Consider the following 72,089-nt stretch of genomic DNA (forward strand, 5'->3'; position numbering starts at 1 on the left):
GAGGACACCGACACCACTCGTGTAGTTTCGTTATGTTTGGACACTAATGGTGGTACCTTGTTTCAAATTTTTTAAAATTAAGGGTGCGTTTGATAAAACTGAATGATTTAGTACTGAATGATTCAGAATCTGAATGGTCCAGAGCCTCTGAATAAGGTTTGCTCTGAATGAAAATAAGCTGTTTGATAATTATTTAGAATGAACGATATGAACTGACTAAAACTACCTTATTAATGTGTGACATGAATAAAAAATTCAATATACTTGTTAGTTAGGTGATCAGGATATGATTTGAAAAAAATATTATAGATAATTTAGGCTCTTAATGGTTAAGAGAGTGTTTCATCTCTGAATGGTTCAGAGCTGAATTCTGAACCATTCAGCACCATATGTCATTCAGATGTCAGAAACAAACACACTGAATGCTGAATGGTTCAGCATTCAGTGCTGAACCATTCCATTAAGAGGCAAACAAACGCACCCTAAGTCTTCCTATATCATGATAGTTATCATCATAATTAGATAGGCATTTACATACTAGTAGATCAATGACACTTTTATTACGTGTGCTTTTCTTACATAGGATCCTTTCCATTATCTAAATCTAAATATAACTGAATTGTAACGTAAATAGAGTGATACAATCATACCATAAATTAAGCCAATTACAACCCAAAATAATAAAAAGAAACCCGTTGAGCCAAAACATGGTAGAATCAAATATATACAATCCAATCACCTCCGTACTTGGAATAAACAGGCGAGAAAGTATTTAGAGAAGCAGGATACCTTTCGGCGTGTGAAGTTACTGTGCAAACTCGAGTGAAACAGGCCGAAACCAAATGTTTAAGCCATCGGTTACAATATCAACTAGTTCACGTTTCAAAATTGGTCGACTATAAATTATATATGGAGTTCATGAAACTTAATTATTGTTTTTTATTATTTATCGGAAACGGGTTTTTATTTATCAATTTTAAAATTTAAAATTTAATAATAATATAATTTAATTACTATTATTTAATATTTTATAAATTATATGGGTTTAGCTATTGGTCAAAATCCAAAAAAACCCTTTTACACGAACCTAGAAAAACTACTGAGGTAATGAAATGAAATCACATTTAACGCCAGTTTTCATTTTTAAACCCTAAAAAGCTCCTTTGATTGTAAAATAAAATAAAATAAAATAAAAAAAAAACCTCATGGCAATGGCGACAATGCCACCGGAGGTTTGTGCAGAAACTTAATTAAAGATAGTGCAATATTTAACGTTGGTTTAAATGGATGTTTATCAAATCCTGGTTTTATAGATAGAACAGTGAAAAAATCGCCGAACTTACTTTTTGAAAAAATAGAAATTACCCTGTATTTTATATTGAATGACCTTCGGTAATTGTCATGACCCGAATTTTTCCATGATTATATATTGAACAATATTAATATTTACATGATTAAATGTTTCCAACATATGAAGCAATCGAACTTTTTAAGACTTAATTAACTGAAACGAATTTTATGTAAACGTGTGACCACCCAACTTGTCCAATGATTCACGAACGTTATAACTTGTAAATAACATGATAATATATATATGAACTTATATATATATTTAACATGATGAAATGATAATTAAGTATCTCATCAAGTATATTAACAATGAACTATATACATAAAATGAGACTACTAACTTAAGGATTTCGAAACGATATATAAACGTAACGATTATCGTTGTAATAACGTCTTAATATTTATATATCGTATTAAGATATATTAACACACTATGTTATCATGATAATATAACAATTTAACATCCCATTAGATATAATAACAATGGGATTAATTACATTTAACAAGGTCGTTAACTTAAAGATTTCGAAACAACACTTACATGTAACGACTAACGATGATTTAACGACTCAGTTAAAATGTATATATATATAGTGTATTAAGATGTATTAATACATATTTGAAAGACTTCAATACATATATCAAAACACTCTTACTTAACAAAAATAATCACAATTGTATTCCCATTTGTTTTCATCAAGAATTCTACTAGTATTCGCTCGGTATTTGCACTCGTATTATACCCAGCTTCTAGATGTATTTGCTATTGATATATACCAATAAAAATCTGCTCCTTAGCAGCCTTAAATGATTAAGGAACATGTGGAACCAACCATTTGTCAAGTAGCATGAATTATTTAGCAAGAAAACAAAATTAGGAATCTTTTCTTTCTTTATGCATACACACCATTTCTTCATTCCATTTTCTCATACTTACACTCCCAATTCTCTCTCAAAATACTTCTAACTTCATACTTGATCATCTCCAAGTATTTTCCCCATCATTTAGCTTCAATTACAAGCTTTAATCAATATAAAAACAACCTAGAATCAAGAAGTTGCAAGATTACTTTCAATCTTTTTAATCCAATCAAACAACTCATCAAAGATCAAGAACTTCCATCTAATCTCAGTAACTTTTCATTCTTAATCAAGGTAATAATCATATCTGTAACGACCCAGAATTTTCCAACTTTTATTTATTAATATTTATTATTAATACTTGTGCTTTAATAAATGTATTTATATACATTTACTTGTTATCGTATTTGACTTACAATGCCCGACTTGTCTTTGTGACACGCGTACTTTTCACGAATAATATTTTTGAATATCATTTACATTCATGATTATTTATTATTAATCATTTTATATTAACTAGTGTTAGTGGTTAATTACTTAGGCCTTTTATTTAATTGTTGATTACTTGGGCTTGGACTTTTATTACATGGACTAGTAAGCCCACCCTACACCCATAATGGACTTGTAAGCCCATGGATTATGCTACTATTACATTAAACATAAGCTTGGATTAATTAGCTTAATGAAGAGACAAAGTACTACAAGCATGCAAGACCATTTCTCCATACACTTTAACTTGTACCTCATTCTAGCTAACACCATTATCCCACACTAGAAAGCAAGTTTTGACTTCCCCTTTTTACCACCCAATACCGTCGGTTTTGAGAGCTAGGAGGAGAGATCCATTTTCATTTTTACTTGTTACATATTTGATAGTTTACCTCACTTTTATACACACATTCAAACACCACTTCAATTTTCTCTCTTATTCTCTCTAAAACTTAGTAAGTAACAACATTATTCCTCTTCCTTTTCTCCTCTAAAAACCGTAGCATATAGCTACATCATCATCATTTGCTTGTTGATTACTTGTTACTTGTGTTTGTTGGTTGTTATTCAAGATCAAACTTCCTAGTTTGCATCTCCATGAATCTTGCTTTCTTCAATCTTTTGTTTGATGAAGAAACAAGAACAAGAACCTAAAACTTGTTAGTTTGTGGTTCTATACCTAAGTGTTTTCAAGATCTAGAGTTCATAAACTTGATGATTTTCTTTATGTTCATGTTTTGTAGACTTGAATTCTTAAGATCTAAACTTTGGTTTGAATCTTCTCAAGTATGAAGCAAATATGAACATAATACTTGTAGCTTTAATTTATTTCTTCATTTCATTTATTTAAAGTTGTGATGTTGATTTGGTCAAGTATTACTTGATCTCATATTTCTTGAAACTACTTTGTAAGTTCAAGAACATGTAAGTAAAACTTTTGATTATAACTTTGTACACTTATGATAGATCTAGACTTTTGGGTCTAGGATCTTCAAGATCTAACTAAGAATTATGTTCTACAAACTTAAGATCTTGTTTATATAAGTTTACTTTCAAGTTTATAGCTTAATATTACTTTTATAACTCATGTATGTGTTGGATCTAAGATCTTGATGCAACTGTGGTTCATCGAACTTCATACAACTCTTAAGTGAGTTGTGCTACATGTCTTAGACTTGCACTTGTGTTATGATGGTCAAAACTTGGTTAAGATGATGCAACCCCATCAACGAGTTGTACACTTGAAGCTATACGCATCAAGGATGAGAACCGTGATGAGCATCAAGAACCCACCGGAACACCATTCTTACTGTTTCTGGAACTGACCAGACTACCTGGGCTACTGGAAAGTTGATTTTCAGTTAGTTCGGTTCGAGTAGATAATTTTCCGTTTAGACCTCGTCATAATCCGAGTTACGGTTTAGGATCTATGGCCTCCCGAAACTCACTACACCCTGTTAACGTTGTGCTGAAATTTCTGACCTACTCGCACTTAAACCGTCACCACGGTCAAACGAAGACGAGTTTGGTTCTGGAAATTGGTCAGTACCTAGGGGACTAATATACGGAGCCATGGCCACTGGTCTCACCTCATTTCAGTTTGTATAGAGGTCGTGGCGACTGAACGAAGTCAGCCTTTGTTTCAAACCCTAGTCTTTACTTGGAACTTACTTTACACTTTTTGTTAAATGATGAATGATGATGATATTTAAAACCTAATTTACATACTTATAAACCTATTGGGACGATTTACTGACTTAGTAACTTTTGACTTAGGTTGAGGACCTTTTCGGACAAACATACTTGCTTACCTTTCCCGTGTCAACTTTACTACTACTTTCCACTGTGAGTTATATCATCCCTTTTTACTTTAGCTATTTTGGGAACTGAGAATACATGCGCATTTTACGTTTTACATACTAGGCACGAGTACTTAAACTTTATATATGTGTGGGTTATACAACGGCATAAACTTTCCCCTTAGCTCGGTAACGTTTAGTCATTGGTCTTTGAACCGATGAACGCGAATCTTAGATATGGATTCATAGGGTTTGACATCCCCACTCGGGCTAGTAGCGATAGCATTTAACGGGTGTTTAATACTTCGTAAACATACGCACTCGCCAAGTGTACTTTTAGGGGGTGATAAACGTTAAGTTAGTTACCAAGTGCCCACGGTTAAACATATACTTTTCATACTGTTTTGAAACGCTGTTGAAGCACTGAAATCTCGTGGCCTACCTTACATTACTGTTATACTTAAACTATAGCTCACCAACATTCGTGTTGACGTTTTTAAGCATGTTTTTCTCATGTGCTTAAGGTTTGCTTGCTTCCGCTGTTGTACTAGTCATGCCTTGTAGACTCCGCTGCGCTTTAATAGAGATGTCACCGCATGAAACATTTTGTCTTACATTCAAACTTTGTTACTTTTGAAACGATGTATTTGTAACGACCTATGGGTCACGTACTATTACTGCTTGCTATTCGTAGAAGCATACTTTTGGTTGTTAAACATTTGACGTTGGTTAAAACGTCACCTTTATTCATGAATGCAAACTTGTTTTGAAACAGCATATAGTATTTGACCTTGTAATGATCCTATTGTTGATGATTCGTACACGATGGTTTTGTACGGGGCATCACATTTGATATCAGAGCCAGGTTGTAGGGAATTAGGTTGCATTAGTGGGTCTGGACCGACCTGAGTAGGATTCACTAATAGGACTAATCTACAACTTGCTAGTTTACTTGTTTCTGCGGGACTTACAGCATGCTGCTGCCTACTTTTACTGCTATATGCCGTGTACTGTTACTTGGTTTTCACTACTGCATGATATTATTTGCTTTCGATTGCATGCTACTTCTGTAGGATTCATTGTTATTGCCATGCCATACATGATTTAGACTGTCGTAGTTAATTTGCCTAATACGTGCTTGCTTTATGACTTACTGACATGGAAAAAGTTATTTTTCCTTGTTCAGATGTCGGATGCCCCGCCCACTATCATTCACTTAGAGAGCGACTCGGACTCATCGGCCACCTCACCTACCGTTGTTGCTGACTCGATCCCGTCATCTACACCTTCCAGTGATTCTGGCGCTTCATCCTCCGGAGCTAGTAGCCATGCACCCGGCCCAGTGATTACCTCAGACGGAGCCGAGGACTTACAGGAGATTCCAGCTCCACTTGTCCCAGGAGCCTCGGAGCCACAGCACCATTCCGGTGGTGCTGTGATTTCCACGAAAGTTGGGGAAGGTCCAGTCCGTAATGAGCGTAACCATTGGTGCCGACGCCTTCCTGATGGACGTCTCGTGCCGATCGGGCTCGCCAGATATCGACAGATGATGGCCGCCCGAGGAGAACCACCCGTGCAGCCACCCCCAGCCGATCTAGACGACCCATCATCCGCCGATTCTTCATCCGACGACTCATCCTCTGACGACTCTAGTGACGAGGATTCAGATGAGGACCCTGATGATCCACCTGTACAGCTGATAATGCTAAAAACGAACATATATTTCATAGCATTATTCCTCAAGAAAGACAAGATTTTAGTTGGTATTGTTCGATTTACAAGCGATATTCGTTTAAATTTTAAAAAGAGAAGATAAAAAGCAGATTCGACAAATTGAAGACAAAAAGGTCCAAAAAGCTCAAAAGTACAAAAGACAACTAAAAAGGTTCAAAATATTGATGGGGAACGTCTCAAAATGACAAAAGTACAAGTTACAAGACGCAAAGTACACGATATAAAATAATACGCGAAGACGTCCGAAAATCCGGAACCGGGACCTGAGCCAAGAAGAAACGCCCGACGCAACGGACCAAAAATATCTAGTCTACTATGCACAAGAATATATATAATATATATATAATTATATATAATTATATTATATATTATATATTATTATTATATTACGTCGGCAAGAAGAAAACAAACCAATTTGGCTGGATCCAGGGTGGCCATGCGACTCGCATAGCCAGAGGCACAAAATCCATGCGAGTCGCATGGTGTGAAAATGCTGGTCAGGTCCTATATAAAGCCAGTTTTCTGCCGAGTTTTACACACATAATTTCAATCTCTCTCAATATATACGTAATATATATATATAAAATTTATATTTTAATTTTAATTTTAATTTTAAATCCTAATAATAAGGTTATGTTAGCGAATGTTGTAAGGGTGTAAGTCGAAATTCTGTCCGTGTAACGCTACGCTATTTTTAATCATTGTAAGTTATGTTCAACCTTTTTATATTAATGTCTCGTAGCTAAGTTATTATTATGCTTATTTAAAACGAAGTAATCATGATGTTGGGCTAATTACTAAAATTGGGTAATTGGGCTTTGTACCATAATTGGGGTTTGGATAAAAGAACGACACTTGTGGAAATTAGACTATGGGCTATTAATGGGCTTTATATTTGTTTAACTAAATGAAAGTTTGTTAATGTTAAAATAAAGATTTACAATTGGACGTCCCTATAATTTACCATATACACTCGATCGGACACGATGGGCGGGGTATTTATATGTACGAATAATCGTTCATTTAACCGGACACGGGAATGGATTAATCGCCACTAGAATAATTAAAACAGGGGTGAAATTACATTCAAGGGTAATTGGTGTAATTGTTAACAAAGTAGTAAAACCTTGGTTTACACGAAGTCGATAACCTGGTGTATTCATTAAACAAAGTATTAAAACCTTGTTACAATTCGAATCCCCAATTAGTTGGAATATTTAACTTCGGGTATAATAATAATTTGACAAGGACACTTGCAATTTATATTTATGACTGATGGACTGTTATGGACAAAAACCAGACGGACATATTAAATAATCCAGGACAAAGGACAATTAACCCATGGGCATAAAACTAAAATCAACACGTCGAACATCATGATTACGGAAGTTTAAATAAGCATAATTCTTTTATTTCATATTTAATTTCCTTTATTTTATATTTAATTGCACTTCTAATTATCGCACTTTTATTTATTGTTATTTAATCGCACTTTTAATTATCGTACTTTTTAATTATCGCAATTTTATTTTATCGCATTTTTATTATTCGCAATTTTAATTATCGTTATTTACTTTACGCTTTAATTTAAGTCTTGTATTTATTTTATATTTTACATTAGGTTTTAACTGCGACTAAAGTTTTAAAATCGACAAACCGGTCATTAAACGGTAAAAACCCCCCTTTATAATAATAATAATATTACTTATATATATATTTGTATTTTTATAAAAGTAAATTAATAAAGCGTTGAGCTTTGTTTAAAGATTTCCCTGTGGAACGAACCGGACTTACTAAAAACTACACTACTGTACGATTAGGTACACTGCCTATAAGTGTTGTAGCAAGGTTTAAGTATATCCATTCTATAAATAAATAAATATCTTGTGTAAAATTGTATCGTATTTAATAGTATTTTCCTAGTAAAATATAAACTATTTTGTATACACCTCGCATAACATCAAGTATTTTTGGCGCCGCTGCCGGGGAACGCCGAAGCGAAACGCCATATTTTTAAATTTTAAGTTATAATTTGTTTTTGTAAAATTTATATTTTTGTTTAAAAAATTAAAAAAAGTAAAAAAAAAAAATCTTTTAAAATCGAAAAAAAAAAAACATATTTTAAAGTGTATTTTAAGTTTTTCTTTATTATTTACAAAATATTAAAGTATTTGTATTTTATTTTAGTATTTTATTAAGTTTTTATTTAAATTATATATTTATATCTTATATTATATATAAAACAGAAATTAAAAATAAATATTAAATAATTACGTGACCTGTCATTTGAACCAGTCCAATTGAACCAGTTCAGGGTGTCCATGCGACTCGCATGACCCACCCCCTTATTCCATGCGACTCGCATGAAGGGGTTGACCAGGCCACATCCAAACCCTAATCACGCATTTATTACGGATATTATTTAATTATTATTACTTAAACCCTAAAACTATTATTATTATTATAATTAAGTTTTTAATTTATTTAGTTATTTTTACTTTTGTTTAGTTTTATTATTTATTTACTTAATACTATAATATAAAAAAATATAAAAATAATATTTTTATAAAATCTAATATTTTTATAACTTTTTATAACTTTTATATTTTGTTCCTTTTTAATCGTTGTAGCGTAATATTTGTATCTTTTAGCTCATATTTAATTTTAAACTTAGTTTTTGCTATAGTAATTTTTACTCCTAGATTTTTAGGCTTTGCCGTAGAATTCCTTAAGTGCTTTTTCTTTAGACTAAGATTTAGGTGCTTTAGAATTTTGCGACGCCTTTTTAAGTTTTAGTTTCTTTTTAAGTTATTTCCATTTGGGATTTAGTTTCTCCTGTAAGCCTTAATATTTTTAGACACCTTTTACTATGTATCAATTATCATTCCAATTAGTAATTTCAATTTGCGATTATAATTTTAAGTTAGTTGTAGTAATAAGGTTAGGTTAGTAAAGTATTTTTTAAGTTTTTATAAGTTTCTTTTATTTTTCCGTCACCTTTTATTTTTCAACCATTTTTTCTTTTTCAACCTTTTGCGACGAACTCTTTTTCTCTCTTATTTCTCGCCATTCTAGTTTTTAGGACTTAGAATTTTTTCTACTTCTTATCTAAATTTCTTAAAATAACGAAAATTTATTTTAAGTGGTTAAATTGATAGACATCAAAATTTTCTGGTTCGTAGTAATAGTTGGATTTGTACGTGGACCGGGTTATTGGAGCCAAACAGTCCTCAATTATATTGAGACCAAACGAATCCTGCCCCTCTGCTGCATCTTTTGGCTATTCGAAACGTGGGCAAAATCAGAAAAGTCTATTGATTGGATAACTTATTATAATTTTTCTTTCCTTTTAAAAACTAATAGGATATTCAGTGAATGCACCGAGCAAGACGTTCATCACCTTTTGTACGTTCACCACCTGTAACTAGATCAAGACATCGTTTAACAAATATAACCGCCGTTGATTTTTCTTTAGAATCGTCATCCAGTCAACCAAGTACTTCAGTTCAAATTTCCGATAATCCATTTTTTGAACCCAACCTCACAATTGAGAATCCGGAGAATATTCAGGAACGGTTCGTAGATCCTGAACCATTAAACTTTTCTCCGGAACCACCAATCATTCAAACAGAGATTGTTGAGGAACGAACCATTAAAACAGAATCATCTAGTGATACAGATTCAACAAATTCAATTATGGAGAATCTGGAACCTTTAAGTATGGAAGACCGAATGAGAGCTAAACGCACTGGCCAAGGTCACGCAATTACTCATCCAGACATTAATGCGCCAGATTATGAAATCAAAGGACAAATTCTACACATGGTGACTAATCAATGCCAATTTAGTGGTGCGCCGAAGGAAGATCCAAATGAACATCTACGTACCTTTAATAGGATCTGCACACTATTTAAAATCCGAGAAGTGGAGGATGAACAGATATATCTCATGTTATTTCCCTGGACTTTAAAGGGAGAAGCCAAAGATTGGTTGGAATCGTTACCTGAAGGGGCGATCGATACATGGGACGTTTTAATTGACAAATTTCTTAAACAATTTTTTCCTGCATCTAAAGCCGTAAGACTTCAAGCAGAAATTGTTACGTTCACACAGAAGCCAAATGAAACTCTATATGAGGCGTGGACAAGATATGGAAAGTTATTAAGAGGATGTCCGCAACATGGTTTAGACACCTGTCAAATAGTACAAATATTCTACCGAGGATGCGACATCACTACAAGAAAAGACATAGATATAGCAGCTGGTGGTTCTATTATGAAGAAAACCGAAACTGATGCTTACAAAATTATTGATAACACTGCTTCCCACTCACATGAGTGGCACCAAAAAAAAGATATCATTAGATCATCTAAAGCAGCTAGAGCCGATTCTAGCCATGACTTAGATTCCATTTCGGCAAAGATAGATGCTTTCGAGAGACGAATGGAAAAGATGACTAAAGATATTCATGCTATACGAATTAGTTGTGAGCAGTGTGGAGGACCACATTTGACAAAAGATTGTCTCAGTATTGAATTAACAATGGAACAAAGAGAGAATATTTCATACATAAACCAAAGGCCTGGAAATAATTATCAGAATAATTATCAACCGCCAAGACCGATTTACAATCAAAACCAGAATTATAACCGAAATATTCCATACAACAACCAACAAGGTCCTAGCAATCAACAAGTATCCAATAATACTTACAATCAGCAAAGACCTAATTTTCAAAACAAACCACCACAACAAACCGATGATAAAAAGCCGAATTTAGAAGATATGATGACGAAGCTAGTTGAAACTCAAACGCAGTTTTTCACATCTCAGAAACAAACCAATGAACAAAATGCTCAAGCATTTAGAAATCAACAAGCTTCTATTCAAAATCTGGAACAAGAAGTAAGTAACCTAGCAAGATTAATAGGTGAAAGAAAACCGGGAAGTCTACCTAGCGATACAAATGCTAACCCCCGGAATGAAACAGCTAAAGCTATTACCACAAGAAGTGGTACAACACTTAAACCACCGGAAATACCTGTAACTTCTGATGAAACTATTCCTACTCCACAAGAACCACAACCTGATCAAGAAAAGGAAAAAGAACCGGTAGTTGAAAAGGTTAATGAAGATAACACAGTTAAGGATAAACCTTATGTTAAACCATACCAACCACCACTTCCTTACCCGAGTAAAATGAAGAAAGAAAAACTTGAAGCCGAGCAATCCAAATTCTTGGATATGTTTAAACAGATAAATGTAAATCTTCCTTTCATTGATGTGATTTCAGGAATGCCAAGATATGCTAAATTCTTGAAAGATCTAATCACGAATAGAAAGAAAATGGAAGAACTCTCGGCTGTTACTATGAATGCTAATTGTTCAGCAGTGCTGTTGAATAAGATACCAGAAAAACTATCTGATCCAGGAAGTTTCACAATTCCATGTTTTCTGGGTAGTCTTAGTTCAATAGAAGCATTGGCAGACTTAGGTGCTAGTATAAATCTAATGCCGTATTCACTATACGCTAAACTAGACCTTGAAGAATTGAAACCAACCAGAATAAGCATACAACTAGCCGATAGATCAATAAAATATCCTAGAGGGATAATGGAGAACATGCTAGTTAAAGTTGGTAATTTAGTATTTCCAGTAGATTTTGTTGTTTTGGACATGGAAGAAGATTCTCAAGTTCCTCTCATATTAGGAAGACCATTCTTAAACACGGCTAAAACAATGATAGACGTGTTCGGTAAGAAACTGACCCTAAGTATAGAGGATGAGAGTGTTACCTTTTCAGTGGATAGAGCCATGCAACAACCACAATCTGCAGATGATACATGTTATTATATTCAAACTATAGATGCACATGCGGAATTATTAGAAGAATTTCCAGAATTACAAGGAACAGGAGAATGTTCTTTAGGAGAAGGTAATGAACCAATTGATGAAGCTGAAATGTTAGCTACACTTATAGCTAATGGATATGAACCAACAACAGAAGAAATTCAAATGCTAAAAGAAGAAGACAGATATCGATATAAATCATCGATAGAAGAACCTCCGAAATTAGAGTTAAAGCAACTTCCAAACCATTTGGAATAAGCTTATTTACATGGTGAATCTGAATTACCTGTAATAATATCGTCTTCTCTTACTGAAAATGAGAAATCACAACTCATTTCTGTGTTGAAAGCTCATAAACCAGCCATTGCATGGAAGATTCATGATATTAAAGGAATAAGTCCTTCGTATTGCACACATAAAATCCTTATGGAAGAAGGTCATAAAACGTATGTGCAACGCCAACGAAGACTAAATCCTAATATGCAAGATGTAGTTAAGAAAGAGATTATTAAACTGCTAGATGCAGGTTTAATTTATCCAATCTCTGATAGTCCATGGGTAAGCCCAGTTCAATGCGTGCCTAAGAAGGGTGGCATGACTGTCATCACAAATGAGAAAAATGAGCTTATTCCTACTAGGACTGTAACAGGATGGCGTGTATGTATTGATTATAGAAAATTAAATGACGCCACCAGAAAAGATCACTTTCCCTTACCTTTCATAGATCAAATGTTGGAAAGATTAGCCGGAAATAGTTACTATTGTTTTCTAGATGGATTTTTCGGATATTTTCAAATTCCAATAGCACCCGAAGATCAAGAGAAAACCACATTCACGTGCCCTTATGGTACTTTTGCTTACAAACGCATGCCATTTGGACTTTGTAACGCCCCTGCAACCTTTCAAAGGTGTATGATGGCGATTTTTCATGACATGATAGAAGAATGCATGGAAGTTTTCATGGATGACTTTTCAGTCTTCGGTGATACATTTAAATCATGTCTAGTTAATCTGGAACGAATGCTAATTAGATGCGAAAAATCAAATCTAGTACTTAATTGGGAGAAATGCCATTTCATGGTTAAAGAAGGCATCGTTCTTGGACATAAAATTTCAAAAGAAGGAATTGAAGTGGATAGAGCTAAAGTAGATGTAATTGCTAAACTTCCACATCCCACCAATGTTAGAGGAGTTAGGAGTTTTCTAGGGCATGCCGGTTTTTACCGACGTTTCATAAAAGATTTTTCTAAAATTGCCACTCCTATGAATAAACTCCTAGAAAAGGATGCGCCATTCATCTTTTCAGATGAGTGTATCAAATCTTTTAATATTCTTAAAGAAAAACTCACTAATGCACCGATCATGATAACACCAAATTGGAATCTACCATTTGAACTAATGTGCGATGCAAGTGATTTTGCAATGGGAGCCGTTTTAGGACAAAGGATTGAAAAACGATTTCAACCTATATATTATGCTAGTAAGACGTTACAAGGAGCACAAACGAACTATACAACTACTGAAAAAGAACTCCTTGCTATTGTCTTTGCTTTTGACAAATTTCGATCATATCTCGTTCTAGCAAAAACGGTGGTCTATACCGACCATTCTGCTCTTAGATACCTATTTTCAAAACAAGATGCTAAACCAAGATTAATCCGTTGGATCTTACTCTTACAAGAGTTTGATATTGAAATCCGAGATAAAAGAGGAGCAGAAAATCTCGCCGCTGATCATCTTTCTCGTCTTGAAAATCCCGAATTAGAAGTTCTGAATGAATCGGCCATACAAGACAACTTTCCTGATGAATATCTATTGAAGATAGATTATAAAGAAATCCCATGGTTTGCAGGCTATGCAAACTACTTAGTTTGTGGATTCCTTGAAAAAGGATTATCGTACCAAAGACGAAAGAAATTCTTCAGTGATATAAAACACTATTTCTGGGAAGATCCACATCTGTTTAAAAGTTGTCCCGATGGAATAATACGCCGATGTGTATTTGGAGATGAAGCTAGTAAAATTTTAAACCATTGTCACACAGGACCAACAGGAGGGCATTATGGGCCTCAACTAACAGCAAGAAAAGTTTATGAAGCTGGATTCTATTGGCCTACAATTTACAAAGACGCACACCTTCTTTGCAAATCCTGTGATGAATGTCAAAGGGCCGGAAAAATAAGTCAACGTGATGAAATGCCACAAAATGTCATCCAAGTATGTGAAGTATTTGACATTTGGGGTATTGACTTTATGGGTCCATTTCCAAAATCTCATAATAATCTATATATACTCGTAGCCATTGATTATGTATCTAAATGGGCGGAAGCACAAGCTCTCCCAACTAACGATGCACGAGTTGTAGTCAACTTTTTAAAACGTCTTTTTGCAAGGTTTGGAACACCGAAAGCTTTAATAAGTGATCGGGGTACTCATTTCTGTAATAATCAACTTGAGAAAGTTCTGAAAAGATATGGAGTAACTCATAAAATCTCCACCGCATATCATCCGCAAACAAGTGGACAAGTTGAAAATACCAACCGAGCTTTAAAACGTATTCTAGAGAAAACCGTAGGATCAAATTCGAAGGAATGGTCCATTAAATTGGAGGATGCACTCTGGGCTTTTAGAACAGCCTACAAAACTCCAATTGGAACCACACCTTTTAGACTTGTTTATGGAAAAGCATGTCATCTTCCAGTAGAAATTGAACACAAAGCATTTTGGGCTTTGAAGACATGTAATCTTGATTTACATGAAGCCGGACGTCTACGATTAAGTCAACTAAATGAATTAGAAGAATTAAGACATGAAGCATACGAAAATTCGTTAATCTATAAAGAAAGAACGAAGAAATGGCATGATAAAAGAATCAGAAGTTCAAAAGAATTTAAGGAAGGAGACAGAGTTCTTCTTTTCAATTCACGATTCAAGCTATTTCCTGGAAAATTGAAATCAAGATGGTCTGGACCATTCATAGTCAAAAGAGTTTTCCCATACGGAACGATAGAATTGATAAATTCAAATGGGATTGAATTTAAAGTTAATGGTCACAGAGTTAAACATTACATACATGGTCCGATGGAAGTCGACAACGAAGTTAAACACAATTTCGACACCACAACTAACTAAGTGTGGGGAGAATCAAGTCTTTAAAGGATAATATGTATTTCTGTTAGAGTTAGATTGTCTGTTTTCGTGTAGTTCTCGAAAATGGAACACGTATGGTCTTTCCCTAGCAGACCCTAAAGAACTAGTCTTCTCCCCCCATTCTGAATTTTTATTTTTTTTAGGTTTTTACAAAATGAAGACTGCCTGTGAACTAAACCATGGTCTAATGCTACACGCTTTGATCACTAAACGTAATAATGACATACTACCGAGCGAATTAGTATCAGTAATCAGAGAAAGAATGGACGGAGTTAGAAAAGGATCCAGATGCGAAGATAATAAGTTACAATTTGGTAAAGAAAAATCAAAATCCGCAGCGAAAAGAAGAGCACGACACCTAGAACGATGTCACAAATGCGGAAAATGGTCACATGGAGGTAAATGTTCAAATAATCAAACCTATTCAAATACTGAATTTGTTACTTTATGCAGAGACGGACCGTTCATATGTTTAGAAGAAAAAACACTGAATGTTCGAGGTTATGCCTATGCAGCCATGGAAAACCAATTAAACCGACTATCTTATGAATGGAATAGATCATATAACTAAGAAATCTATTTCACAGGTATGTCTGTACAGTTTTTATTTTTATTTTTATTTTTAACCTTTTGAAAATAAACGCTAATTTGTTCGCTAAAAAGTATTAAATTGGTATTAAATAAAATTAGGTTTGGCGACCGAAATTATTGATATCATTCAAAAATTTATTACATCACTGCGAAATTTAACGTTTATTCTTAAGGTATAAATATCTTTAATCAATCAACCCAAAATATTTCAAAAATTCGTCATAGGTCAAATTAGGTCTTGGAACCGAAATTACTTTACCGAAAAGAGGGGCGCATATTTTTGATAATATTTGATTGATTAAAGTGGGATAAAAAGATAAAAAGATTTTTAATTTTATTTTTACCATGTTTTTAAAAATTAATATAAATCTTAAATTAATTTTGTAAACTTTGTAAAAACAATATATTGTAAATATTTGAAAAAATTAATATAAGTTTGATATAAATTTATAAATTTTTAAATTAAAGTTGGTGTGAATTTTTAATTTTTAAAATATGAATTTTTAAACAAATTTTGAGTTTGGTGTGAATTTTTAATATTAATTTTGAATTTTATATTTAAGTTGTGTGAATTTAAAAACAAAAAAATTTACTTTATCTCATTAAGTTAAGAATATGATTTTTAAAATTCGTCGTAAGTTGAAGACTAGGTCTTTGAACCGAAATTGCTTTACCCGAGGGAGGGACGAGAACTTTTATTATCATTATTTTTAATCTTTTTGATTTAAAGTATGCCAAAAAATTAAAAAATCCAAAAATCTAAGCTTTTAAAACAATCGCTTGAAAATGACAAAATTTTAAAATTTTGTCGAGGGACGGACTAGGGCATCGTCCCGAAACGACCTCGTCTTAAAAAGAAACAAGATTTTTAAAATTTTATTAATTTTATGTTTTAAAAGTATAAGGTTTATTAAAAAAAAAAAATAATAAAAAAAAAATACCAGAAATTACACCCCATGCGAGTCGCATGGGGATAGGCACAAAGTCATGCGACTCGCATGGCTACAAAAAACTGGACAGGATCAATTTATTCAGTCGCTGCTCTGTCTCTCACAAACAAACACACATACACGAACTTACTCCAAAACCCTCTCAAAAATTCATCACTTTTCACCAAATTTCTTGCAAAACTTCACAACAATTATGCCTAGATTCAGTAGTCTCAACCCCTTCAGGAGAACGGTAAAGATTTCACCCCTAATCTCTTTAAATTCGAATTTTTGTGTTCTTGAGCTAGAAATTTTATATTTTGATTTTGTTAAATTTAGGTGTAATTAGAGATAAATTGTTGTTATATTATGCATGTATATCCTAGATAGAAGCTATTTAACATGAATTGAAGCTAAAAACTTCAAATTTTGAATAATCTAGGGTTTGTGTTCTTGAGCAATTTGGGGCTTTTTGATATAAACAGGTTATGGCCGATTTTTGTCATGAATTGTTGCTAAATTAAGTAGTGTAACATGTTTAGGTAGTTAATTGATCCAAACTTTGAGCCTAAACATGTTTTTGAGAATTAAAGTGGACTTTTTAAGTCTAAAAATTCATGAACTTGGATAATTTGATATAAAGGCCATTTGAAACTTGTTTCATTGCTAGTAGTGATTATTTTGGCATGTTATTTGAGATAAATGCTTATGAACTTGATGTACATTTTTCGTATATGCTTATTTGACAAAGTGTAGACTTGACAAAAATATGAAAATGAGCACTAGTTTGATTTGAATGCCATGTAACAAGTGTTTAATTGCTATAATGATTATTGTTGACATGGTTAAGAGTTTAAATGTGATAAAACATTGTACACATTTTCGTATGTAAAAGTGTAGAATTGTTATTGTTAAGAAAATGTGTATAAAATGTGTTATGAATTGAACATGTCATCATAATTGTTTCAAGTTATTATTTTGCTAACACTAATGCATATTTGGATGCACAAATTTTGTGTTTAATGTGTTTTGCAGAGAAATACAGATACGGACGGTGCATCATCGTCCAGACAACCAGAGCCCGAACCGGAAATGTTTTATGAACAAGAACATATGCAACAAGAAGAAGAAGAACATGAGGAGCAACATATTCCATATCACGATCAAGATCAATTATTCATGAATCAGTTTCGTCAATTCGCTCCACATCAAATGATTCTGAGTTTAGACATTAATGAAGATCAGTTACACCCAAATCTGAGATTTGATCGATGTTGGATAGAGTATCCAGATTATCAAAAGAACATGCACATTCTCTACTTTAAGGTTGTTGAAATGCCAAGGGCAATTGACTGGGTACCTTTGGAAACAGTTGACCTTGCCGAACCGATTCGGGAATTATTGGTGCAAAGGTATGGTAATTCTCAGTTTAACGATTGGATGCGCCTATTTTCCATTCGTAGAACCATATATAGGGAATGGTGTATAGAATTACTTAGTACTATTAAGTTAAACAGTGATATTAGGAGGATAGATGATAGAAGCTTTATTAGATTTCTGTTAGGTGGACGCATGTACAGAATGTCCATGATAGATTTAGCCAGGGCCTTACAGATTTACACCCCTGCTGAACTTTTGAGCCCCGACTGTAATAGCCTGATTGCCCAAGGAGAAAGGATAGATAGGGAATTTGATATTAACGCCGTCTGGAGGCGTATGTCCCACTTTAATGAATTTCACGCCAGTGGAAATCATACATACTTAGATATAGACAGAGCTGAACTCCGGGTGATTCATAGATTCTTAGCAAACACAATTACACAAAGGGGTAAGAATAAGGAGAAATTGACCGTAAACGATTTGTTCTACCTCAAGTGTATTAGAGACCCGAGGAGTTTCGTTAACATTCCCTATTGTGTTGGTTATTATCTCGCTAATGTAGTTTCGGGGATGAAATCGGGGAGTATTATAGGTGGTGGTATTTTCATTACTCTCATTGGAGAGTATTTAGGTGTGGATAAGCACCAAGGGGGTCCAATGAACGAAATAGAGGACGAAGGTGAAACTATAAGTTCAAACCTTTATCACGGTGCAAGGGTATTATTGATGAGACGTGGTCGGGTATATCGATACGAGGGACCTCAGCGACAGGTAGAAAGAGGTTCGGATGACGAAATGGAGGAGGCGAACAACATTATAGGAGTTGTTCGGGAGACTGCTCTTGATTTAGGCGTTCGTATGGAGGATGAATACATGACGAACTATGATAGGCATATGCAGTACGAGGCATGGCAACGTCGGAATGACTACGAGCATTCCCGGCAACGAGAGCATGGCCGATGGGATTATCATCAGCGCCAAATTATAAGCCAGTTGCAGCCTGGCGAGATGTATTATCCGACCCGACCGGCATACTATCCCGCACATCAGCCAGAAATGAGACCACCCTATGATTCATATGATTATGACGCAGCATACCAGTTCTCCTATAATCAGCCATGGAACCCGGACGCGAACATGAATTGGGATCCATATCCTAATTTTCCTCCTAACCCACCTCCTGATCAGTAGAGATAAGTTGGTAATTTATATTTTTATTATTTTAAACACTTAACATTTTAATTACATTTATGTAATGTTTGATATTTCTATTATTATTGTGTACTAATATTTTTCTTATAATTTGAAAGTGGGATGCCAAAGTTCCATTTCAAATTGCATGTATGATTATATTTGTATTGTATGTATTTTATGTTATGCACAAAACAGGATAAAACAACGCATTTTCAAAGACTGGCATTAAGTACAGCAAAAGCAACTAATTTTGACGACAAGATGCAAAATATATGTGAAATAACAACAAGACGGAATGAACAAATGACGTGCACCATTTATCATTCAGCAAACAAACGCCAATATATTTGGAAACTTTGGTAAAAAATTTAATCATTTTCACGCAAATCACCCTCAATAATTTAAATTGTTACTAATTTCTTGCAAATGAGGGCATTGCAAGATCTTAAGTGTGGGAAGGGATTAAATTCTTTCGGATTTTAAAAATTTTTACTTTATACACTTGGTTACCATTAAAAATACTAGTAAAGCAGTAGTTGTATTAGAATCTAGTGCTCTCTGATAAAAAAGAACAGCCCTAGTCTTATATACTGACTACCCAATTCTAGTAAAATTTTTCAAAATTTTCAATTAAATGAATTAAAATCATGTTTATACATATTTATGAACGATAAAACTAGGTTTTAACACCGAAATTATTGTTACCTCGGAAAGGACATAAATTGAGAAACAAACTAAAATGTTAAAATTCATTTAAAATGGAATAGAGGACGATAAAAAGGAAAATAAAAACCAAGTGTGGGAAAATTTACCAAGTTATTTTAAACATATGTCACATATATCTGTAACAAATAACTGAAAATACTTTTGCTTTGGACTAAACTAAACTGTTTTACCCAATGAAAGAAAAGAAAAGATCGATCTACACGATGAATCAATTCCATTGCCTTAACAATGTTAAGGCAATGTTAAGGCAATGTCCTGTGACATGCTTTTGATTATGGTCTATAACGTGTCGGACGCAATTACTATCCTTAGTAGGAGCAATAGTAAAGCTCACCCTTATAATTTGTCGGTTTGGCACAAAGTCCTGTCTTTGACCATGTTATGCAACCACCGTTCTTACGGTTGACACCCGATTTAGTTCAGGTGACCTAATGAATTCCAGGTGAATTCCTAGGATTTTACGTTCAATGGTAATGAACGCATTGAAAATAGGGTTTTCAGAAAACAAATCGGTTTGTAATTTTGATCAAAATATTTTCTCGTTTAAGCTCGATTTTAGATATCATCGAATTCCATGAGTTTGAATTCTCAATCTTTAAGGTCAATCTCAAGGATTGAGTGATATCAGTCTTAAAAGCTGATTTTTAATCTTTAAGGAGATTATCCTTTCTGGGGATCTGATTCATTAGTCTTATCCAGCTAATTTGCATGGTGCCCCCCATTGTACGAGATAAATCCTTCTCATGGTTAGGATAAATCTGACCACTTGGCGACCCTGTTTGATGCTGAGGTCCGTGGATTTCTTGCTGATTTTAGTGATGACTTTTCTAGATTTTTCGTCAACCTACAGCTGGTCTGGACGACAACTTCATGACCTAAATCAAGAAGCGCGTTTCTTTTTAGGAAGACTTTACTTCCTTTTAATGATGGAATTGATTCATCGTGTAGATCGATCTTTTCTTTTCTTTCATTGGGTAAAACAGTTTAGTTTAGTCCAAAGCAAAAGTATTTTCAGTTATTTGTTACAGATATATGTGACATATGTTTAAAATAACTTGGTAAATTTTCCCACACTTTGCTTTTATTTTCCTTTTTATCGTCCTCTATTCCATTTTAAATGAATTTTAACATTTTAGTTTGTTTCTCAATTTATGTCCTTTCCGAGGTAACAATAATTTCGGTGTTAAAACCTAGTTTTATCGTTCATAAATATGTATAAACATGATTTTAATTCATTTAATTGAAAATTTTGAAAAATTTTACTAGAATTGGGTAGTCAGTATATAAGACTAGGGCTGTTCTTTTTTATCAGAGAGCACTAGATTCTAATACAACTACTGCTTTACTAGTATTTTTAATGGTAACCAAGTGTATAAAGTAAAAATTTTTAAAATCCGAAAGAATTTAATCCCTTCCCACACTTAAGATCTTGCAATGCCCTCATTTGCAAGAAATTAGTAACAATTTAAATTATTGAGGGTGATTTGCGTGAAAATGATTAAATTTTTTACCAAAGTTTCCAAATATATTGGCGTTTGTTTGCTGAATGATAAATGGTGCACGTCATTTGTTCATTCCGTCTTGTTGTTATTTCACATATATTTTGCATCTTGTCGTCAAAATTAGTTGCTTTTGCTGTACTTAATGCCAGTCTTTGAAAATGCGTTGTTTTATCCTGTTTTGTGCATAACATAAAATACATACAATACAAATATAATCATACATGCAATTTGAAATGGAACTTTGGCATCCCACTTTCAAATTATAAGAAAAATATTAGTACACAATAATAATAGAAATATCAAACATTACATAAATGTAATTAAAATGTTAAGTGTTTAAAATAATAAAAATATAAATTACCAACTTATCTCTACTGATCAGGAGGTGGGTTAGGAGGAAAATTAGGATATGGATCCCAATTCATGTTCGCGTCCGGGTTCCATGGCTGATTATAGGTGAACTGGTATGCTGCGTCATAATCATATGAATCATAGGGTGGTCTCATTTCTGGCTGATGTGCGGGATAGTATGCGGGTCGGGTCGGATAATACATCTCGCCAGGCTGCAACTGGCTTATAATTTGGCGCTGATGATAATCCCATCGGCCATGCTCTCGTTGCCGGGAATGCTCGTAGTCATTCCGACGTTGCCATGCCTCGTACTGCATATGCCTATCATAGTTCGTCATGTATTCATCCTCCATACGAACGCCTAAATCAAGAGCAGTCTCCCGAACAACTCCTATAATGTTGTTCGCCTCCTCCATTTCGTCATCCGAACCTCTTTCTACCTGTCGCTGAGGTCCCTCGTATCGATATACCCGACCACGTCTCATCAATAATACCCTTGCACCGTGATAAAGGTTTGAACTTATAGTTTCACCTTCGTCCTCTATTTCGTTCATTGGACCCCCTTGGTGCTTATCCACACCTAAATACTCTCCAATGAGAGTAATGAAAATACCACCACCTATAATACTCCCCGATTTCATCCCCGAAACTACATTAGCGAGATAATAACCAACACAATAGGGAATGTTAACGAAACTCCTCGGGTCTCTAATACACTTGAGGTAGAACAAATCGTTTACGGTCAATTTCTCCTTATTCTTACCCCTTTGTGTAATTGTGTTTGCTAAGAATCTATGAATCACCCGGAGTTCAGCTCTGTCTATATCTAAGTATGTATGATTTCCACTGGCGTGAAATTCATTAAAGTGGGACATACGCCTCCAGACGGCGTTAATATCAAATTCCCTATCTATCCTTTCTCCTTGGGCAATCAGGCTATTACAGTCGGGGCTCAAAAGTTCAGCAGGGGTGTAAATCTGTAAGGCCCTGGCTAAATCTATCATGGACATTCTGTACATGCGTCCACCTAACAGAAATCTAATAAAGCTTCTATCATCTATCCTCCTAATATCACTGTTTAACTTAATAGTACTAAGTAATTCTATACACCATTCCCTATATATGGTTCTACGAATGGAAAATAGGCGCATCCAATCGTTAAACTGAGAATTACCATACCTTTGCACCAATAATTCTCGAATCGGTTCGGCAAGGTCAACTGTTTCCAAAGGTACCCAGTCAATTGCCCTTGGCATTTCAACAACCTTAAAGTAGAGAATGTGCATGTTCTTTTGATAATCTGGATACTCTATCCAACATCGATCAAATCTCAGATTTGGGTGTAACTGATCTTCATTAATGTCTAAACTCAGAATCATTTGATGTGGAGCGAATTGACGAAACTGATTCATGAATAATTGATCTTGATCGTGATATGGAATATGTTGCTCCTCATGTTCTTCTTCTTCTTGTTGCATATGTTCTTGTTCATAAAACATTTCCGGTTCGGGCTCTGGTTGTCTGGACGATGATGCACCGTCCGTATCTGTATTTCTCTGCAAAACACATTAAACACAAAATTTGTGCATCCAAATATGCATTAGTGTTAGCAAAATAATAACTTGAAACAATTATGATGACATGTTCAATTCATAACACATTTTATACACATTTTCTTAACAATAACAATTCTACACTTTTACATACGAAAATGTGTACAATGTTTTATCACATTTAAACTCTTAACCATGTCAACAATAATCATTATAGCAATTAAACACTTGTTACATGGCATTCAAATCAAACTAGTGCTCATTTTCATATTTTTGTCAAGTCTACACTTTGTCAAATAAGCATATACGAAAAATGTACATCAAGTTCATAAGCATTTATCTCAAATAACATGCCAAAATAATCACTACTAGCAATGAAACAAGTTTCAAATGGCCTTTATATCAAATTATCCAAGTTCATGAATTTTTAGACTTAAAAAGTCCACTTTAATTCTCAAAAACATGTTTAGGCTCAAAGTTTGGATCAATTAACTACCTAAACATGTTACACTACTTAATTTAGCAACAATTCATGACAAAAATCGGCCATAACCTGTTTATATCAAAAAGCCCCAAATTGCTCAAGAACACAAACCCTAGATTATTCAAAATTTGAAGTTTTTAGCTTCAATTCATGTTAAATAGCTTCTATCTAGGATATACATGCATAATATAACAACAATTTATCTCTAATTACACCTAAATTTAACAAAATCAAAATATAAAATTTCTAGCTCAAGAACACAAAAATTCGAATTTAAAGAGATTAGGGGTGAAATCTTTACCGTTCTCCTGAAGGGGTTGAGACTACTGAATCTAGGCATAATTGTTGTGAAGTTTTGCAAGAAATTTGGTGAAAAATGATGAATTTTTGAGAGGGTTTTGGAGTAAGTTCGTGTATGTGTGTTTGTTTGTGAGAGACAGAGCAGCGACTGAATAAATTGATCCTGTCCAGTTTTTTGTAGCCATGCGAGTCGCATGACTTTGTGCCTATCCCCATGCGACTCGCATGGGGTGTAATTTCTGGTATTTTTTTTTTTTTTTTTTTTTTTAATAAACCTTATACTTTTAAAACATAAAATTAATAAAATTTTAAAAATCTTGTTTCTTTTTAAGACGAGGTCGTTTCGGGACGATGCCCTAGTCCGTCCCTCGACAAAATTTTAAAATTTTGTCATTTTCAAGCGATTGTTTTAAAAGCTTAGATTTTTGGATTTTTTAATTTTTTTGGCATACTTTAAATCAAAAAGATTAAAAATAATGATAATAAAAGTTCTCGTCCCTCCCTCGGGTAAAGCAATTTCGGTTCAAAGACCTAGTCTTCAACTTACGACGAATTTTAAAAATCATATTCTTAACTTAATGAGATAAAGTAAATTTTTTTGTTTTTAAATTCACACAACTTAAATATAAAATTCAAAATTAATATTAAAAATTCACACCAAACTCAAAATTTGATTAAAAATTCATATTTTAAAAATTAAAAATTCACACCAACTTTAATTTAAAAATTTATAAATTTATATCAAACTTATATTAATTTTTTCAAATATTTACAATATATTGTTTTTACAAAGTTTACAAAATTAATTTAAGATTTATATTAATTTTTAAAAACATGGTAAAAATAAAATTAAAAATCTTTTTGTCTTTTTATCCCACTTTAATCAATCAAATATTATCAAAAATATGCGCCCCTCTTTTCGGTAAAGTAATTTCGGTTCCAAGACCTAATTTGACTTATGACGAATTTTTGAAATATTTTAGGTTGATTGATTAAAGATATTTATACCTTAAGAATAAACGTTAAATTTCGCAGTGATGTAATAAATTTTTGAATGATATCAATAATTTCGGTCGCCAAACCTAATTTTATTTAATACCAATTTAATACTTTTTAGCGAACAAATTAGCGTTTATTTTCAAAAGGTTAAAAATAAAAATAAAAATAAAAACTGTACAGACATACCTGTGAAATAGATTTCTTAGTTATATGATCTATTCCATTCATAAGATAGTCGGTTTAATTGGTTTTCCATGGCTGCATAGGCATAACCTCGAGCATTCAGTGTTTTTTCTTCTAAACATATGAACGGTCCGTCTCTGCATAAAGTAACAAATTCGGTATTTGAATAGGTTTGATTATTTGAACATTTACCTCCATGTGACCATTTTCCGCATTTGTGACATCGTTCTAGGTGTCGTGCTCTTCTTTTCGCTGCGGATTTTGATTTTCCTTTACCAAATTGTAACTTATTATCTTCGCATCTGGATCCTTTTCTAACTCCGTCCATTCTTTCTCTGATTACTGATACTAATTCGCTCGGTAGTATGTCATTATTACGTTTAGTGATCAAAGCGTGTAGCATTAGACCATGGTTTAGTTCACAGGCAGTCTTCATTTTGTAAAAACCTAAAAAAAATAAAAATTCAGAATGGGGGGAGAAGACTAGTTCTTTAGGGTCTGCTAGGGAAAGACCATACGTGTTCCATTTTCGAGAACTACACGAAAACAGACAATCTAACTCTAACAGAAATACATATTATCCTTTAAAGACTTGATTCTCCCCACACTTAGTTAGTTGTGGTGTCGAAATTGTGTTTAACTTCGTTGTCGACTTCCATCGGACCATGTATGTAATGTTTAACTCTGTGACCATTAACTTTAAATTCAATCCCATTTGAATTTATCAATTCTATCGTTCCGTATGGGAAAACTCTTTTGACTATGAATGGTCCAGACCATCTTGATTTCAATTTTCCAGGAAATAGCTTGAATCGTGAATTGAAAAGAAGAACTCTGTCTCCTTCCTTAAATTCTTTTGAACTTCTGATTCTTTTATCATGCCATTTCTTCGTTCTTTCTTTATAGATTAACGAATTTTCGTATGCTTCATGTCTTAATTCTTCTAATTCATTTAGTTGACTTAATCGTAGACGTCCGGCTTCATGTAAATCAAGATTACATGTCTTCAAAGCCCAAAATGCTTTGTGTTCAATTTCTACTGGAAGATGACATGCTTTTCCATAAACAAGTCTAAAAGGTGTGGTTCCAATTGGAGTTTTGTAGGCTGTTCTAAAAGCCCAGAGTGCATCCTCCAATTTAATGGACCATTCCTTCGAATTTGATCCTACGGTTTTCTCTAGAATACGTTTTAAAGCTCAGTTGGTATTTTCAACTTGTCCACTTGTTTGCGGATGATATGCGGTGGAGATTTTATGAGTTACTCCATATCTTTTCAGAACTTTCTCAAGTTGATTATTACAGAAATGAGTACCCCGATCACTTATTAAAGCTTTCGGTGTTCCAAACCTTGCAAAAAGACGTTTTAAAAAGTTGACTACAACTCGTGCATCGTTAGTTGGGAGAGCTTGTGCTTCCGCCCATTTAGATACATAATCAATGGCTACGAGTATATATAGATTATTATGAGATTTTGGAAATGGACCCATAGAGTCAATACCCCAAATGTCAAATACTTCACATACTTGGATGACATTTTGTGGCATTTCATCACGTTGACTTATTTTTCCGGCCCTTTGACATTCATCACAGGATTTGCAAAGAAGGTGTGCGTCTTTGTAAATTGTAGGCCAATAGAATCCAGCTTCATAAACTTTTCTTGCTGTTAGTTGAGGCCCATAATGCCCTCCTGTTGGTCCTGTGTGACAATGGTTTAAAATTTTACTAGCTTCATCTCCAAATACACATCGGCGTATTATTCCATCGGGACAACTTTTAAACAGATGTGGATCTTCCCAGAAATAGTGTTTTATATCACTGAAGAATTTCTTTCGTCTTTGGTACGATAATCCTTTTTCAAGGAATCCACAAACTAAGTAGTTTGCATAGCCTGCAAACCATGGGATTTCTTTATAATCTATCTTCAATAGATATTCATCAGGAAAGTTGTCTTGTATGGCCGATTCATTCAGAACTTCTAATTCGGGATTTTCAAGACGAGAAAGATGATCAGCGGCGAGATTTTCTGCTCCTCTTTTATCTCGGATTTCAATATCAAACTCTTGTAAGAGTAAGATCCAACGGATTAATCTTGGTTTAGCATCTTGTTTTGAAAATAGGTATCTAAGAGCAGAATGGTCGGTATAGACCACCGTTTTTGCTAGAACGAGATATGATCGAAATTTGTCAAAAGCAAAGACAATAGCAAGGAGTTCTTTTTCAGTAGTTGTATAGTTCGTTTGTGCTCCTTGTAACGTCTTACTAGCATAATATATAGGTTGAAATCGTTTTTCAATCCTTTGTCCTAAAACGGCTCCCATTGCAAAATCACTTGCATCGCACATTAGTTCAAATGGTAGATTCCAATTTGGTGTTATCATGATCGGTGCATTAGTGAGTTTTTCTTTAAGAATATTAAAAGATTTGATACACTCATCTGAAAAGATGAATGGCGCATCCTTTTCTAGGAGTTTATTCATAGGAGTGGCAATTTTAGAAAAAGCTCATTTTTCTCATTTGTGATGACAGTCATGCCACCCTTCTTAGGCACGCATTGAACTGGGCTTACCCATGGACTATCAGAGATTGGATAAATTAAACCTGCATCTAGCAGTTTAATAATCTCTTTCTTAACTACATCTTGCATATTAGGATTTAGTCTTCGTTGGCGTTGCACATACGTTTTATGACCTTCTTCCATAAGGATTTTATGTGTGCAATACGAAGGACTTATTCCTTTAATATCATGAATCTTCCATGCAATGGCTGGTTTATGAGCTTTCAACACAGAAATGAGTTGTGATTTCTCATTTTCAGTAAGAGAAGACGATATTATTACAGGTAATTCAGATTCACCATGTAAATAAGCGTATTCCAAATGGTTTGGAAGTGGCTTTAACTCTAATTTCGGAGGTTCTTCTATCGATGATTTATATCGATATCTGTCTTCTTCTTTTAGCATTTGAATTTCTTCTGTTGTTGGTTCATATCCATTAGCTATAAGTGTAGCTAACATTTCAGCTTCATCAATTGGTTCATTACCTTCTCCTAAAGAACATTCTCCTGTTCCTTGTAATTCTGGAAATTCTTCTAATAATTCCGCATGTGCATCTATAGTTTGAATATAATAACATGTATCATCTGCAGATTGTGGTTGTTGCATGGCTCTATCCACTGAAAAGGTAACACTCTCATCCTCTATACTTAGGGTCAGTTTCTTACCGAACACGTCTATCATTGCTTTAGCCGTGTTTAAGAATGGTCTTCCTAATATGAGAGGAACTTGAGAATCTTCTTCCATGTCCAAAACAACAAAATCTACTGGAAATACTAAATTACCAACTTTAACTAGCATGTTCTCCATTATCCCTCTAGGATATTTTATTGATCTATCGGCTAGTTGTATGCTTATTCTGGTTGGTTTCAATTCTCCAAGGTCTAGTTTAGCGTATAGTGAATACGGCATTAGATTTATACTAGCACCTAAGTCTGCCAATGCTTCTATTGAACTAAGACTACCCAGAAAACATGGAATTGTGAAACTTCCTGGATCAGATAGTTTTTCTGGTATCTTATTCAACAGCACTGCTGAACAATTAGCATTCATAGTAACAGCCGAGAGTTCTTCCATTTTCTTTCTATTCGTGATTAGATCTTTCAAGAATTTAGCATATCTTGGCATTCCTGAAATCACATCAATGAAAGGAAGATTTACATTTATCTGTTTAAACATATCCAAGAATTTGGATTGCTCGGCTTCAAGTTTTTCTTTCTTCATTTTACTCGGGTAAGGAAGTGGTGGTTGGTATGGTTTAACATAAGGTTTATCCTTAACTGTGTTATCTTCATTAACCTTTTCAACTACCGGTTCTTTTTCCTTTTCTTGATCAGGTTGTGGTTCTTGTGGAGTAGGAATAGTTTCATCAGAAGTTACAGGTATTTCCGGTGGTTTAAGTGTTGTACCACTTCTTGTGGTAATAGCTTTAGCTGTTTCATTCCGGGGGTTAGCATTTGTATCGCTAGGTAGACTTCCCGGTTTTCTTTCACCTATTAATCTTGCTAGGTTACTTACTTCTTGTTCCAGATTTTGAATAGAAGCTTGTTGATTTCTAAATGCTTGAGCATTTTGTTCATTGGTTTGTTTCTGAGATGTGAAAAACTGCGTTTGAGTTTCAACTAGCTTCGTCATCATATCTTCTAAATTCGGCTTTTTATCATCGGTTTGTTGTGGTGGTTTGTTTTGAAAATTAGGTCTTTGCTGATTGTAAGTATTATTGGATACTTGTTGATTGCTAGGACCTTGTTGGTTGTTGTATGGAATATTCCGGTTATAATTCTGGTTTTGATTGTAAATCGATCTTGGCGGTTGATAATTATTCTGATAATTATTTCCAGGCCTTTGGTTTATGTATGAAATATTCTCTCTTTGTTCCATTGTTAATTCAATACTGAGACAATCTTTTGTCAAATGTGGTCCTCCACACTGCTCACAACTAATTCGTATAGCATGAATATCTTTAGTCATCTTTTCCATTCGTCTCTCGAAAGCATCTATCTTTGCCGAAATGGAATCTAAGTCATGGCTAGAATCGGCTCTAGCTGCTTTAGATGATCTAATGATATCTTTTTCTTGGTGCCACTCATGTGAGTGGGAAGCAGTGTTATCAATAATTTTGTAAGCATCAGTTTCGGTTTTCTTCATAATAGAACCACCAGCTGCTATATCTATGTCTTTTCTTGTAGTGATGTCGCATCCTCGGTAGAATATTTGTACTATTTGACAGGTGTCTAAACCATGTTGCGGACATCCTCTTAATAACTTTCCATATCTTGTCCACGCCTCATATAGAGTTTCATTTGGCTTCTGTGTGAACGTAACAATTTCTGCTTGAAGTCTTACGGCTTTAGATGCAGGAAAAAATTGTTTAAGAAATTTGTCAATTAAAACGTCCCATGTATCGATCGCCCCTTCAGGTAACGATTCCAACCAATCTTTGGCTTCTCCCTTTAAAGTCCAGGGAAATAACATGAGATATATCTGTTCATCCTCCACTTCTCGGATTTTAAATAGTGTGCAGATCCTATTAAAGGTACGTAGATGTTCATTTGGATCTTCCTTCGGCGGACCACTAAATTGGCATTGATTAGTCACCATGTGTAGAATTTGTCCTTTGATTTCATAATCTGGCGCATTAATGTCTGGATGAGTAATTGCGTGACCTTGGCCAGTGCGTTTAGCTCTCATTCGGTCTTCCATACTTAAAGGTTCCAGATTCTCCATAATTGAATTTGTTGAATCTGTATCACTAGATGATTCTGTTTTAATGGTTCGTTCCTCAACAATCTCTGTTTGAATGATTGGTGGTTCCGGAGGAAAGTTTAATGGTTCAGGATCTACGAACCGTTCCTGAATATTCTCCGGATTCTCAATTGTGAGGTTGGGTTCAAAAAATGGATTATCGGAAATTTGAACTGAAGTACTTGGTTGACTGGATGACGATTCTAAAGAAAAATCAACGGCGGTTATATTTGTTAAACGATGTCTTGATCTAGTTACAGGTGGTGAACGTACAAAAGGTGATGAACGTCTTGCTCGGTGCATTCACTGAATATCCTATTAGTTTTTAAAAGGAAAGAAAAATTATAATAAGTTATCCAATCAATAGACTTTTCTGATTTTGCCCACGTTTCGAATAGCCAAAAGATGCAGCAGAGGGGCAGGATTCGTTTGGTCTCAATATAATTGAGGACTGTTTGGCTCCAATAACCCGGTCCACGTACAAATCCAACTATTACTACGAACCAGAAAATTTTGATGTCTATCAATTTAACCACTTAAAATAAATTTTCGTTATTTTAAGAAATTTAGATAAGAAGTAGAAAAAATTCTAAGTCCTAAAAACTAGAATGGCGAGAAATAAGAGAGAAAAAGAGTTCGTCGCAAAAGGTTGAAAAAGAAAAAATGGTTGAAAAATAAAAGGTGACGGAAAAATAAAAGAAACTTATAAAAACTTAAAAAATACTTTACTAACCTAACCTTATTACTACAACTAACTTAAAATTATAATCGCAAATTGAAATTACTAATTGGAATGATAATTGATACATAGTAAAAGGTGTCTAAAAATATTAAGGCTTACAGGAGAAACTAAATCCCAAATGGAAATAACTTAAAAAGAAACTAAAACTTAAAAAGGCGTCGCAAAATTCTAAAGCACCTAAATCTTAGTCTAAAGAAAAAGCACTTAAGGAATTCTACGGCAAAGCCTAAAAATCTAGGAGTAAAAATTACTATAGCAAAAACTAAGTTTAAAATTAAATATGAGCTAAAAGATACAAATATTACGCTACAACGATTAAAAAGGAACAAAATATAAAAGTTATAAAAAGTTATAAAAATATTAGATTTTATAAAAATATTATTTTTATATTTTTTTTATATTATAGTATTAAGTAAATAAATAATAAAACTAAACAAAAGTAAAAATAACTAAATAAATTAAAAACTTAATTATAATTATAATAATAGTTTTAGGGTTTAAGTAATAATAATTAAATAATATCCGTAATAAATGCGTGATTAGGGTTTGGATGTGGCCTGGTCAACCCCTTCATGCGAGTCGCATGGAATAAGGGGGTGGGTCATGCGAGTCGCATGGACACCCTGAACTGGTTCAATTGGACTGGTTCAAATGACAGGTCACGTAATTATTTAATATTTATTTTTAATTTCTGTTTTATATATAATATAAGATATAAATATATAATTTAAATAAAAACTTAATAAAATACTAAAATAAAATACAAATACTTTAATATTTTGTAAATAATAAAGAAAAACTTAAAATACACTTTAAAATATGTTTTTTTTTTTTTCGATTTTAAAAGATTTTTTTTTTTTTACTTTTTTTAATTTTTTAAACAAAAATATAAATTTTACAAAAACAAATTATAACTTAAAATTTAAAAATATGGCGTTTCGCTTCGGCGTTCCCCGGCAGCGGCGCCAAAAATACTTGATGTTATGCGAGGTGTATACAAAATAGTTTATATTTTACTAGGAAAATACTATTAAATACGATACAATTTTACACAAGATATTTATTTATTTATAGAATGGATATACTTAAACCTTGCTACAACACTTATAGGCAGTGTACCTAATCGTACAGTAGTGTAGTTTTTAGTAAGTCCGGTTCGTTCCACAGAGAAATCTTTAAACAAAGCTCAACGCTTTATTAATTTACTTTTATAAAAATACAAATATATATATAAGTAATATTATTATTATAAAGGAGGGTTTTTACCGTTTAATGACCGGTTTGTCGATTTTAAAACTTTAGTCGCTGTTAAAACCTAATGTAAAATATAAAATAAATACAAGACTTAAATTAAAGCGTAAAGTAAATAACGATAATTAAAATTGCGAATAATAAAAATGCGATAAAATAAAATTGCGATAATTAAAAAGTACGATAATTAAAAGTGCGATTAAATAACAATAAATAAAAGTGCGATAATTAGAAGTGCAATTAAATATAAAATAAAGGAAATTAAATATGAAATAAAAGAATTATGCTTATTTAAACTTCCGTAATCATGATGTTCGACGTGTTGATTTTAGTTTTATGCCCATGGGTTAATTGTCCTTTGTCCTGGATTATTTAATATGTCCGTCTGGTTTTTGTCCATAACAGTCCATCAGTCATAAATATAAATTGCAAGTGTCCTTGTCAAATTATTATTATACCCGAAGTTAAATATTCCAACTAATTGGGGATTCGAATTGTAACAAGGTTTTAATACTTTGTTTAATGAATACACCAGGTTATCGACTGCGTGTAAACCAAGGTTTTACTACTTTGTTAACAATTACACCAATTACCCTTGAATGTAATTTCACCCCTGTTTTAATTATTCTAGTGGCGATTAATCCATTCCCGTGTCCGGTTAAATGAACGATTATTCGTACATATAAATACCCCGCCCATCGTGTCCGATCGAGTGTATATGGTAAATTATAGGGACGTCCAATTGTAAATCTTTATTTTAACATTAACAAACTTTCATTTAGTTAAACAAATATAAAGCCCATTAATAGCCCATAGTCTAATTTCCACAAGTGTCGTTCTTTTATCCAAACCCCAATTATGGTACAAAGCCCAATTACCCAATTTTAGTAATTAGCCCAACATCATGATTACTTCGTTTTAAATAAGCATAATAATAACTTAGCTACGAGACATTAATATAAAAAGGTTGAACATAACTTACAATGATTAAAAATAGCGTAGCGTTACACGGACAGAATTTCGACTTACACCCTTACAACATTCGCTAACATAACCTTATTATTAGGATTTAAAATTAAAATTAAAATTAAAATATAAATTATATATATATATATTACGTATATATTGAGAGAGATTGAAATTATGTGTGTAAAACTCGGCAGAAAACTGGCTTTATATAAGACCTGACCAGCATTTTCACACCATGCGACTCGCATGGATTTTGTGCCTCTGGCCATGTGAGTCGCATGGCCACCCTGGATCCAGCCAAATTGGTTTGTTTTCTTCTTGCCGACGTAATATAATAATAATATATAATATAATATATAATTATATATAATTATATATATATTATATTATATTCTTGTGCATAGTAGACTAGATATTTTTGGTCCGTTGCGTCGGGCGTTTCTTCTTGGCTCAGGTCCCGGTTCCGGATTTTCGGACGTCTTCGCGTATTATTTTATATCGTGTACTTTGCGTCTTGTAACTTGTACTTTTGTCATTTTGAGACGTTCCCCATCAATATTTTGAACCTTTTTAGTTGTCTTTTGTACTTTTGAGCTTTTTGGACCTTTTTGTCTTCAATTTGTCGAATCTGCTTTTTATCTTCTCTTTTTAAAATTTAAACGAATATCGCTTGTAAATCGAACAATACCAACTAAAATCTTGTCTTTCTTGAGGAATAATGCTATGAAATATATGTTCGTTTTTAGCATTATCAACAGCCACCCTCCACCCCGCCGAAGAAGCGGTACCGTTTCGATGGTACCTTCATTTCAGGGATTAATGGAGGTCGACCATTCGTTGACGCTCATGGTCGGCGTCGTAAGGTTACCGCCAGAAAGCGGCTTGTACCGTACCCTGCTGATCCTTTTGTGCGTAAGCCTTACCGCTTTGCAGCCTCCACTTCTGGAGCCGGACCATCTGCACCACCAGTACCACCCGTACCGACTGCCCCACCATCTCCCTCTGTCGAGGAACTGACAAGGAAAGTGGAGATCCTCCGTGCTCGGGTAGCTGAACTCGAGGACCAGATGTCCCACGTAATGGACATCCTACACCCACCATCACCTTGACTTTTGTAGTAGATTTCATTATGTAATCTCATTTGTAGTTTTATGTTTTACTTATGTACTGTACGAACATATGCGGATGTATGCAACCTATTATTAATGAATGGAACTTTGTGTTGTTTAATTCTTGCAGTGTTCTATTTACGTTACTGTATGATGACTTTGTGGTATCTGTATCTATTTGCGTTACTTAATTAGCATGTGTTGTGTTGATTCCATGTTGGTTACCATATACTGTATTATTACTATTTGAATACTAGATTTTGACTTGAGTCAAAAATTTTGTTTAGAACATCAATGGCCAACGGAAAATCAACACCCACCACAGCCCAAATCGAGGAAATGATCAATGAACGAGTCGCCGCAGCTTTAGCGAAAATGAACCCCCAAGCTCTACCGCCACCGGTTATCCAGCCCATTCGTAATGGGTGCACATACAAAGAGTTTTAAAGCTGCAAGCCCCACAACTTTAGTGGAACTGAGGGGCCAGTTGGTCTCACTAGGTGGTTTGAGAAATTAGAATCTGTGTTTCGAGTTAGTAACTGCTCAGAGGCGAACAAAACCAAGTATGCTTCATGTACGCTGTCAGATGGCGCACTAACTTGGTGGAACACATTGGCTCAAGCAAAGGGTATTGATGAGGCGTTTGCTACCCCATGGGAGGAATTCAAAGGGGCCCTGATAGAGGAATATTGCCCTAGGACAGAGATCCAGAAAATGGAGATGGAGTTTATGCAGTTGAAGGTTGTGGGAAACGATCTCGATGGTTACAACCGTAGGTATCTGGAATTAGCCCTAATGTGTCCTACCATGGTTACCCCGGAATTTAAGCGTATGAAAAGGTATTTGTGGGGACTTCCTAAGTCCATTAAGGGAAATGTCACCTCGTCTAAGCCACCTAATGTCCCGGAAGCAATGCGCATGGCGCATACCTTAATGAACCAAATTATCATCGATGAACCGGAGAAGGCTAATTCCGAAGCGGGTAGTAGTGATAAGCGTAAGTGGGATAACAACAAGGGGAGAGCCTATAATCAAACCCCCGATAAAGAGGCACAACAACGGTGGGAACCCCAATCCGAACACCAACTCGAACTCCAACTACAAGGGCAGTCTACCACAGTGCAAGAGGTGCTACAAGCACCATACCGGGTACAGTAACGTTGTTTGTGAAAAATGCAAAAAGACCGGGCATATTGGCAGAGACTGCAAGATCACCACCGTGACTGGGAAGCCGAACCCCAATGAACCGAGAAAGTGTTATGAATGCGGGCAGACGGGCCATTTCAGAAATGAGTGTCCCAACAAGCGAAAGGACGGCAGACCACCGCGTGGTAGAGCTTTCAACGTTAATGCAAGGGATGCACGTGAGAACCCCGACTTGGTGACAGGTATATTCACTATCAACAATCTATTAGCTTCTGTCCTATTTGATACTGGTGCCGATAGGAGTTATGTATGTAGACACTTTTGAATTAAGATAAATTGGTCGTTAGTTCCTTTAAAAGAGAGTATGCTTGTCGAGGTAGCCAACAGTAAACTTGAGAAAGTGGACCAAATAGGCCGAGGAGCTATTATCAACATAGCCGGTGTGGATTTCGAGATTGACTTAATACCCATTAAGTTGGGAAGCTTTGATGTTATTGTCGGTATGGACTGGTTGACCAAGATAAGGGCTGACATTATATGTGGAGATAAAGCTCTTCGTATACCACACGGAGACGGTGAGCCACTGGTTATTTACGGAGAGAGATGTAGTTCGAAACTGAATCTCATTGGTTGCATGAAAGCGCAAAAGATCATGAAGAAAGGACGTCTTGCTGTTTTGGCACATGTGAAAACGTTAGAAACCGAGGTGAAGAGCGTGGATGACGTACGAATTGCCTGGATTATCGCCACCGAGAGCAGTAGAGTTTCAAATCGATTTAGTGCCAGGAGCTGCACCTGTAGCTCGAGCACCATATCGACTCGCACCTTCCGAAATGCAAGAGTTGCAGAGTCAATTACAAGAACTGTTAGACCGTGGATTTATCCAACCGAGTTCTTCGCCTTAGGGCGCGCCTGTTTTGTTTGTAAAGAAGAAGGATGGATCCTTCCGCATGTGTATCGACTACCGCGGACTCAACAAATTGACAATCAAGAATCGGTATCCTCTTCCCCGAATTGACGATCTTTTTAACCAACTACAAGGATCGAGCGTTTACTCTAAGATCGATTTGCGATCCGGTTATCACCAGTTGAGGGTGAAGGAGATTGATGTAATGAAAACTGCGTTCAGAACTCGTTATGATCATTATGAGTTTCTCGTGATGCCATTCGGATTAACCAACGCACCTGCCGTGTTCATGGACCTCATGAATCGTGTCTGCAAACCATACTTGGACAAGTTCGTTATCGTCTTCATAGATGATATCCTCATCTACTCCAAAAGCGAAGAAGAACATGAGCAACATCTTCGACTAGTGCTTGAACTCTTGAGACAAGAGCAACTTTACGCCAAATTCTCCAAGTGTGAATTTTGGTTGAAGGAAGTCCAATTTCTGGGTCATGTTGTGAGCGACCAGGGTATCAAAGTTGATCCCGCAAAGATTGAAGCTATCAGCAAGTGGGAAACCCCACTACTCCGACGCATATTCGCCAATTTTTAGGTCTCGCCGGTTACTACCGAAGATTTATTGAAGGTTTCTCTCTGATTGCGCGCCCTTTGACCGCGCTGACTCACAAAGGGAAGAAGTTCATTTGGGAACCCGAACAGGAATCATCATTTCAAACTTTGAAAAAGAAGTTAACCACCGCACCTATCTTGTCATTTCCTGAACGCAGTGACGATTTCGTCGTTTATTGCGATGCTTCGAAAAGTGATTTTGGTTGTGTACTGATGCAGCGAACAAAGGTTATTGCTTACGCCTCCCGATAACTGAAGATTCACGAACGAAATTACACTACCCACGATCTCGAGCTTGGAGCCGTTGTCTTTGCATTAAAGCTGTGGAGACACTATCTTTATGGAACTAAGAGCACTATTTTCACCGATCATAAAAGCCTCCAACACATCTTTGATCAGAAGCAACTGAATATGAGACAGCGTCGGTGGATCGAGACGCTAAACGACTATGATTGTGAACTTCGTTATCACCCTAGCAAGGCCAATGTTGTAGCTGACGCTTTGAGCCGCAAGGAGAGGATGGCACCTCTTCGTGTTCGGGCACTGAACATCACCATTCATTCGAACCTCAATAGCCAAATCCGAACAGCCCAAGATGGGGCTCTCAAGGAGGAGAATTTATCTCATGAACACTTGAACATTCTCGTTTCTCGATTCGAAGTTAAGGAGACTGGACTCCGATGTTATGCCGGAAGAATTTGGGTACCTCTTTATGGAGATTTACGGAACCTTATTTTAGATGAAGCCTACAAGTCGAGATATTCGATTCACTCAGGAGCGGGAAAAATGTACCACGATCTTAAGGAACAGTATTGGTGGCCGAATCTTAAGAAGGACGTTGCAACTTATGTTGGTAAGTGTTTGACTTGCTCGAAAGTTAAGGCCGAACATCAGAGGCCTTCTGGATTACTTCAACAACCGAAAATCCCGCAATGGAAGTGGGAGAGGATAACGATGGACTTCATTACTAAGTTACCAAAGACGGTGGGCGGATACGATACCATATGGGTTATCGTTGACCGTCTCACTAAATCTGCACACTTCTTAGCCATGAAGGAGACGGATACGATGAAGAGACTTGCTCAACTATACATCAACGAGATTGTATCTCGTCATGGTGTACCTTTATCGGTCATCTCAGATCGCGATCCTCGTTTTGCTTCCAGATTTTGACGTTCTTTACAAGAAGCCTTGGGAACTCGTCTCGACATGAGTACTGCGTATCACCCACAGACCGACGGACAAAGCGAACGCACAATTCAGACTTTAGAAGACATGTTGCGTGCATGTGTCATTGATTTCGGAAAGGCCTGGGAAAGGCATTTGACGTTAGCCGAATTCTCGTATAACAACAGTTATCATTCGAGTATTAATGTTGCACCTTTCGAAGCGTTGTATGGCCGCAAGTGCCGTTCTCCTATTTGTTGAGCCGAAGTAGGTGAAAAGCAAATCACCGGACCCGAGATATTCCATGAAACCACTGAGAAGGTTGTCCAGATTCAAGCGAGACTCAAGACGGCCTTGGGAACTCGTCTCGACATGAGTACTTCGTATCACCCACAGACCGACGGACAAAGCGAACGCACAATTCAGACTTTAGAAGACATGTTGCGTGCATGTGTCATTGATTTCGGAAAGGCCTGGGAAAGGCATTTGACGTTAGCCGAATTCTCGTATAACAACAGTTATCATTCGAGTATTAATGTTGCACCTTTCGAAGCGTTGTATGGCCGCAAGTGCCGTTCTCCTATTTGTTGAGCCGAAGTAGGTGAAAAGCAAATCACCGGACCCGAGATATTCCATGAAACCACTGAGAAGGTTGTCCAGATTCAAGCGAGACTCAAGACGGCCCGTGATCGCCAAAAGAGTTATGCCGACCTTAAACGTAAAGACTTTGAATTCAACGTGGGCGACCGTGTAATGTTGAAGGTTGCACCTTGGAAAGGTGTCATCCGTTTTGGAAAACGTGGGAAGTTAAACCCGCGATAAATTGGTCCTTTTGAAATCTTGGAGCGTGTTTGACCCGTTGCTTACCGTTTGGATCTTTCAACTCAATTGAGTTCAGTTCATCCTACTTTTCACGTATCGAACTTGAAGAAGTGTCTAGCCGAACCGGAACTTGTCATGCCACTGGAAGAACTTACGATTGATGACAAACTCCACTTCGTGGAAGAACCTGTCGATATTATGGATCGTGAGGTCAAAACTTTGAAACGCAACAAGATTCCGATCGTCCGATTACGATGAAATGCCAAACGAGGACCTGAGTTTACCTGGTAGCGAGAGGATCAAATGATGCAGAAGTATCCTCACCTTTTCCCAACTCCTCCATCTACCTCAGCTTAAAATTTCGGGACGAAATTTTCTTTAACAGGTGGGTGATGTAACGACCCTGGATTTTCCAACTTTTATTTATTAATATTTATTATTAATACTTGTGCTTTAATAAATGTATTTATATACATTTACTTGTTATCGTATTTGACTTACAATGCCCGACTTGTCTTTGTGACACGCGTACTTTTCACGAATAATATTTTTGAATATTATTTACATTCATGATTATTTATTATTAATCATTTTTAATTAACTAGTGTTAGTGGTTAATTACTTGGGCCTTTTATTTAATTCCAGATACCTACGGTTGTAAACATCGAGATCGTTTCCCACAACCTTCAACTGCATAAACTCCATCTCCATTTTCTGGATCTCTATCCTAGGGCAATATTCCTCTATCAGGGCCCCTTTGAATTCCTCCCATGGAGTAGCAAACGCCTCATCAATACCCTTTGCTTGAGCCAATGTGTTCCACCAAGTTAGTGCGCCCTCTGACAGCGTACATGAAGCATACTTGGTTTTGTTCGCCTCTGAGCAGTTACTAACTCGAAACACAGATTCTAATTTCTCAAACCACCTAGTGAGACCAACTGGCCCCTCAGTTCCACTAAAGTTGTGGGGCTTGCAGCTTTGAAACTCTTTGTATGTGCACCCATTACGAATGGGCTAGATAACCGGTGGCGGTGGAGCTTGGGGGTTCATTTCCGCTAAAGCTGCGGCGACTCGTTCATTGATCATTTCCTCGATTTGGGCTGTAGTGGGTGTTGATCTTCCCTTGACCATTGATGTTCTAAACAAAAATTTTGACTCAAGTCAAAATCTAGTATTTAAATAGTAATAATACAGTATATGGTAACCAACATGGAATCAACACAACACATGCTAATTAAGTAACGCAAATAGATATAGATACCACAAAGTCATCATACAGTAACGTACATAGAACACTGTGCAAGAATTAAACAACACAAAGTTCCATTCATTAATAATAGGTTGCATACATCCGCATATGTTCGTATAGTACATAAGTAAAACATAAAACTACAAATGAGATTACATAATGAAATCTACTACAAAAGTCAAGGTGATGGTGGGTGTAGGATGTCCATTACGTGGGACATCTGGTCCTCGAGTTCAGCTACCCGAGCACGAAGGATCTCCACTTTCCTTGTCAGTTCCTCGACAGAGGGAGATGGTGGGGCAGGCGGGGCAGTCGGTACGGGTGGTGCTGGTGGTGCAGATGGTCCGGCTCTAGAAGTGGAGGCTGCAAAGCGGTAAGGCTTACGCACAAAAGGATCAGCAGGGTACGGTACAAGCCGCTTTCGGGCGGTAACCTTACGACGCCGACCATGAGCGTCAACGAATGGTCGACCTCCATTAATCCCTGTAATGAAGGTACCATCGAAACGGTACCGCTTCTTCGGCGGGGTGGAGGGTGGCTGTACAGGTGCATCATCAGGGTTCTCATCTGAATCCTCGTCACTAGAGTCGTCAGAGGATGAGTCGTCTGATGAAGAATCGGCGGACGATGGGCTGTCTAGATCGGCTGGGGGTGGCTGCACGGGTGGCTGCACGGGTGGCTCTCCTCGAGCGGCCAGCATTTGTCGGTATCTGGCAGCTCGATCGGCACGAGACGTCCATCAGGAAGGCGTCGGCACCAATGGTTACGCTCATTACGAACTGGAACTTCCCCAAGTTCCGCGGAAATCACAGCACCACCGGAATGGTGCTGTGGCTCCGAGGGTCCTGGGACAAGTGGAGCTGGAATCTCCTGTAGGTCCTCGGCTCCGTCTGAGGTAATCACTGGGCCGGGTGCATGGCTACTAGCTCCGGAGGATGAAGCGCCAGAGTCACTGGAAGGTGTAGATGATGGGATCGAGTCAGCAACAACGGTAGGTGAGGTGGCTGATAAGTCCGAGTCGCTCTCCAAGTGAATGATAGTGGGCAGGGCATCCGAAATCTGAACAAGAAAAAATCTGAACAGTAAGTCCCGCAGAAACAAGTAAACTAGCAAGTTGTAGATTAGTCTTATTAGTGAATCCTACTCGGGTCGGTCCAGACTCACTAATGCAACCTAATTCCCTACAACCTGGCTCTGATATCAAATGTGATGCCCCGTACAAAACCATCGTGTACGAATCATCAACAACAAGATCATTACAAGGTCAAATATTATATGTTGTTTCAAAACAAGTTTGCATTCATGAATAAAGGTGACGTTTTAACCAACGTCAAATGTTTAACAACCAAAAGTATGCTTCTACGAATAGCAAGCAGTAATAGTACGTGACCCATAGGTCGTTACAAATACATCGTTTCAAAAGTAACAAAGTTTGAATGTAAGACAAAATGTTTCATGCGGTGACATCTCTATTAAAGCGCAGCGGAGTCTACAAGGCATGACTAGTACAACAGCGGAAGCAAGCAAACCTTAAGTACATGAGAAAAACATGCTTAAAAACGTCAACACGAATGTTGGTGAGCTATAGTTTAAGTATAACAGTAATGTAAGGTAGGCCACGAGATTTCAGTGCTTCAACAGCGTTTCAAAACAGTATGAAAAGTATATGTTCAACCGTGGGCACTTGGTAACTAACTTAACGTTTATCACCCCCTAAAAGTACACTTGGCGAGTGCGTATGTTTACGAAGTATTAAACACCCGTTAAATGCTATCGCTACTAGCCCGAGTGGGGATGTCAAACCCTATGGATCCGTATCTAAGATTCGCGTTCATCGGTTCAAAGACCAATGACTAAACGTTACCGAGCTAAGGGGAAAGTTTATGCCGTTGTATAACCCACACATATATAAAGTTTAAGTACTCGTGCCTAGTATGTAAAACGTAAAATGCGCATGTATTCTCAGTTCACAAAATAGCTAAAGTAAAAAGGGATGATATAACTCACAGTGGAAAGTAGTAGTAAAGTTGACACGGGAAAGGTAAGCAAGTATGTTTGTCCGAAAAGGTCCTCAACCTAAGTCAAAAGTTACTAAGTCAGTAAATCGTCCCAATAGGTTTATAAGTATGTAAATTAGGTCTTAAGTATCATCATCATTCATCATTTAACAAAAAGTGTAAAGTAAGTTTCAAGTAAAGACTAGGGTTTGAAACAAAGGCTGACTTCGTTCAGTCGCCACGACCTCTATACAAACTGAAATGAGGTGAGACCAGTGGCCATGGCTCCGTATATGAGTCCCCTAGGTACTGACCAATTTCCAGAACCAAACTCGTCTTCGTTTGACCGTGGTGACGGTTTAAGTGCGAGTAGGTCAGAAATTTCAGCACAACGTTAACAGGGTGTAGTGAGTTTCGGGAGGCCATAGATCCTAAACCGTAACTCGGATTAAGACGAGATCTAAACGGAAAATCATCTACTCGAACCAAACTAACTGAAAATCAACTTTCCAGTAGCCCATGTAACACCCGAATATTTCATATGCGAGAATATATATATATATGTACATATGTATGTATATACAGTGGAGATATTTAGATATACATGTGTATATGGTTCGGGTTGCGTATGAATTCATGTATATATATAGTTGGAACGAGAGATACGCGGTGTACGATAGTGTACGTTGCATGTACGCGTGGGAATATGCGTATATAAGGTGGTGGTTACGCATGCATGCAAGATTATTGGTAAGGGTTCGTTCTAGGGTCTTCTAGAAGGGTTTGCTTGCATAAATAAGTCGGGATTGGAGCGTACGAGTGAAATTATGAGACGGGGGCTTGGTTAGACGAAAATGGAAGAAAATGTGTTGTGGGTCGCGCCGCGAAGGCTGTGGTCGCGCCGCGATGATTAAGAGCAAAACTGGATCAGAACACTAGTAATTTGAAGCACCAGCTGCAGCACGTTGTCGCGCCGCGACCAGCCTGGTTCCAGACCCGATTTTCAGCTTTAAATGGGGTGTGTTCAGGGGTAAAACCGTCATTTCGCATATGGATCAGTTTGTGGGATAAATCTCAGCCACCCATCTCATTCATTTCATTTCCTTTTTCATTTTTCTTCCATTTATTCTCTCAAAACATAAATCCTCTTTGGATTCAAGTGAAGATTTGGGGTTCAAGACTTGTGATTCGATCTTTGGCGTAGTTGGAAAGTGTGTTCTCCTCGTTCTTGGCTACGTGGTGATACTAGTGGTAAGCTCTAACTCCGAAATTCGTTTTTGTGTTCATCATTCAAATTTAGGGCTTTTGATTGTATGATTCTTAGATGGAACCCATTTAGTTGTTAATTGGAGATTAACACCAATATTCGGGTTTATGGTTGTTATTGGCGGTTTTGTGTTTAGTGTGCAAGTTTATGCTTGTAAAACTTGTAAATGGTGAGATTTTGACTTAATTGGTTAAAATTAGGGTTTTGGTGTCAAAATGGGTGAGACACGTGTTTAACACTTGTGCTCGGGTTTAATCGGCATATTAGGACCATTATCACTTGTGTTAGTGAATTTTGGTTAAGTTTGGGCGCGGTTTGTACTTGGAAGTGCATTTGGGTCGAATTTGCACTAAGTGTCGAATTGTGTTGGTTTATAAATCCAATCTAATTGTGTTGTGGTATTTATGATAATGGTTTAGGTACTTTCCATTGGCGTGTTGCGGACTACTTGGAAGCATTTCTCAAGGCTTAAGGTGAGTGTTAATATCCTATATGCATGTGTATGTGTAGGATGGGTGCGGGTCGGGTGAAGTGGTTCTCGGTTATAGAGCTTACTTCACATATAGGTGGATTGATGGACTTGTGTGTAGGTCCAATTGGCACGGTTGTGCGTTTTGGTTGACCAGCTTTGACGAGGTGCACACCTTGCGTGTACTCAATCACATGGGCGTGTGATGTGGATTATATAAACCCAATGGCGAAGGGTTAATATTGTGAGTGGAATAATTATGCGTGAACGTATATAATGTATTCATTTGTGTGGTATGAATGTGGAAGTGTCGCGGTGTTTAAGACACTACTCCTTGTGTAATTGACTTGTGGGATTGTCGCGGTGTATAAGACACCACAATGTCGTGAATGTGGAAGTGTCGCGGTGTTCAAGACACCACATTCTAGGTAACGAGTAGTATTGTCGCGGTGTTTAAGACACTACTCCTTGTGTAATTGACTTGTGGGATTGTCGCGGTGTTTAAGACACCACAATGTCGTGAGAGTGGAAGTGTCGCGGTGTTCAAGACACCACTCATTGTATTGAATGAAGTGTGGGTTCGTCGCGGTGTTTAAGACGCCACATTGTTGTAAGGGTGAGTTAGTCGCGGTGTTTAAGACATCACCCGGGGGACTAGTGATTACGCGGTGTATAAGTAACACTAGTGGATGTTATGAACTCCAACGGACTTACATGTACCGTTCTCTTGTATACTTGGTTAACCATGGTTATTGTGTTGTAAGCGTAAGCAAATTATGTTATTCGAGAGATATATATACATATATATACATATATATTGTATACATATAATGTTGTATTGTCGTGTTGTAGCTAACCCTCCGGGTGTAGCTTATTGGCATTGTTCACATCGTTGTTGGCAAACTTATATTTTGTTGATGTATCTTTAGCTCATTGCTTAGTGATCTTACGGTATGCTTAGACTAGCTTGCCTTTATGTTTGGATGCTCCGGTATGCGGTATTTGCTATTTTGTGGCGTGTCCATTTTATGCATATATATGTATGTAGTATATTCTCACTCACTATGCGTTAGCTTACCCTCTCGTTGTTGATATTTTTATAGGTTCGCATGCTTGGCGGCTCGGGTAAGCTTGGGAATTAGAGATCTCGGCTAGGTTGCTTTAGAAGATCTTGCTTTTGGACTCGATTAGGATTTGGGTAGCGTAGTCCCAAATCACCATGCTCGGTTTTGTGTAAACGTAACTAGTCGGGTCATCATGATTATAACCGGTTTACGATTTAATTAATGAACCATTGTATTAAGGAGTTTAAATCATTAATGTATGTTTTAAGTTCGATGAACTTACTTTGATAACAAATACGTTTTGGAATATGTGTAACGGGACCTAAAGTATTATTTAACGCGTATTAAAAAGGAAAAATTTTTATGGGCCGGTTTTAATACGGGTTGGGTTGTTTCAAGTGGTATCAGAGCATGGTCTAAGGGATTTAGGTGACTTGAGATAGGTGCCTAGACTTAGACTTTTGTGTGTGCTTAATTTGTTGCGGGACTTGTAGGATTACGGGTCGGAATGGGTTTAGTTAGTGCCTTGTTTATAGGTTGACTAACGTTTATATTGGTAATGCGGATATTATTAATATATTATTTGTGTTGTGGTAATAATTCTCGCGTGTGTTTGTACCGCGTAGAATTTTGGTTGTGTTTGTTTATATCATCGAGCGAGACGGTCGTTGTACTAACGAGTCGATGCGGCGTGTGTGCGTAATAAGAACTTGCAAACCTTATTACGGGTGCAAATCGTGTCTAACAAGTGATGTACGACGAGTGTTTAGCAAGATGGGCCGGTGTTGTGTGTGTGGTTTTATACGTTCGTGATCTAATCGCTTTGCATTCCTTAGAATGGCGACGGGAAGTGGGATCGAGACGAACGATTTGGAGTTTAACGCTAGAGTTGCGGCCGCCGTTGCGGAGCAAATGAGTGCGTTTCGAGAAGAAATGGATAGGAAGTATTCCGAACTTCAAAGTAGTAGCTAAATGGAGCGTTGTCTTAAGAGCTTCATGAGGACTAAACCCCAATGTACGACGGAAAGCCAGATCCTTTGATAAGCACAACTTGGATTTCGGACGTCGAAGGGTGTTTCCGTACTATTGATTGCCCTCCTGAGAGAAAGACGAGACTCGCTACGAGTTTGTTGCAGGGTAGGGCAAGGGATTGGTTGGATGGTAAGATTGATCTTGTCGGTGGCGAGACGTTTATGGCTTTATCGTGGGACGACTTTAAGGAGGAATTCTTCGAGGAGTTCCGGACTTCGGCCGATTTGTGGGAATTGCGTAATGAGTTGCGAAATTTGCGACAAGGATCTATGGATTTGAGTACTCTCAAGACGACCTTTATGGCGAAGGCTCGTTTTTGTCCGGAGTATTTGGGGAATGATCGTTTGTTGATGGGGGATTTCTATCGGACCTTGAATGATGACTTGAAAAGTAAAATTAGTCGGGGTCAAGCGAAATCGTTTTCGGAATTATTCGACTTGGCTAGAGGTTTCGAGTCGTATTCACGATCGAAAAAGGGTGAACCTTCAAGTGAGCGAAGGGTCGTTTCGTATGGTGCTCCGAGTAAGAGGGCTAAGGGTCCGAGTGTGAGCACGGGTGGTACGCGAACGGGTATGTCGGATTCTAGTGCGGCTAGATGTTACAATTGTGGCGTGAGGGGTCACAAGTCTTGGGAATGTTCGGTACCAAAGGGTGATGGTATGGTGTGCTTCAATTGCCAAAAAGAAGGACATCGTAAGTCGGAATGTCCCAAGTTAGCGGGGACGGGTGCGGCAAGGAGACGTTAAGGTACGTTTCAATTTAATAAATATGTCTTTTGATTATTTATTAAGTGCCGTTTGAGTTTGTGTAGTATGCCTTTTGTTGTGCATGTTATTGTTGTGGGTGACGTTCCTAAAGGAAGTACCATATGTTGATGTTTGATTGACGGGCAAAGGGCGTAAGACTTGGTGCAACCAAACATTCCTTAGTATTTGGAAAACGTTTCTACCAAGCCACGGGAATGGTTTTGGTGTTTGGTTGTTAAGCGCGTGTTCGCTTTTATGATGAAGTGATGAATCATGAGGTTCGTCGGTTGGTTGAAACCCTTGAGATCGAGTGTTTTGAATCTCGATGTATGTTGGTAATGGAGTCTTTATGACGCGACATTAGGTGCCTCTTTTATACCTACTAGCGTGGTGTTCGACTCCGATTATGTTGCGGTTACATTGTACTTAGGGTACCGAAGTGAAATCCTTAGGTACATGAGTGACTAGGTGTAATTTGACAAACTAAAGCAATTGGATGATTGCGAAGGTATGGTTTGTGTAATCATGGTACACTTTTTGCTCGAAGTGTTTAAGGATTGATTGAAATCCTTTGTGTGCTCAAGGCTGGAGCAAGATATGGTGACGGGTCGTGTGAGCCCAATCTTTGTAAAGTCTACCTTAGGTAGCATTGTACGGTTGTACGAGTTGTGGATATGGGACGTAGTTCCAAATGGGGGAGTTACACTCCCGCACGAGGAAGTTTTAGTGTGAGATTTCGGATGATGCTTTTGGTAGATTCGGAAAGTAATATTAAGCTATAAACTTGAAAGTAAACTTATATAAACAAGATCTTAAGTTTGTAGAACATAATTCTTAGTTAGATCTTGAAGATCCTAGACCCAAAAGTCTAGATCTATCATAAGTGTACAAAGTTATAATCAAAAGTTTTACTTACATGTTCTTGAACTTACAAAGTAGTTTCAAGAAATATGAGATCAAGTAATACTTGACCAAATCAACATCACAACTTTAAATAAATGAAATGAAGAAATAAATTAAAGCTACAAGTATTATGTTCATATTTGCTTCATACTTGAGAAGATTCAAACCAAAGTTTAGATCTTAAGAATTCAAGTCTACAAAACATGAACATAAAGAAAATCATCAAGTTTATGAACTCTAGATCTTGAAAACACTTAGGTATAGAACCACAAACTAACAAGTTTTAGGTTCTTGTTCTTGTTTCTTCATCAAACAAAAGATTGAAGAAAGCAAGATTCATGGAGATGCAAACTAGGAAGTTTGATCTTGAATAACAACCAACAAACACAAGTAACAAGTAATCAACAAGCAAATGATGATGATGTAGCTATATGCTACGGTTTTTAGAGGAGAAAAGGAAGAGGAATAATGTTGTTACTTACTAAGTTTTAGAGAGAATAAGAGAGAAAATTGAAGTGGTGTTTGAATTTGTGTATAAAAGTGAGGTAAACTATCAAATATGTAACAAGTAAAAATGAAAATGGATCTCTCCTCCTAGCTCTCAAAACCGACGGTATTGGGTGGTAAAAAGGGGAAGTCAAAACTTGCTTTCTAGTGTGGGATAATGGTGTTAGCTAGAATGAGGTACAAGTTAAAGTGTATAGAGAAATGGTCTTGCATGCTTGTAGTACTTTGTCTCTTCATTAAGCTAATTAATCCAAGCTTATGTTTAATGTAATACTAGCATAATCCATGGGCTTACAAGTCCATTATGGGTGTAGGGTGGGCTTACTAGTCCATGTAATAAAAGTCCAAGCCCAAGTAATCAACATTTAAATAAAAGGCCTAAGTAATTAACCACTAACACTAGTTAATTAAAAATGATTAATAATAAATAATCATGAATGTAAATGATATTCAAAAATATTATTCGTGAAAAGTACGCGTAACACAAAGACAAGTCGGGCATTGTAAGTCAAATACGATAACAAGTAAATGTATATAAATACATTTATTAAAGCACAAGTATTAATAATAAATATTAATAAATAAAAGTTTGAAAATCCAGGGTCGTTACAATATCCAAGCTTTGGTTTAATTCCTATAAACATAACTACCTTAAATCAAGTAGTAATCTTACTTGAACTTGTTTTCGTGTCATGATTCTGCTTCAAGAACTTTCAAGCCATCAAAAGATCCTTTGAAGCTCAAGTTATTTTCTCATCATTTCCAGTAGGTTTACCTACTATACTTGAGGTAGTAGTGATGTTCATAACATCATTCGATTCATATATATATATATATATATATATATATATATATATATATATATATATATATATATATATATATATATATATATATATAACTATCTTATTCGAAGATTTAAACTTGTAATCACTAGAACATAGTTTAGTTAATTCTAAACTTGTTCGCAAACAAAGTTAATCATTCTAACATAACTTTTAAAATCCACTAAACACATGTTCTATATCTATATGATATGCTAACTTAATGATTTAAAACCTGTAAACACGAAGAACACCGTAAAACCGGACATACGCCGTCGTAGCTAAACCGGGAGCTGTTTTGAGATGGATAATTAAAAACTATGATAAACTTTGATTTAAAAGTTGTTATTCTGAGAAAATGATATTTCTTATGAACATGAAACTATATCCAAAAATCATGGTTAAACTCAAAGTGGAAGTATGTTTTTCAAAATGGTCAACAAGATGTCGTTTTTCGACGGAAATGACTACCTCTTTCAAATATGACTTGTAACCTGTAACTCCGACTATAAACCACTACTTTTTCAGTTTAGTTCTAAATACTACAGTTCATTATGAAACCATAGCAATTTGATTCACTTTAAACGGAGTTGTAATGAATATTTGGCGAGGAAAACAAAATCTGCTAAAATTAACGTTGTATGGACGACATTTATATTGTAAAAACTATATTAACCATATCCTTGCTAACTTTTCCTATATATATTTGGACATGTTATCATTAGTATAACAAAATATTATAATCTTAGTTAATTCCGAGATTATATATATATATATATATATATATATATATATATATATATATATATATATATATATATATATATATAATCTTGGTACATTCCATGACAATAAGTATACAATACGTTTTGATAAATCCTAAGACAATAAATATACAATACGTTTTGATAAATTCTAAGACAATACGTATACAATACGTCTCTGGATTGATGCAAAGACAATACGTATACAATACGTCGTGGGGGTAATTCTAAGATTATATATATACCGATTATTGGACTGTTGGACATTTCGGACTATTTTGGACTACTAACAAAGGACTACTAACATAAAAATGTTAAAAATTAATATATAAGTATTCTATGAACTTGTTTTATTTTATTCACATGTCGTATTGTTATCTGAATCATTATTATTGTTATAGGTTCGTGAATCAAAGGACGACATCCATATTTTTAATAAGCTGAAAACTTATTATTAATATACTTTTACTACCGTGAGTATATAGTCTCATTTTTAAACTTTAAAAATATTTTGGGATGAGAATACATGCATTTTATGTTTTACGCCATGGACGCAAGTACTTAAAATATATTCTACGTTGAGTTGTACCACATTGCATATCTTCCCTAATAGTTTGGTAACTAATATTTACATGTTGTAAGAACATGTAAGCGCGAATCCTATTGATAGATCTATCGGGTTTGACAACCCCAACCGGGCTAGTCGCTCTAGTATCGTAAACGGTTGCATAGTACTTCGTTTTTACTACACTTGGTACAGTGTAGGGAGATTTCATAATAAAGGAAATATGCTACATTTATGGTTAAGTATGGTTACCGAAACGCTCAACAACTTATAGAATATCTTTATTGAAATATTTATAAATATGAAATCTTGTGGTCTATATTTATATCGATGCTAGCTTTAAACCTATATATCTCACAAACCTTTGTGTTGACTGTTTAAGCATGTTTATTCTCAGGTCCTTAAGAAAGTCTTCCGCTGTTGCATTATCTGAGCAAGCTGTGCATGGAGTCTCATGCTTTTGTTTAAATGAAGTGTTGAATTCAATAAAACCTTTGTCATGTATTATATTCGACTGTTATGTCACGTGTGTAGTATTTGGAAACCGATGTATTATGGGGATTATTTCTTAAATAATCGTCCACTTGTTTAAAAACATGCATTATGTATAATAAGGGTGTCTTTTTATGAAACGAATGCAATATTTTCTAAAATGTATCATATATAGGTCAAATATCTCGCTATGGGACCAATGAATAACGTACCACGTTTATAGTAATATGGACGAGTCGTTTCAGTAATGCAGATAAAATAATGAAAAGCTCCTTCAATATGTTGAAGGCATTCCACCCAAAAAAAGAAATTAGTTACGGGTGTGATTATCATACATGTGTAGACCAACTGAGATATAATACACTGGATTTATGATTGCTTATGGGATTCTTAGAGATATCAAGAACACCGAACCCTCCTCCAAAAAGTAATTTTTAAGAATGACAATATTCTTTTCAGAGGGAGGCAGAAACGAGTGATTTCAAGATTATTTCAATCATGTTTTCATAAATCGTGACTTAAGAACATCATACGGTGATTTACCTTGAATGTAGGTTAAGTCGAGAAATGCAAAAAGATATCGAACTTTGGACGAGATTTCTTACAACGAATAAAACGCGACAGGATGAACGTGGAAGATGCTAAAAAACTACTAACTTAGTATCATGGTATAAGAGAAAATCGAAATACTGCAATTTTTTAAACTAGTAGCACAAAAAGGCAAGACATGACATTAAAGTTTCTGAGACTAGAATCATAAGAATGAAACACGCATCGTATACTCTATTGGGGTTGGTGCAACCCTTGGTTGTTAGTTCTTCCATATTTGTTGGATCAAGCACAAACAGCCCTCGGATTGAACGGAACCTGATAGAGTAATATGATATGTGTTTACTTCTTATGATTTTGTACTTAAAAACTTCGATGTCTTGCTCTGTTACTGGTCTGAAAAATTGCAATGTCTCGCCCTTCTCTCATACCATTATGTTGAACTAGCAGTTTTATAGCATCTTGCACGCTCATTCTGCCCGCACTTGATTCGCTACAAGAAATCTCGTCCCTAGCCGGACATCATTTTCCATAACCCAGCTTTAACCGACATCCAATGTAAATTATCGTATGATGATCTTAAGCACACGGTTTATGAAAACATGATCAAAATGATCCTGAAACCACTCATTTTTGCCTCCCTCTGAAAATAACACTGTCATTTCCAAAAAGTACTTTCTTAAAAAGGGCTCGGTGTGGTTGATGTTCCAAGAATCTCAAAAGCAATCTTAAATCTCGTGTATGATATCTCTTGTTGGTCAACAGATCTATGAATATTAAACCCATAACTCAATATGTTGTATGGAATGCCTTCAACATATTTAAGACGAGCTTCATCACCACCTTTTCAACTCTAGATTCCAAAACTAGATACTCATTACTTATGACAATCAAGTAAAGGTCATTAGATCATAAGTAAAAAGTGAGTCCCGATTCATTATCCTCGCAAAGAGTAACTTCGACAATATTCTTCACATTTCTATGTATATTACCAAGATTTGATAAACGTCCATTAAAACCGTCATTACAAGATTACTAAAGTGAATGTTGAGATCAACATGAAGTTTCTTAAAAAGCTCAATGTTGATTGGCTTCCTTATGGAACAATCATTCGATCTATTAAAGAGATTGACAAGCTGAATATTCATGAGCTTGTTGGAGTTCTTAAATAACACATCAGTATCATTAATCTCTAACTGGATTTGCGCGCAAACCTCACATGGCATTGTCGCTATTGCCATAGATTGCCAAAGAGTGTTTTTTACAATGTTAGAAGGAGCAGTTTATGGTTTAAAACGAAAACTGCCACTAAAGTTGAAGTGTGATTTCATTTCATTATCTAAATAGCTTTCGAGTGTTCGCGTGTTTCGTTTTTATTTTTATTTTGGATACATTGCCAAACCCATATCGTTTATAAAATATTAAATAATAAAAACTAAACTACATTATTTTTAAAATATTAAATTTTAATTGGTTAATTGAATTTTAATTTATAATTGATGAAAGAAAACTCATTTCCAATTTCCAATTTCCAATATATATATATATATATATATATATATATATATATATATATATATATATATATATATATATATATATATATATATATATATAATAATAATAATAATAATAATAATAAAGATAATATAAAACTCTATATACTTTATAATCGATTAACTTTGAGTAGGGAACAAGCTAATATTATAATTGCTACAACAATTGTTTTCAGTCTCTTGTTTCGCTTAAATATGATGATTATGATTATTAAAGTGTAATTAGAGGTTAACATACATGTTTAATTAAAGACATACCTTCAAAATAAAGTCGAGTTTTGCATCATAACTAGAGGTACTTCTCTGCGCCCATGTTTATTGAAATCAAAACCAAACAAATTATAACATAGAAACTGTTACAAAAAACCAAAAATAAAAAATAAAAAATAACCCTTCTTACCCAACATGGATAATCTTGTCGGTAATCATATTTCTTCGCCCCACTACAAAAAGCAGAACCAAAATCCATTTTTAAAATCTTCGTATTCTACACTTCTGATTATATCCCATTGTTCCTAAAACTCCTACTATCATTTTTAACACTTATTTAATAACTCCGTTCATGAATAATTAAAAAGTAAAAATTTATAAAAGAATAGTACAGTTTAAATTCATGGTGGCAGTTTATGGTAGTACCCAACTATCTAAAAAGATAAACCCAGAAAAAAGTTCAAAAGTTTGTTCATAAGCATCACCAAGAATTAAAAAAAAAATAAACTTTTTCAAATCTAATAATTCAATTAAAATAAACTTACAAAGTACTGGATCTGGGACACTTTCCTTTTAACTATCATTACCTTGAGTTGCAGTTAATTATCGTTACATTGAGTCGATGCAATCGTTTGTGCAAGATCTGGGTTGTTAAAACCACCGCCGCCACTGTACATCTCCGGCTTAAACTGTTTTAGTTCTAAAACCCAAAATCCAGCCGGAAATGGTGCCTGAATAGGTGAATTCAAGTCGTGAACGAGCCGGAGTTTCAGATCTAAAAACGAAACGAGTCGCAGTTTAGATCTAAAAACGAAAACGGTACCGCAGTTAAGTTTCATACATTTTTCAGGACATCCATTTTGCTTTTACTATTTTACTCATTTAGGGTTAGATTTAAATGATTTGTAAGGCCTGTAAAGATTATTTTGTAAGGTCTGTTAAGATTATTGAGTAGTAATTTTGGATTGTTTTAACGGATGTAGATGTAGATATAGAAATAGAGAAAAATGGTGAGTGAAACAAAGAAAAAGAAGATTGTAAGATTAGGGTTTTGATGAAGGTCCAAAATGTCCGCCTCTGGATTTTAACGATGTAAGGTGTTGGGTAAAGCCCAAAAGCTTAATGGCTCAAACATATAACTCAACAATAAATTATATATAACTCAACAATAAATTATATATGATTTAATTATGGATATGTACGAAGGGGCGAAGTCCTGTGTTCGGACGCCTGTGGGAAACACAGAGTATTTCCCGATAGAAGTAGGCTTGCATCAGGGATCTGCCCTAAGCCCTTTTCTTTTCGCTTTGATTCTCGATGAGCTGTCTCGAGGAATACAAGAGAACATCCCATGGAGTCTGATTTTTGCCGACGATATTGTGCTTGTAGCGGATTCCAAAGAAGAGCTTAATAGAAGACTAGAACAATGGAGGGAGGCCCTAGAACAAAATGGGCTAAGGATCAGTAGACAAAAGACGGAATATCTTAGGTGTGATTTCAACAGTGTTGAAGATGAACAAAACGCTGGAGTGAATATCAGCATTGGGGACCAGATCTTGCACCCGCAAGATTCCTTTAGATATCTAGGCTCGGTCCTCCATAAATCGGGGAGGATAGATGAAGACGTGACCCATCGTATTAAGGTAGGTTGGTTGAAGTGGAGGGCAGCGAAAGGGGTCTTGTGCGACAAGAAGATTCCACTCAAATTGAAAGGGAAATTCCTCAAGGTGGCAATTAGACCTGCCATGTTGTACGGATCAGAATGTTGGCCAATGACGAAGGCCCAAGAGAGAAGGATGGAGGTGGCCGAAATGAGGATGCTTAGGTGGACATGTGGCAGGACCATGTTAGATATGATTCCAAATAAAGTGTTTAGGGAAAACCTTGGAATCGGAAGCATTATCGACAAGCTAAGAGAAGAACGACTTCGATGGTTTGGGCATGTGATGAGGCGACCACGAACTGCCCCGGTTAGGAGAGTCGAGGCACTCACGGTCGACGGCGTTAGGAGAAGGGGTAGACCTACTCGTAGGTGGGTGGATAGACTAAGGCTCGACATGAAGGAGCTTTTGTTGACCGAGGACATGACTTCTGATAGGAATGCGTGGAGGGCTAGAATACGAATAATCGAGTAGGGTGCGTATTTTTTTTACTATTATTATTATTATTATTATTATTATTATTATTATTATTATTATTATTATTATTATTATTATTATTATTATTTTTATTATTATTATTATTGGTAGTGCTACTCTACTATTATTTTTATTAGTACTTTTTTATTATTATTATTGTTTGTATTGTGTATTAGCAATATTATCTCTTGTATCATTATTAGTATTATTGTTATTACTACTACTACTACTACTACTTACTTTATTATTATTATTATTATTATTATTATTACTATTACTTATACTTTCACTATTATAGTACTATGTATTATTATTATCTTTCACTATTACTACTATTACTATTACTACCTACCATTATTTGCTTTTTACCATTATTATTCCCTATTATTAGTATTTGTATGATCAATATTAATACTATTACTATTATAATTTTTTACTATTACTATGTACTTTTATTTGCATATTACTATCGGTATTAGTATTATTAGTGTCTCGGTATTAGTATTATTAGTGTCTGTATTATTATTAGTATTGTGTATCATAATTATTAATTGATTGTGTATTTGTATTTGTTTTACAAATATTTATTACTATTAATATTTATATGAACTATTATTATTACTATTATTGTATTACTATTACTATCGTTTTTATTAGTTTTATGTACTATTATTATTAATATTAAATGAGTTTGTTTTTGGTATCCTTGAATATGGTTGTATGCTTGCTTGCTTGGTTGTACGTATGCACATAGGCTCATGTAGGTGGTTGTGTGATGTAGGTACGCACATTTTTTGTATGTTAGTTCGATTTTATATGTATGTATATATGCAGGTATGTATGTTTGTATGCGGGTTTTTACTTGTCTGTAGGTGTGGAATTTTCACTCACGTATGTATGTTTTGCTAATAGGTTTAGGTAGGACTTGGTACGTATATTCGTATACGAATGTAGGTATTTTTCATGTTTTTAGGCTTATGTTTGTGTGTATGTATGGCGGTAGATATATTTTTATGTATATTTGTATTATGTATGTACGTATGTATGTATGCTTATGTAGGTGTATATGTTATGTATGTATGGTTGTATGTATGGTTTTATGCATGTATGTATGTACGTAGGTATGTTTCATGCATGTACGTAGGTATGTCTTATGTATGTAAGTAGGTATGTCTGGTGTACGGTTGTATGTAGGTTTATGTATGTGTGTATGTATGTACGTTTGTATGCATGTATGTATGATTAGGTGCTTCGCATCGTTCGGTGCATCTTGGGACTATTATGGCTGAGGACGACCTTCCTTGTTCTTGAGCTTGGTTGGTCTCTTTTAGTTGGGTGGTTTCGGGGGTGTCTACCGTAAAGGTGCATGAGTGGTTTTTGGTTTGCTAAGGGTGGTTGGCTCTTTGCTTGCGCAACAACTTCCACCCGGCATGCCCTCGAGTTGCCGTCCATAAGGTCTTTTGGCTCTACTTTTTGAGGCAACGACAAGCGTCGTTTTAGTGGCGTCTTGACTGCCGCTTAAAGCCTAAATTGATTTTCAGGCAGACTTTAAACCCATGAAAATTTGATTCTACCATTTTCATGGCGTTTATCTTTTTTCTTTTTTTTTTTTTTTTTTTTTTTTTTATTTTATTATTATTATTATTATTATTTTTATTTTTTTATTTTTATTTTTATTACATTTTATTTTTATTATTATTATTTATCTATATATTATTTATCTATATATTTATTTATTTTATTTTTACTTATCTATTTTTATTTATTTTTTTACCTTTTTTTTTTTTTTTTTTTTTTTTTTTTTTTTTTTTTATCTATCTATTTAAAAATAAAAAATTCTTTTTTAGCCGGAGGTCCTCACGGAAGCAATCTCTCTACCCTGGAGTAGAGAGGGGGATGAATTTTCTTTACTGTGGGTGGAGATTTCCTTTTCTTGACTCGTGGTTAAGGAAACGACTTCTCTTCTATTTTAGGGTAGAGGAAGGATTGTCTACATCTTACCTCCCCCATACCTCGCAGGCGCGGGATTGGGTATTGTTATTGTTGTTATTGTTATTGTTGTTGTTAATAATAGGAGCCGATCAGTATATCACCTAATTTTTGTCATCCACCACTAAAATATTGTTTTGTGTTATAATATATAAATATATATATATATATATATATATATATATATATATATATATATATATATATATATATAAATGAATAGTCAATTATTGATACACAAAAGTAATATTATTGTATTATCTAAACTTGTGATATTTTTGCTATAAATAGCCATAAATGCAAGCATTAAACTTGCACCATTTCTCACACTTACAAAGTGTTTCTTTCTTTCTCTCCATTATCATCTTTGTTCTTACACTTCATTATTAGTATTCTTAATCAAGAATCAAATCACTAAAGGTAGTTATAAGCCTACTGAATTATAACATCAAGAATCAAACCACTAAAAGTAGTTATAAGCCTACTGAATTATAACACGTTATCAGCACGATAATCTTAATACTAATTATGGTTGGCTCTGCCACCTAAATGATATATGGTCGGTTATACCACCTGAATAATATATGGTCGACACTGTCGTCTAATTATCATTTATGTTACTAACATTTATATTTCAATTATCTAACATTTATATGGCCGACACTGTCGCCTAATTATCATTTATGTTACTAACATTTATATTTCTATTATCTAACATTTATATGGCCGACACTGTCGCCTAATTATCATTTATGTTTACTAATATTTATATTTATGTTATATAACATTTATTAATGATTGCTTACATATAGTCGACACTGTCACCTACTTATCATTTATGTTATATTAAATTTATGTTTAATGTTTATATACTTATGAATATAAAGTGACTATAATTTATCATGTTGTTTGTTTTAATAGAAAATGTCGAATCTGGAAAAGCTTAAATTTACTCCTTTAGAATCAACTGAAAACAACTACATGCCATGGGTTATAAAAGTAAAAATGCATCTTAAATCAATGGGCATTCTTGAAGCCATAAATGAAAACAACACTTGTTCTGAAAAAGAACAAGCAACGGCATGTTGCTTTATTCATCAACATATTGATGAATGCTTACAAAATAATTATGTGACTGTAGAAGATCCCTGTAACAACCCAAACCAAACCACGACAATTCCCGTTAAATTTCACAACATAAAAAAAAAATTCTGGTGCAGTTCATTTGCGCGGCGCGCCAGGTGGGTGCGCGGCGCGCCAAACCACCTGGACAGCCCGCTGTCCCCGGAAGTCAATTTAACGAAAATGTTTGACTAGTTCCCGACATTTTTAGCCAAAACGCTTTTAACCATAAATTCATATATATAAAACTAGCACATAACTAAGGTATGAACGAGTTTTACAAAGCGGGGCCCACATCGACCCAAATTACCACTTAAGTGCCAAATACACGTTTTTGACCATAAGACTTTTAATACACAATAAAGCCGAGCATGGCGATTGGGGATACGCTACCCAATCCTAAACAATCCAAAAGCAAGTCACTAAAGCAACTACGCAAGTCTTCTAGTCCTCGCGCTTACCCGAGCCACCAATCCACATGCGATCTATAAAAAGAGTCAACAACGAGAGGGTAAGCTAATGCTTAGTGAATGATAATATACTACATACATATATATGTATAAAATGAATACGCCACACAAACAAATACTGCATACCGAAGCATCCAAGTATAAAGCCTCTACACTAAGCATACCGTACGATCTAAGCAACGAGCTAATGATACAACACAGATATGAGTCCACCAACGACAAAGTGAACATCGCCAAATAGCTACACCCGGAGGGTTAGCTACAACACAACAATACATTAATATAGCAATAATATAAACGAGCAAGGTTAACACCTTAACCCATTACCGAGAACCCAAAAATACCACAATGAAGATTGGCCGAACTACACGAGCCTTAGTGATCCGAAACCACACGAGATTACTATCTTCACAACATCGAGGTTGGCCGAACCACACGAGCCTTAGTAATCCAAAACCACACGAGATTACTACCTCAACAAGATGACCGAACTACACGAGTCACCATGAATCCGAACTACACGAGATTCATCCGATAAGATGACCGAAACTACACGCGTCATCGTGAATCTGAAACCACACGCGATTCACTTCTCCAACTCAAACCCACGGTCACGGGATTATAAAATCCACCACATCGGGGCCACAACATCCAAATCACAATCATGTGTGATAATGTACACACGTACGTGTACTTCGCCAAAGATGGTCAACCAAAACGCACAACCGTGCCAATTTGACTTATACAAAAGTCCATCAAGTCCACCTACATGTGAAGTGAGCTCTATAGCCGAGAATCACTTCACCCGACCCGCACCCATCCTACACATACATATGTACATAGGATAATATCACTCACCTTGAAGTCTTGAAGAAAGCTTCCAAGTAATCCGCAACTCGCCAATGGAAAATACCTATTCCATTATCACAATTACAACAATACAATTAGGATGGATTTACAAACCAACCCAATTCGACACTTAGTGCAATTTCGACCCAATTGCACTTCCAAGCACAAACCGTGCCCGAACTAACCAATAGTCACTAACACAAGTGAGAATGGTCCTAATAAGCCAATTAAACCCGAACTCAAGTGTCAAACACGTGTCATACCCATTTAGACACTTAAACCCTAATTTTGACCCATAAAGGTCAAAATCTCATTCTCTACAAGTTTGACACCAAAACACATTTAACTCGGTCATATACTTCAACTTAATCCATTTTAAGTTTATAAACCTCATTAATTCGCCAATCGGGTCATAATTACCACCAAACCCTAATTTGACCCAAAGTCACAATTAGTCAACCAAATTACCCTAAATGGGTTCCAATACTTCCATAATCACTAGTCCAAGTGATTAAACTCATAACCAAAGCCTAATCAAGGCCAAACCGCCAACCAACCCAAAACCCGCCAAGTGACAAGAATAACTAGTCACCATAAACCCATTTCATCACCTAAGTGGGTTACACAACAAATTAACTCAAAACCCTAAATTGAATATCAAATTAAACAAATGAAATTCGGAGTTTGAGCTTACCAATACCACCACAACGTAGCTAGGAACGAGGAGAACAACTTTAAAAACCGAGACTTGAACGATTTGAGCTCCTTCCTCACCAAAACCTCCAATCTCTCTCTAAACTCTTACTCTCTCTCTAAAAATGGGTGAAGATGATGAGTGGATGTGAATGAGATCCAAAACTGATCCAAAGTAGCTAATATGCCTCACAAATCCGGCCTCAAGTGAAATTACCCATTTGCCCTTCATTTAAAACACTTAAAAGAAAAGGGGTCTGTCAGCAGCAGACGGCGCGGCGCGCCCCAACCCCGCGCGGCGCGCGACATAGCTGAACCAGATTCCTTTGCATCTTAATTCCATAAAATTAATCCACGAAGCCCATTCTCGAATGTCTTAATACACAAGCAAGCAAGATAATTATTCGAGTCTTACAATCCCCATGTTTTATGGGAAGGTCTCAAAAGCAGATTCAATAATCAAAAAGAAATTTTACTTCCAGCTGCTATGGAACAATGGAGAACATTAAGGTTCCAAGACTTTAAGAAAGTAAATGAATATAGCTCAACTCTGTATAATACATGTTCACAACTTAAATTCTGTGGACATGAAATAAGTGATGCAGACATGATGGAGAAAACTTTCTCCACAATGAATGCTGTAAACATCACAGTGCAAAGAAATTTGAGAATGCTAAAGTTCAAAACATATCCTGAACTTAATTCATATCTCTTAGTTGCAGAGCAAAATGATGAGTTATTAATGAAAAATCAGCAATCCCGTCCTACTGGTACACTTGCAATCCCTGAAGCAAATACTGCAAATAATTATAAACAGGGACAAGGACGCGGGCAAGGTCGTGGTTATAATAACCATCACCATCATCATGCCAAAAGCCATAACTATGGTAGAAACCATCCTTATGGTAATGGTAATGGGCGAGGACGTGGTCGTGGTCGTGGCCGTGGTGGTCAAAGAAATAATAATCCACGAAAATATAAATATCAACCACAAAACAAGCCCACTAAACAAGATGTTGAAGAAAATTCTTCTAAAAATTCTGAAGAATCTTGCTACAGATGTGGTAGAATGGGCCACTGGGCTAATACTTGCCGAACATCTAAACATATTGTTAAGATGTATCAGGATTCGCTGAAAGATAAAGAAAAGGAAGTAAACTTTATGGATAACGTCGATCCAACAGTCACTGAGAAACCATCTGATTTATATGAAGATTTCTTGAATGTTTAAGTTGTGTGTCTTTCGAAAAAATAAACGATTTAATATCGTCTGTCTTTGTCATTATGTTTGCTAAATGTTTCAGTACTATCTATTTGCGTGTAAAATATTGTGTAATATTAATGTACTCACTATTTATTTCTTATATATGAAGTTCAATATGAATTTTGCTGGAATACAACATCAATCAAGTGGTGGAGATCTCTGTATAGCAGACAGTGGAACTACACACACTATACTTAAATCTGAAAAATATTTTATTGATCTAAAACTAACGGAAGGAACTATACATACAATATCAGGACCTGCTAACTTGATAAAAGGGATAGGAAAGGCAAATTTCATACTACCAAATGGTACAAAATTTTTAATAAATGATGCCTTATTTTCTCCCAAGTCAAGCAGAAATTTATTGAGTTTCTCCGACATATACCTTAACGGGTATGATTATCAGTCAGTGACAACAGAAAATGAGAAATATTTAAGTATCACTGACAAGAGTCATGTAGTTGAAAAACTGCCAAGACTTAGTTCTGGATTACATTATACACATATAAATGTACCAGAAATACATATGGTAGTTAACGAAAAATATATTGATCCTGGTGTATTCAGTTTATGGCATAACAGATTAGGCCATCCAGGATCAACAATGATGAAAAGGATTATTGAATGTACTCATGGACATCCACTAAAGGATAGAAAAATCCATCATGATACAATGGTTCCATGTACATCTTGCTCTCTTGGAAAATTGATAACTAGACCCTCACCACTTAAGGTTGAGAAAGAATTACCAATGTTTCTTGAAATAATTCAAGGTGATATATGTGGACCAATTCATCCACCATGTGGACCATTTAGATATTTCATGGTTCTAATAAACGCATCTAGCAGATGGTCTCATGTTTGTCTGTTATCAAGCCGTTTATGTGGCATTTGCAAAATTTCTTGCCCAAATTATTAAATTGAGAGCTCATTTTCTTGATTACACCATTAAAAGGGTGAGACTTGATAATGCTGGTAATTTACATCTCAAGCATTTAATGACTATTGCATGTCTATAGGAATTGTTGTTGAACATTCTGTTGCTCATGTGCATACACAAAATGGTTTAGCCAAGTCATTGATTAAACGTTTACAGTTAATCGCTAGACCATTGATAATGAGAACAAAACTCCCTGTATCTATATGGGGTCATGCAATTTTACATGCTGCTGCATTGATTCGCATCAGACCAAGTGCAAGTCATAAATATTCCCCCCTACAACTTGCTTTTGGTCAAGAGCCAAATATTTTCCCATCTTAGAACATTTGGTTGTGCAGTGTATGTTCCAATTGCGACACCACAACGTACAAAAATGGGTCCTCAAAGGAGGTTGGGAATATATGTTGGATATGAAACATCTTCAATATTAAGGTATATTGAACCTATGACAGGTGACGTTTTTACAGCACGTTTTGCTGATTGTCATTTTAGTGAAACATTGTTCCCTAGATTAGGGGGAGAAATGAAAAATAAAGAAAATGATGTTTCATGGTGTGAACCTCAATTAAAGTATCTTGATCCTCGCACAAAAGAATGCGAGACAGAAGTTCAAAAGATAATGCATATACAAGAACTTGCAAATCAATTGCCTGATGCATTTACAGATACAAAAACGGTGACAAAATCATATATACCAGCAGTAAATACTCCAGCTCGAATTGAAATTCCAAAAGCTGGCAATAACGTCACTCATGAATCTTTGCCACGTCAGAAACGTGGAAGACCAATTGGTTCAAAGGATAAAAATCCTCCAAAAAGAAAATCAGCTGATAATGAAGTAAAAGAAAGTGTTCAAGAAGAACCACAAATCAGTACTCCTACTGCAGAGGAGATTGATGATGTCAATACAGAAATTGCAATCAATTATGCATATTCAAAAATATTTTGGAACCAAAATGAAATGAAAAATCTTGATGAGAAATTTTCATTTAATGTTGCGTATGACATCATGAATAATGATGATGATCCAGAACCAACATCTATGGTTGAATGTCAAAATAGACATGATTGGGCTCAATAGAAAGAAGCAATACGAGCTGAATTAGAATCACTCAATAAAAGAAAAGTTTTCGGATCCATCATTCTCACTCCTAAAGATGTGAAACCTGTAGGATACAGATGGATTTTTGTCCGAAAAAGAAATGAGAAAAATGAAGTTACAAGGTATAAAGCTAGACTTGTAGCTCAAGGTTTTTCTCAAAGACCGGGAATTGATTATGAAAAAACTTATTCCCCTGTTATGGATGCAATTACTTTTAGGTACTTAATCAGCCTGGCAGTTTCTAAAAATTTAGAAATGCATCTCATGGATGTTGTGACTGCTTACCTATATGGATCACTTGATAGTAATATATATATGAAGATACCTGAAGGATTTAAGGTACCAGAAGCATCAAATGCAAAACCCAAAGAAATGTATTCGATTAAATTACAAAGATCTTTATATGGGTTAAAACAATCGGGACGTATGTGGTATAACCGATTAAGTGATTACTTGATAAGCAAAGGGTATACAAATAACCTTACTTGCCCTTGTGTTTTCATTAAGAAAACAACATCCGGATATGTGATCATAGCTATTTATGTTGATGATCTTAACATCATAGGTACAAATAAAGAGATCTATAAAGCCATTCAACTTCTAAAGAAAGAATTTGAAATGAAAGATCTCGGAAAAACCAAGTATTGCCTTGGTTTACAAATTGAGCATATGCCTAATGGTTTACTTGTACATCAAACAACATATACTGAAAAGATTTTGAAACGTTTCAATATGGACAAGGCAAAACCATTAAGTACTCCTATGGTTGTTAGATCACTCAATGTTGAAACTGATCCATTTCGTCCATGTGAAGATCATGAAGATATTCTTGGACCAGAAGTACCATATCTTAGTGCAATTGGAGCTCTTATGTATCTTACAAATTGTACAAGACCTGACATTTCTTTTGCAGTTAATTTGTTGGCAAGGTTCAGCTCTGCTCCTACCAAAAGACATTAGAATGGGATCAAACACATATTTCGATACCTTCGAGGAACTACTGATTTAGGATTATTTTATTCTAACGAATCAAAACAAGATTTGGTTGGTTATGCTGATGCAAGTTATTTATCTGATCCACATAAAGCTAAATCTCAAACTGGATATGTATTCCTAAATGGAGGTACTGCAATATCATGGCGTTCTCAAAAACAAACACTTGTTGCTACATCATCAAATCATGCCGAAGTGATTGCATTACATGAAGCTACTCGGGAATGTTTTTGGTTGAGATCAATGACACAAATCATTACTGATTCTTGTGGACTAGAACGCGATAAAAGTCCAACAATTATCTATGAAGATAATGCAGCTTGCATAGCACAGATGAAAGAAGGGTATATCAAAAGTGACCGAACCAAACACATACCTCCTAGATTCTTCTCATACACTCAAAATCTCATTAAGGACAACGAAATTGAAATGAGATATGTTCAATCCAGCAAAAACTCTGCTGATCTTTTCACGAAAGCACTTCCAACTGCTATTTTCAGAACACACGTTCATAACATTGGCATGAGACATGTTCAAAAGATGTAACAACCGAAGCAATGTCTACTTGAGGGGGAGTCAACTCCATGCTGCACTCTTTTTCCCTTAGCTAAAGTTTTTCCCACTGGGTTTTCTTTAGTAAGGTTTTTAACGAGGCAGTAACTTACAGTTGATCTTCAACAAACAAAATTGCTATCCAAGGGGGAGTGTTATAATATATAAATATATATATATAAATGGATAGTCAATTATTGATACACAAAAGTAATATTATTGTATTACCTAAACTTGTGATATTTTTGCTATAAATAGCCATGAATGCAAGCATTAAACTTGCACCATTTCTCACACTTACAAAGTGTTTCTTTCTTTCTCTCCATTATCATCTTTGTTCTTACACTTCATTATTAGTATTCTTAATCAAGAATCAAATCACTAAAGGTAGTTATAAGCCTACTGAATTATAACATCAAGAATCAAACCACTAAAGGTATTTATAAGCCTACTGAATTATAACATTTTGGACTATTTTACCCTTTTTAATCGACGCTCCTTTATTTGCCTAAAATCAAAAACCCTACCACACCAAAATACCTAAATACTTGTACGCCTACTCTTTCATCTTCTTCCTTAAGCTTCTTTCACAACTTCAATAATGGAGACACAGGTAATATGTGAACCCTAGATTGAATACATACTAATCGATTATTTACTAATGTCTGTGATTATCTATTTTTGTTGGTGTCTTTCAATTAATTGAGCCGTTTAATTTTTTTACTTTGCCAATAATAATGTCTAGTTGTACGATCTATGAATTATATTCAATAATAATTTACATGTAATAATCACGATTATGGCTTGACCAGATTCAATTCATAGTGATTTTTATTCTTGTTTTACTAGTGTTTCTAATTAAACATATATGTAATATGTAATTATATCTCGATATTGTGCATCTAATTATAATCTAGTATCTATCTATTATCTATTATCTATTATTCTTATTATAACAGACGATAATTAATCAACAGTGTGATTCTTATTATATCTTAACTTGAATTTTTTCTCATGTGACAGACTTCACAAGACTCATCAAGTTTGTTTATTGAAAAAGAAAAACTTTACCTATCTAGCTCAAAATTTGGATCGTATGATGAGTTACTGAAGAGTATGCGTGAATTTTATAACGGTAGAGGATATGGGATATCTATCAGCAACTCAAAAAAGGACAAGTTCTTCACTTTGCAATGTGATTGGGGAGGTTCTTATCGAGATATACGTGGTATTGAAGATAAAAGGGAAAAAAACACAGTAACGCGTTTGGTTAACTGCCCTTTCAGAATAATAGGTAGCAAGGGATGTGACGGTAATTGGGTGGTAAAGCCAAAACATTTGGGACACAACCATGATCCATCCACAGATATCTCTGGTCATCCATCATTCCGACAGTTATCACCTACTAAGGTAGAAGTTGTAAAAGACATGACAAGGGCTAGAATACCCCCAAGACATATTCTTTCTTCTCTGCGACAAAAAAAACCCAATGCTTCCGGCAATTTCTAGAATTGTATACAATGTGAAGAAAAAAATCAAAAGGGAAACTTTAGGAAATCGTTCAGAGATTGGTGCCTTATTTGAGGAGCTCCAAAAAGGTGGTTTTTTCTATGATGTTTTACAAGATTCAGAAGGGCGTATAACTCGTTTGTTTGTTGCACATCCCTTATCAAGCAAATTGGTGAAAGCCTTCTCTAATTTATTTGTGATGGATTGCACCTACAAAACTAACAAATACAATATGCCTCTTCTTGATATTGTTGGAGTTTCATGTTTTAATACATCTTTTTATGCCGGGTTTGCCTTTTTGGATAAAGAGGATGAAGAAAATTATATTTGGGCCCTAAATGTATTTAGCGAGATTCTTGGTCACGGGAAAACAACCTTTGGTGATTATGTCAGACAGAGAATTGGCACTACTTGTTGCCATTTGATCTTTATGTATTCTCAAATTAATGGATTGAGTGATGTTAGTAATTACGGAGTAATAATAATGTTTCCTGAATCTTGACTCAATTTGCATAAGCAAGGATGTGTAGGAGTATTGACAGTGGGATTTTGTCATTTGGAGTAGCATGGTACCTGCTGCAACACTTCTTTATTAGGGGATTTTATTGTTGTTTTTTTATTGATTCAATTCATACATGAAAGGTACAATAATGTCATATTAGATAATTGTTTGTAATTAGTCAAGATCATTAAAATATAGTTAAAAGTATATTTAAATAGTTAAAATAGAGTAAAAGATGAGTGTAGTTAGTCAACGAAATCAGTGGAAATATAAACAGTGTACTTATATAATTGGGAGAAAGGGCAAAGTAGTCCAAAAAAATACTTTGGTGGTGTGTGGCAAAAAAACAGGTGGTGTACGGATCAACTCCCTTTAATAATTTATTTATAAGTTTAAAATATATTACACTTTTTTAATTATTAGTGACCTTATTTTTATAAATAAAAAAATTGTGTATATCTTTTTTTGTTTATTGAATAGAGCCCTTAAATTTAACAGGACGGCGGCATCTATATATGGTTGAACCATTAATACTTTAGTTACGTGTGATGTCTTAATTCAAACTTTTTTCTTACATGATCTATTCATATCGAAATGCAACTGAATTTTGTTAATTGTGTCAACATAACTCAAAAGGATACATCTGTAGGTGGGATTAATGGTAATCAATAAAACGAAAAGGCGATTACGGGGTTGTTAAACAGCTTCAGTATATGAAGATAATTGAGACATGATGCTTGGTGGCGACGTCCCATGGCAGTAAGCATCTCATTACTTTACGCATTTTCGTTAGGTTAATAAATAATTAAATATACATTATTAGCTTGTAAGAATTTGTAACTTGTCTAAACATAATTAACTCGGTTTTTTTAAATACCGTATAATTATACAAAGTGTTTGTTACGTACAGATGAAAGTTTTTTTAAATCGCATAATGAAAGTCTAGGCATCAAACTTACATTAGTTATTAACAATCTTAACTAACTCGGTTAATCACATGATGAAACTCTTTTCAGCACTAGTCAATGAATAGGAATAACACACTTTTCTATATTTGCAAGGAACAATTATCTTTTGGTCAAGACGATTGTTCGTACTAGTCTTATCCTAATAGTGATTTCGTGATACCCGTGACCTAGTGGGTTGAAATATTCTATTAATAAAGTGTTTACACGATTCTAGTATCAATCCGGATATTGATTTATCAACCCACCAATCCACATTTCAAACACATATGATACTACAAGTCAAATCATGCAAACAAAGTATTAACATGTTGTCTTGGTGAAATAAAAACTTCCGAGCAAATATTTGTAACACCCTAATATCTATTGTACATTAGTGTAATATAGTACATAAAGCGTGGGAATAATTCTGAATTTAAACAGAAGTCGAATTTCTGATCAGGCCCAAGTGCGCTCACTTAGGGGTGCGCGCGGCGCACTCCTACTGTAGCTGGGTTCTGCCTTTTAATTAGATATTTTGGAAGGACATTGTGGTAATTTCACTTAGGGGACGAGTTAAGGCCACCAGATCAGTGGGTTGGGAGTCATAACTCCACTTTCAACCACCATTTTCTTTCTACTTTAATTCTAGTGAGAGAAACCCAAATTTGAGTGAGAGAAAGCTCAAGTAAAGGAAGAAGGAGCTAGTTACGGGTCTTAGCTTGAGTTATAAAGTTGTTCATCTCCCCTCTAGCTACGTTTTGGTTGTGGTGATAAGTTCTAATTTTGATTTCCTTAATTTAAGTTGTTTAAGGGTTAGAACTTGGGTTAGTGATGAACATAAAACCTATTGTTGGTGATTTTGGGGGTTTTGGGTAAGATTGAGTCAAGAGGACTCAAGAATGACTAACCTAGGGTTTCAAAGTAATAATTGGTGTTATTGAGTCTAAAATGGTTAGTTATTCACTAGCTCACTTGTGTTGTTAGTAAAAATTGATTATAGGGTTTATGGTTGACTTGAAATGGGTCAAATGGGTGGGTTTGACCTAGCGGGATAAATTGAGTATGAAAACACCCTAGTTATGTGTTGATGGAAGTCTTAGAACCTTAATCACTAGCTTTTAGTGATTAGTTGGGAGTCTTGACCTTTAATGTGTGAATCTAGTGCAAATGGGTCATAAATGCACTAGTGAGGTTAGTTGGTAGGTAGTCCAACTTATTATGTGAATTAATTGAGAATTAATTATGTTAGGTGACTCGCTTTGAAGGTTACAAGTTATTGTTGGAAATCTCGCCAAGTCGACAAGGTGAGTGGAATGATTATACACGTGTGTATATAATGTATTTACTTGTACGAGATTCGATGTGGGTTTAAGTTCGGGCAGTCGATACCACATCGGGTCAATATATGATATGGGTTTAAGTTCGGGCGTTCGATGCCATGTCATGTATGTGTGTGTGGGCGTGTAGCGTGGGTTTAAAGTTCGGGCGTTCGATACCACATTACACGTGACAGGTGGGTTTAAAGTTCGGGCGATCGATACCACTCCGGGGTTAGTGTTATAATTCATTGTGCGCTAACGGTTGTTGGGAACACCGATGAAAAATTCGAAGTACCATTCATTTGTACTATTGGTTAACCATGGTTATGTGTTTGTAGCGTGGCACTTTATATTATTCAAGTTATATATGCTATTTGTTTGTGCTAGCTTGTGATCTTGGTGATTTAGCGTTATACCTTGCGTTGATATGTCATTTAAATTGCTAGCGTGTATGAGGTAATTGTGTATGTGATTGCAAGTAAGTAGGTTATATATGTATGTGTATAATTATTGCATTCACTAAGCGTTAGCTTACCCTCTCGTTGTTTACCTTTTTAGGATCCGGCTTGGATAAGGGCAAAGGTATTCGCTTGGATTAGTGGCTCTCGGGAGTTTTAGCTTTATGGAAGTTCGACCAAGATTTGGGTAGTTTAACCCCAAACACCATGCTCTAGTGACGTTTGGCAATTAAACTTTTTGTGGTCGAAACTCGTATTTCGTACTTAATGGTATTTTGGGCGTATGTGGGCCCTGCAATGTAAAACTCGTTTTATCATTGATTCGTGCTTATTTTACTTATACTATTATGCTGTGAAAAGCATTTCGTCTAAAAATGATGGGAAGTGTTAGATCTTTTTACGAAAACGGAACAATTTGGACAGTGGGCTGCCAGGCCCTGTGCGCGCCGCGCACAGATAGGGGTGTGTGTAGTGACCCGAACTTTTTCATGTTTATATATATATTAAATGAAATTGTTATTTACATGATTAAGTGTTTCTAACATGTTAAGCAATCAAACTTGTTAAGACTTGATTAATTGAAATAGGTTTCATATAGACAATTGACCACCTAAGTTGACCGGTGATTCACGAATGTTAAAACTTGTAAAAACTATATGATGACATATATATGGTTATATATATAGTTAACATGATATTATGATAAGCAAACATATCATTAAGTATATTAACAATGAACTACATATGTAAAAACAAGACTACTAACTTAATGATTTTGAAACGAGACATATATGTAACGATTATCGTTGTAACGATATTTAATGTATATATATCATATTAAGAGATATTCGTACATCATAATATCATGATAATATAATAATTTAAAATCTCTTTTGATATTATAAACATTGGGTTAACAACATTTAACAAGATCGTTAACCTAAAGGTTTCAAAAGAACACTTACATGTAACGACTAACGATGACTTAACGACTCAGTTAAAATGTATATACATGTAGTGTTTTAATATGTATTCATACACTTTTGAAAGACTTCAAGACACTTATCAAAATACTTCCACTTAACAAAAATGTTTACAATTACATCCTCGTTCAGTTTCATCAACAATTCTACTCGTATGCACCCGTATTCGTACTCGTACAATACACAGCTTTTAGATGTATGTACTATTGGTATATACACTCCAATGATCAGCTCTTAGCAGCCCATTTGAGTCACCTAACACATGTGGGAACCATCATTTGGAAACTAGCATGAAATATCTCATAAAATTACAAAAATATGAGTAATCATTCATGACTTATTTACATGAAAACAAAATTACATATCCTTTATATCTAATCCATACACCAACGACCAAAAACACCTACAAATACTTTCATTCTTCAATTTTCTTCATCTAATTGATCTCTCTCAAGTTCTATCTTCAAGTTCTAAGTGTTCTTCATAAATTCCAAAAGTTCTAGTTTCATAAAATCAAGAATACTTTCAAGATTGCAAGTTTACTTCCAAGTTTTCTAAATCCATTCCAAGTAATCATCCAAGATCAAGAAACCTTTGTTACTTACAGTAGGTTATCTTT

At 35.4% G+C, this 72,089-nt stretch overlaps 1 long non-coding RNA gene across 1 annotated transcript; it reads right to left on the reverse strand.

Annotated features, from left to right (window-relative positions):
- Positions 1–41,333: 41,333 nt before the first annotated feature.
- LOC139866055 (uncharacterized) lies at positions 41,334–54,700 on the reverse strand. The gene is made up of 3 exons (XR_011765224.1): positions 54,225–54,700; positions 53,686–53,870; positions 41,334–41,751 (listed from the first exon to the last, which is right to left on the reverse strand). It is a non-coding gene; the product is annotated as an uncharacterized lncRNA (long non-coding RNA).
- Positions 54,701–72,089: the final 17,389 nt, after the last annotated feature.

This window comes from Rutidosis leptorrhynchoides, chromosome 9 (genome assembly GCF_046630445.1).
Source record: "Rutidosis leptorrhynchoides isolate AG116_Rl617_1_P2 chromosome 9, CSIRO_AGI_Rlap_v1, whole genome shotgun sequence".
NCBI lineage: Eukaryota > Viridiplantae > Streptophyta > Magnoliopsida > Asterales > Asteraceae > Rutidosis > Rutidosis leptorrhynchoides.